This window comes from Papio anubis, chromosome 4, assembly GCF_008728515.1.
Source record: "Papio anubis isolate 15944 chromosome 4, Panubis1.0, whole genome shotgun sequence".
Classification (NCBI taxonomy): Eukaryota; Metazoa; Chordata; class Mammalia; order Primates; family Cercopithecidae; genus Papio; species Papio anubis.
The window spans coordinates 95,378,287-95,450,375 of NC_044979.1; the positions used below are offsets into that span (position 1 = coordinate 95,378,287).

Consider the following 72,089-nt stretch of genomic DNA (forward strand, 5'->3'; position numbering starts at 1 on the left):
CAGGGATTCCCGGCTGATGTGGCTAGAACTGACCCAACGAGGAAGAACATTGCAAGGCATGTAGGGGCAGACTATGTAAGCTCTTGAGACCATTGCAAAGACTTTGGCTTTTATAATACTTCACTGACTTTGTGTTTTTCAAGAGCAAATTTTACCAAATACTAGGTCCTGAGGGAAACTGCTTTATCTAATATATTCTAATGATTTATAATTAGCATACAAATTGTATATAAAAAGGCATTTCCAGAAGGCTCAAGAATTTTGTTCTCTTTAGTGATATAAACATCTTTTTTTTCTGCAATCTTTTCAGTCTGAGTTGTTTTGCAGCCTTTAGCCTGCTTTAACCCTCTAAGAGATACACTCATTCCAGTTTCTGTCTAACCATACAAATTCCATGTTGGGTGTGGTTTTTTTCCACATAGTATCATGGATAAGTCAGAATTTGGTTCTTAGGATGAGGCTAATAAGACACAGACGTCTGAAAAGAATTGCCTACATTTAATTATTTGGCATACTCAAGTTGGCATTTAAAATTTTATTTACAGCAAAGGGATAAAGTAAATAGTTTGGCTTAAAAACTAGTTTAGAAAGAGATGTCATTGTTTATTTTTTAAAATTAATTAATTAATTAATATTGGTAAGGAAATCACAACTTCATTGGAAGGCACAGAACCTGGACTCTTGATAACTAGACACTATATGTTCATGTATGTTTTATGATGTATTTTCATATGTGTGATCCCATCAGATGCTTATAGTGCTGTAAATGGAGGGGACAAGTGTTGCTGTCTGTATTTTTAAAAGAGAGAGTACAAGGTTCACTCAAGGTCACGTGGTAACGGGCAGAGTTGGACTTGAATCAAGACTTTCTGATTTGAAACGGTTTCCCATGATGAGTCCTTGTTTATAGACTGTAAATGCATTACAGAAATAAAGAAAGTGTGTATGAGAGCTGGCAGAGCAAAGGGGGCAAGCCGAGCCAATCACTGTGGACAGGGCTCAGGGGCACAAGGCACACATGATAGTGTAATGCAGGAGGAGGGCGGGCTTCATCACTGGGCATTCAGGTCTTCCCTGGCAGAAGCCTGCTTACGTGCCACACAGTGGCCCTGCCACCATCAAGTCCACTCTCCTGCCTATGCAGAGGTAAGCACTGAGTGCTGAGTAACCACATACAAAAGCTGCCTTTTCTTTTCTTCCTCCCAACTTCCTATACCCCATCTGGAACTGATGCTCCTCTCTTCTCTCACTCCTAGGTGGAAGCTGTTCCTAGGCTGATTTGCAGCATTGGAGGGCAGGCAGCCACAGCTGAAGGGACCAAAGACACGCGAGACCCGGGGATTTCTGTGTGTTGGGCAGAAGACAATGAAGAGATGGAAGGTGGAATCAGAGGGTCGTATTCTCTTAGAGAAGTTGAAAACCTGTGTCCTAAGAATGTAGCTTAGTTTGAACTGAGAGTAAAACCGTGGGGAAAAGTAAGGGGACCAGAGTTTTTGGGAATCAAGTAAGCGTTGGGAGAGCTTTTTACTTGGGTCAAGAATAAGATGTCTGTTTATGTTTCAACTTTACACAAACTTACATAGAGTAACTCTTGGAGTGCCCTGAATAGCGGTCCCAGTGGAGATGACCACCACAAAAGCCATCCATGAACCTGGGGGAGTTCGGGAGGGGCAGAGAGAGAGAGAGAGAGAGAGAGAGAGAGAATTTCTTCGCTTTCAAAATTCCAGTAGTTTTGCAAATTGTGAAGAGTCGAAAGCCCTGGCTGCAGCGCCTTCTCATCTTGTTGTATTTAAGGGGGCTGTCCACCAAGTGTCTGGGACCCTTGCTTGCTCACCCACAAGCACATAGCCTGTGAGCCTGTGCCCCTCCTGCAGCCAGGAGGGCAGTGGATTCTGAGTTTTAAGACAACCAAACAGTATGGGAAGCAAAATGATGTTTTGAAAAAAAAAAACTTTTTAATCATGTGTGTTCCTTAGAAGTTCTCACTTTCATGAATAATTTTCCATAACCTGGAGGGCATCTCTTTTCCCTCACAAGCCTTTCTATGTATGTTCACATTCACTTAATCATTTTTCCATTTCTTCACCTCCATGGCTTGCCAAACTAGATACATGGGAATCTTATCATTCTTTTCCATAACCTAAGGATATGGATACTTTCTACTTCCCTCACATCCTTAAATTAACCTGCATGTTGCTAGGAGACCGAGGCATTGAAAATGTAGGTTTCACAAGTAAAGCTATCAGAAGTGCCTCTCTTGCGACACATTACTCTTCACAGTCTTTCTGCCTGGCTCTGTCTCAGTCCCTCTCATTCAGTTCAGGATGGCTACAAGCACCCTAAGGCCTCTTCCATATTTCATCACGGCGCTGGGTGCAATAGAGCACATGGGTAAGGACAGGACCTCTGCAAATCCATAGGGATTCAAAGCAGATTAATGGTTACCAGGGGCTGGGGAAGGGGATAATGGAGAAGAGCTGCTTATTTCTTTTGGGATGACGAAAAGATTCTGGATCTAGATGGTGGTAATGGATACACAACAGTGTGAATGTACTAAACGCCAATGAATTGTACACTCTGAAATAGTTAAAATGGTGACTTTTATGCTATGTAACTACAATTTTTTTAAAAATGCGGTTTCTAGGTTTAGAAAGGACTGGATACCAGTTCCAGCTCTACTTCTTATGAACTGTGTCACTCTGGGCGCATTACATTTGGCAAATTACAGCTGGTGTCTGCAGTGCATAAGCCTGAGTTTCCTCAGGTGCAAAATGGGATGAATAATTCCATCTGCCTGGTGATATTGCCCGGAAGAGTAAGTGAGATGGTGCATGTATAGTTCTTAGGGTTTATTTTCATGTTGCAATTGTCTTTAGTACAAGCAAGTGTAATGCAAATGTTGGGGTAGGGGCTGTCCTGTTCTAAGACCGCTTTCAGACTGCAGATTCCATGGCTGGAAAAATCAAAGGCACATCCCTGGAGTTTTTCTGGCCCCTGCAGACTCATTTTCTGGGTCTAGCTTGACCTGGAAGCAGAATTCAATCACTTTATTGTATTTGTTTTTTTGCAAGAACCCTATTGTACCAAGTATCGTGATTTTTCCAGTCTTTACTGATGTTTGGGAGATATTATAGGAGTGGGTGGCATTGCACTATATAAAGCATTTGCCATGTTGCTCCCCCTTCTCTTTTCTAACTGTTTTCCTTTTAGAAATTCTCCTTCCTCCTCTTCCAGCCGCACTCACATTTTCCCCTTCAAATGTCTGGAGTAACATTTCCCTTTTTCTGAAGATTCGAGTTCTTGGACTCTACTTTTACCCCAACCACTTCTCAAACATTTTCCTAACCAGAATAGATGGATCTCCCAGGGGAGTGCTAGAAGTGACCTTCTCCACCAGATGACAGAACTTAAGGGATGCTAGGTCCTTCCCCGGGTCCTTTGGCATGTTTGATTCACAATTAACCATCATTGAGCCCTAGGTGAGGAATTGGAGTGGCCGGGTATTCCCCAGAGCAAATAGCCATTCTCCTGTGACAGTCAGTAGCCATAAAGGCAGAATTAAGACAGCTTTCCCTAAGATTACTCGATATCTAGAACCCCATAAGTACAAAGTCTACCACTGATCTATGTGATATCGTGTGCCCCATTCTCCTGGAAAATGGAACACATGTCAGGGCCTGAGGATTGTTGACTGGATTAATGGCTGTATTTCAACTCATACTGGCCCTTCGGCTTGGCCTTTGCTTGAACGGAGAACAACCTTCCCAGCTGTTCATGACAGCCCTGTAAGTATATGCTATCCTTAAGATAAAACTTCGCCAGGAGCCCCTTATCCCATATTTTGTCTTTTTAGTGATGACTTGAATTATTGGTTAAAGAAACAATAAATTAAAGCAGTGACTGAGATAAAAATAGCACCTCCAGAAGCAAAGCAGTTTATAAACTACTCAAAAAGATAATTTTGTTTATTTATTTTTAAATTTCAATAGTTTTGGGGATACAAGTAGTTTTTGGTTATGTGGATAAACTGTAGAGTGGTGAAGTCTGAGATTTTAGTTCACCCGTTACACAAGTAGTGAACGTTGTACCCAATATGTGGTTTTAAAAAAATCTCTCACCCACCTCCCACCTCCCCCTTCTGAGTCTCCAGTGTCCATTATACCACTCTGTATGATTTTGTGTACCCATAGTTTAGCTCCCACTTATAGGTATGAACAGACAGTCTTTGGTTTTCCATTTTTGGATTACTTCACTTAGAATAAAACGGCCTCCTGCTCCATCAAAGTAGCTGCAAAAGACATTATATTATTCTTTTTTATGGCTGAATAGTATTGGTCAATGGACACTCAGGTTGGTTCCATATCTTTGCAATTGTGAATTGTGTTGCAATAAACATATGTGTGCAGGTGTCTTTTTGATATAATGACTTCGTTTCCTTTGGGTAGATACCCTGTAGTGGGATTGCTAGATCAAAAGGTAGGTCTACTTTTAGTTTTTAAAGAAACCTCCATAGTGTTTTCCATGGAGGTTGTACTAATTTACATTCCTACCAGCGGTGTATAAGCATGACCTTCAAAAAGATCATTTTAAAGCCATAACACAGTTATTTTTTTACGTTCCCACTATTAGTCACTACATTAAAGGTTATTGTTCTAATGAATTGCTCAAGATAAGAAAAAAAAGTTTTACCTTCTATTCTAATTGGTGAATGATGTGTGAACTAATCAGAAGCCTGTGCTGTGGCCTCCATTAAGGTACCAGATGTATTTGGCTGAGGAGAGATTTGTTGAATAGCTTCAACCTTTAAGTGCAGAGGATAAATGGATGGTGACATCATTATACCTTGACAAATAGAAATTATATCATGCCTTTTTTCACTTTTCATTACCAAGGATGATTTATATTAGTGGCTTTCAATTCATAAACCTATGGATTCTCTGTAAAGTTAAAAACCTTTTAAATTTGTAACATGCAATAGGGATGGTTAATAGCATTCATGAACCATGCTATATAATGTTATTGGAGCTATTTTCTCAGTAAAGGTGCATTATAAACAGGTGCTGGGGATTTATAGCAAGCAAATTTGTGAGCCTCATATGCCTGGTGTTATTTCCCAACCAACCATAATGCTAAGTTATCATAAGTGACATGACATGTGACCCTGTTACATTTTATCTTCATCAAATACTGAATGATATTGAAAGGTCTTGGAATGAAAACTTAAAGAGTCAATAGAATTGTTTGTATCATGAAAAATAAGTGCAGCCTTTCTCATAACCTTTGTTCTCCCAGTAAATCCTGTTTGTTGCTTGAGTTGATTATATTTTGTATTTGCTCCCTGCAACGTCTGGGGATTTCCATGAAATTTTCTGTTATTACTCAAGATTCTGTCTCCCTCATCCACCCTGTTCACTGCTTACGAATTAGAATGCTTGAAAAGAAGAGTTTGCATGTGTTTGGATAATCTATTCTCCAGTCTAGATTACAATGACAAAATAAACCCTGAATACTTAGGGATAATATTTGAATGGATTGCTACAGGAGATTAAAACAAGGTAGATTTTGTTTCTCTGGGACCTAAATCAGGGAACGAAATGATTGCATGATGAAGGGAGGGTGTGTGTGTGTGTGTGTGTGTGTGCATGCTGAAAAGGAGGGGAGTGTGGGTATAGGAGTATAGGGATAAGATGAAGATGGGAGAGAGGAAGAAAGATAGAAAATAAACTAGGGGTGGTTTAAATAAAAAGAGTAGACTTTGAAGATGACATTTTAATCATTTTTGACCATTTGTATTGAGGATAGGATGAAATTAGAGTAAGACTAGCAAGATGAAGAGACACCCTGGGAAATAAATGAGGAAGTAAATATACCACGATCAGTGAAGATAAGAAGTGGTGTCTTCAGCAGGTTCTTTGTCCCCAGCCCTCCATTGCCAGCTCCCCAGTGGAGGACTGGGGACGAGAGGGGTGGACTTAGGCTCACTGGCCAGGGAGAAAGAAAACAGGTCCCCACAAGGCTCAGAGTGCACAAGGAAAGGTGGGCCTGGAAAGCAGTGAGACTCTAGTAAGTAGCACACAAAAGACTTTGCAGAATGCAATTTAAGCCTGCGATAGTGTCTCAGAGCCAAAGGAGTTTGCAGCAGGATGGCATCAGCAGTGACACATTCTCACCGCCACTCATTTCCAAGTTGCTTGTTGGAGAGCCCTCGACAAGACTGACAAACCTCCCTGTGAACCATGTAGCAGAATCGCTGTCACATAGCAAACGTGATTATGTTGTAAGTAGAGGACCATGAGCTCACCTGTCATGCCACCGACATCCTTCTGGTAAGCTGCCCAAACCCCGCTGACACAAGGCTGTTCGTGACAGAGAAGACGTCAGCGCTAGCATTTCCTGCACCTTCTATAGCATGCCGCTATTTCTGGAAGACACCTGTCCAATTAGTGCCAGGGCTATGTGGCGCTTATGGCGGGTGTTTCATTTCTCAGGCATTTTACATTCTTGTACTGTGTGTATTCCACATCCATCCACCTCCCGCATCTCATAGCATCTATTAGTGCTCTTTCCAGCATTCTTCACATGTATTCAGCTCTTCGTCAATTAAGCATCCAGGTTTTAACTCTAAAATTTAAAAGAATTAAAACAGAGTCCAGGAGAACAACACAGATAATCAGAAGGTTATGAAATAAGATGAGGAAAAAAAGGTTGAAGAAATTGAGATCATTTAGCTTTGAAAGGAGAATAATGATTGGCAATCACCAGCTCCTAAAACACTCGTTTGACCATGGTCTCTTGGCTTTTTTTTTTTTTTTTTTTTTTTTTTTTGAGACGGAGTCTCGCTCTGTCACCCAGGCTGGAGTGCAGTGGCCGGATCTCAGCTCACTGCAAGCTCCGCCTCCCGGGTTTACGCCATTCTCCTGCCTCAGCCTCCCGAGTAGCTGGGACTGCAGGCGCCCGCCACCTCGCCCGGCTAGTTTTTTGTATTTTTTAGTAGAGACGGGGTTTCACGGGGTTAGCCAGGATGGTCTCGATCTCCTGACCTTGTGATCCGCCCGTCTCGGCCTCCCAAAGTGCTGGGATTACAGGCTTGAGCCACTGCGCCCGGCCGGTCTCTTGGCTTTTTTACAGAAAAGAATTTTGAATATTTTTCTCTCATTTATTTCAGGGGTGGGGAGGGTAGGAAATGAAGAGAGTATGGTAAAGGGAAGGCAGTTCCAATCTATGTTCTAGAACCCTTGGGAACAGACTAAGTAGCAGGAAAGGAAAAACATATTAATGTGTGGTTGGGGTTGAGAATATGGAATTTCTGGGCCCTAAAATGAAATCACCCAATTTCCCTAAATCTGTTGCTTCCCTAAAATGCAGCAACTTGTTTAAAAGCAGAGCTCCTTACCTTTCTCTGTACTCATCCCCTCGTGATGGCGGAGAACAATTGAGTCAACAATGACAGCCATACTGGACCATCCTTTTAGCAGTATGAAAATGGCAAACTCATGGAGCTTGCATTTAAATCCCCAGAATAATATCTGGCACAGTGAGCTTCTTGATAAAAGTTTGTTGCCTTGAATTGAGTTTCCAGACTCCCCAGTTTTTGAATGGGATTAAGGAAGATACTAAACTTTTGAACCAGTGTGCTGTCAGGAGCGGATGGTAAATCCAAGACCTTGATATCTGGAATGGGTAGAAAGTGGAGGAGGTAGAAAAAGCCATTGGAAATTTCTAATATAGAATACAACATTGGAACAATACGTTTTCAATTTTATAAAGAAAATGATTGAAGCTTGAAAACACCCAGAAAATTAGAGGGGTTGGTTTTCTGTGTTAGTAATTTCCCAGGAACAAAAGTGGCACCATCAAGTTTCCTTTAACATAGTCCCGTCCACAGTGACAAAATGAAGTGAAGTACTCTTTGGCTAGGGTAAACTGTTGTTATGACTTCAATTGTGTCCCACAAGAAGAGGCTGAAATCCTAATACCCAGTACCTGTGAATGTGACCTTACTTGGAAATAAGGTCTTTGCAGATGATCAAGTGAAGATGAGGTCATTAAGGTAGGCCCTAATCCAATATGATTGTTGTCCTTATAAAAGGGGGAAATTTGGGCCAGGTCCAGTGGCTCACGCCTGTAATCCCAGCACTTTTGGAGGCTGAAGCGAGCAGATCACCCAAGGTCAGAAGTTTGACACCAGCCTGGCCAACATGGTGAAACCCCATCTCTACTAAAAATAAAAAAATTAGCTGGGCGTGGTGGCGTATGCCTATAATGCCAGCTACTTGAGAGGCTGAGGTAGGAGAATCACTTGAACCCGGGAAGCGGAGGATGCAGTGAGCCACGGTGAGCCAAGATCATGCCACTTCACTCCAGCCTGGGTAACAGAGTGAGACGCCATCTCAAAAATAAAATAAAATAAAATAATAAAATAAAAGGGAGAAATTTGGACACAGACACAGGCAGAATGCCAGGTAAAGATTGGAGGTCTGTTGCCACAAGCCAAGCAATGCCAAATTGCCAGTAAACTACCAGAAGCTAGGAGGGAAGCATGGAACAGATTCTATAGTGCCTTTTAGAGGGAACTAGCCCTGCCAACACCTTGCTTGAGATTTTTGGCTTCTGGCCTGCAGAACGATGAGACAATAAAGTTCTCTTGCTTAAGTCACACAGTATGTGATATTTATTATGGCAGCCCCAGAAAACGAATACATCTGAGTAAGTGAATCAATCTCTACCTTATTCAGCAACTATGACCTTGGCCGTAGGTCTAAGCTTTAGTACAGGGGCTTCTGTCTCTTTAAGGTCAGCTAAATATTTTATGTTTTCCAAGTTTTAGAGGTTGGCAGAAACCCTTCCTTTCTACTCCCCAACCCTCAACTCACACTGAGTCACTCTTTCAGGGCTGGGTATTTATTTACTAAAAGTTCTGGATAACAATAGATTTTATTGTCCAAATACAAACTTCTCTTTGCCATCACCTCATTTGGAAATAGTCACCAATATGACCACCAATCCTGTGTTATCAGTTTGGTGTTCCAGCCTCCAGATGTCTTTTTGGGGATAGGTTTGCATCTGTTAGAGATGAAGGAACTAAGAGGCATCATAGCTTTTCCTCATGGAAATTACTTGGGGCAAACACATTGCTCTGGTTTTCTCCCGATGCATTTTAAACTAAGTCATCCTTTTGTTTTACCAAGAGCAAAAACAAACATTTTTGAAAAACTGAAGTCAGTCAAAGGAGTAGTAGCAATAAACAGGAAGATGTAAGTTTGTTGTCTTTTTCCTTTATATGTTTATGTATAATTATTTTCTATCTTTCTGTAAGACTGGCCAGAGACAAATTGTTGAAGCAAAGTTTATTTGTGTTTTCCCAACTATCGACTCCACCTTTTGTTTGCTGTAATCTCAAGAAACTTTCCTTTTGTGCCTGCACAGGCTGCTACATGTTTGTTACCTCCCATCATTACACCACTCAAACTTGAATTTGTTACTATAAGGTTTTAGGGCTTTGCCCACTGGGGTCCTGAGAACTATCCCTGCTATTGGATCCATTAGGCAAATTTTCCTATGCCACACACAGCCAGAGCCCAGTTAAAATGCTCATCTCCTTATGAAAGTCTTTCATCATGGCGATAGCAGGCCACATGGTGACCTCAGAGAAGGTGGCCATTGCCCATGTAGCTTGAGCTAAGTTTACTGCTGGGTGGCCCTGCCCACATTGTTCAGTAGGGCAAACCACAGGCATCCTTTTCCCCACATAAGGACCACTCCTTTTGCCCACTGCCGTCTGTTTTCCTGGAACTCCAACATGGTGAAGGCCCCACAGGCTAGACACAGAGCCTAGACACGGATACCTTCTTTCTTGATTTTGTTTTTCCTGCTTCATTGTCCACTCACCCATGGAAAGAGCTGCCAGGTGGCAGCAATCATGTACTCAATGCCTTTGCATGCCCTGGCCCCACAGCTGTCCAAAGACAGATGTTTATGACCTGGCTTGTCCATTCTGTTTTGATAAACCTAACCGTCGTTTAAAGCTGGACTTACACGTGATGTTGAGGCTGGCAAAAGACAGCTACTTATGTGGCTAATTATATATTCTCCTCTCTGCCTTACCCACAGAGCTCATTTTAGTTCAGGGCAGCAACAGGCCCAGAAAACAAAGCTCTTTTATATTTAGGAGCAGTCAGTGATGTAATTCTGACCAATGGGATGAAAGTAAAATTCTGCTGGTTGAGGATGCCAGGAAAGTTATTGTTTTCTTGTTAAAAAGGAACAGCTTCAGCACTCAGTTGCTTTCTCTCCTTCCTCATCTTCCTGCTACCCTTGCAGATGTGCTGTCTGGAGCAGCACTCTTTGATAGACCTCTGCGATGATGGAAATGTGCTCCATTGACACCGTCCATACAGTAACCACTAGCCCCTGTGTCTATGGAGCACTTTAAATGTGGCTAGTGTGGCTGAGGAGCAGAATTTTTAATTTAATTTTATTGAAATAATTTAAACTTAAATAGCTACACGTGGCAATCACTCCATATTGAACGGTATAAGGAACTACAGCATCCGTCTTTCAAGTAAGAGGATGAAAGCAATGCTCTTAAGGGTGGCAGCCTGGAAAGCCAAGAGAAACCCATCCTACAGGTCCTCAAGTCAGTGTGGCAGCCATGCAGCCTTGGAGTGCTTGGTATGCAAGAAAAACAGACCCTGATTTAGTTATACCATTGATGTTGGGTTTCTGTTCAATGCAGGTGTGTGTGGTCACAGCAGGTACTTTGTCCAAAATGTTCAGATACTCAAGTGCAACCTCTGGGAGAGTCAGTTTTTGAAGAAAGTTGGATAATACAATAAAGGCACCATGTAGAACTTTCCCTTGGTTGAGGGCATTTGGTGTTTGATAAGGGGAGTCTTTCTTCCCTAATCTGCTTTTTGGTTTAGCTTGTTTGTCTAGCCACATTCACAATAGGTGTACACGGTGGCAAAGTGCTTGGGCACTGCAATCAGACTCCTGAGTTTGCACCCCAGCTCCGCCACTTGACATATAGACTGGGGGAAGCCACATCACTTTTATGTGCTTTGGTTTTCTCACCTGCAAAATGAGGATAATCATATGCTCTCTTGTTAGGGTTATCACGGGATGAAGATGAGGCAATGCCAAATATAGTGCTGCGTACAGAGCCTGGAGCAAGGTAAGCACCCTAGAATGTGAGCTGCTATTATTGTGGCCATGATTTTCTAGCCTGTAGACAGAACTACTACTTATTTAGATCATGGCATTTAAAAATAAATTTCCTCAAATATCAAAAGAGCCACGACCAGAACCTTGGCCTCTGGCCTCACAGATAATGCCTTTTCCCGGCATTTCCCCTGGACAGGCTGGGAAACATTGCACCACAAAATCTATAGTCTTTCAATCCTGTGAGTATTCATATTCTAATAATTTCACCTTTCCAGGCTATGTTTTCTTTTATTTAGGGGAAAGTGTTTCATTTTGTTTGTATTTCTGATCTTTAGCTTGTCTGTTGTCAAATAGCTCTGTGGAAAGAGAATAGGGGCTTTGAAGGCAAACAGGTTGAATCCTAGCTCTACTGATAATGGCTTTCTGATGCCTGCAAAGTAGTTAGTTTCTCTGCATCTCCTTTTCTTCATCTCTAACGTGAGAATAATAGGGTGGTTGTGAGGGTCACATTGAGTGGGCTATCATATATAAGGCAACTAGCGAGGTGGGCAGTTAGAAATGTGGGCTCCCTTCCCTTTGCTCTTGAGAAGCCCAATTCTAAACAGCTTCTCCCAAGAGGGAAAGCATCTTGATAGCAGTTATTTCTGGCTGGAATAGAGACTGGAGTAGAGTAATTCTCATTGGTCAGAATTACAACACTGATTACTCCTAAATATAAGAGAGCTTTGTTTTCTGGGCCTATTGCTGCCCTGAACTAAAATGAGCTCTGTGGGTAAGGCAGGGAGGGGAATATATAATGGAGTTGAGCTATCATAACTCAAAGAAACTTTAGGGATTATAACTATCATTATAGAATATTAGGCTCAGAATGGGTCTGAGAGATCTTTCAGTTGAAACCTTCTGTATTGATGAGAAAACTTTGACCCAGTGAGGTCAAGAACTCTGAATCTTAGAGCTATATGAGACTTGAATAGTCAGTCCCTCTAATTCAACTTGCCCCAATGTTCCTGTAGAACATACAGCATTATGAAGTTATCATTTAAAGTATTACATCTCTCTGAGAATACTTATCCCTACTCCATGGATATGGTAAGTTGAATAAATATGGGAGTCAAGAGTTTTCAGAAATGAGGATGGTCTTTTTTTCTTTTCTTTTCTTTCTTCTTCTTCCTTTTTTTTTTTTTCGAGTCTCACTCTTTCGCCCAGGCTGGAGTGCAGTGGTGCGATCTCAGCACACTGGAACCTCCGCCTCCTGGGTTCAAGGGATTCCTGTCCATCAGCCTCCTGAGTAGCTGGGATTACAGGCATGGGCCACCACACCTAGCTAATTTTTGTATCTTTAGTGGAAACAGGATTTCACCTTGTTGGCCAGGCTGGTCTCAAACTCCCGACTTCAAGCCATCTGCCTGATCTTGGGATCCCAAAGTGCTGGGATTACATGCATGAGCCACCATGCCCAACTAGTGATGGTCTTTTGAGAACACTTTTAAGAACTGCAAGGAGCTAGAGGTGGTAGGAAAAGGCTCTGTGTTCGGCAGAAAGACCACCATCATGGTGACTGGGAATCAAGTTGTAGCACTGCCATTCACTAGAGTGTGACCTTGGACAAGTCACTTAAAATTCTTTTATCCTGTGTTCTGTACCTCAAAATGGGGACATTCTAATGCCCACTTTCAAGCATGGGGCCGTGTATCAGATGAGGTCACATACATGGAAGCTCTGTAAGGTGTACACTGCTCTGGTAGATCAAGGGTTATCCTACTTCCTAATAGACATAAATTACAATGTTCTCTCCAGTGGATTTAGACCTTTCCACAATGCTGTGCCTAGGTATTTGTGAGAACACCAGGAAACCCTTAAGACTCACCTCACCCTGTGTGTACTTTTTGCCCCTCTTAATTGAACTGTAGAAAACTGACATTGTAACCTTAGACACATCTCCATTTCCAGATGTACAGAGTCCAAGGCTCTTGCACAAATTGCACATTTCCTTTGTATTTCAAGAGTCTTAGATCACAACAGATCACAGTTTCTAAAGGGAACTCTGTTGGTGAAGAATAATCTTCTATGAATTTACTGGTGACCAACTCTCACATTACAAGAGTTAGTGGTTAAACTGACTTGGAGAGTTTCTTGTACTGATCTGGGAACACTTTCTGCAAAATACCATCACATCTCCCTTCAGCCCCAGAACTTCTGGCTGCCACGTTTTGTCTGATTCCTCTGATGTATTTAATCCCAAGTGTGACATAGTGACATCATCAAGCGAACTCTTTTTAATTAACTGGCTGAGGGTAAACATAATTGAACTCAACTGTTTCATATTTTGAAGGGTGTGTACTTTTATTTCTGCATGATTGTACTGGGGCAAGTGATTTCTAAACACAAACAGATCATTCTGTGTCCTGGTTTACATCTTTGATTCACATTACCTCATGCGACTTCAGTTATACTTCAGAACAGAATAAATACAAGTCCATACTCATAAATATACAATGTAGGTAGATGTACATATGTATTAGTTCATATGCTAAAATGATGGTCCTAGCAATGATAAAAATATACCTATGTGAGAAAAACCAAACATGGTTAAGTTATCTGCTACCCTATGGTTAACTTTGGTTTTAGGTAAGAAATAGGGCCCCAAAAAAAGAAAAAAAAAAGAAATAGGGCCCCAAACTGCTTTTAGAATTAAAAGTTGGGATTTTTTTTCTTCCCAGTCAGTGATTACTTAAAACTGTGAAAACAAAGCAGTGGAAAAATAAATGATTCATCAGGATCAGATGGGAAAAGAAGTAGGATTAGAACTAATGGGACCAAAATTTCTAGGTGGTTCTATTGTTTTCTGAGCCAAGAAAGGATACTTGGGTAGTTTTTCAAGGCCTTCATTTAGCATCTCAGAAAAGGATTTTCCTATTTTAGAAACTGGTGTCTTAACAACCTGGTATTTATCTGTTTTTTTTTGTTTATTTATTTCACTTCTTGGCGTATACTGCTTCCTCCTTACACGTTGGTCCTCCAATCATACTTCATTGAGTGACAAATTTGCTAAATGCACAGATTTTTATCTACCTTATCTTATTAATGGTAAATATTACAACTGACCTAGTGTGCTTCGAAATCTGGAAATTTAGTATTTTCAGGAAAACTTTCCATTAACTTACTTAGCATTCTGTGGTTTATCTAAATGAGGTGAATCAAATGAGGTGAAAACCAAGTCAGTTTGTGAATTGATTGATACTGCCCTTTGTCTCCTAAAATGACAACTGTCTCTGAGGCTGGATGGCTACTTTCTCACTATTTGTCATGTAATATGCACTAGCTTTAAGCTCCTTTTCCTGTAGGGAGCATACTGTTGTAAAAGGAAATACAGGAAAATGAAGAAGCAGAAACCCTAAGCCAAGACCTGCTATTCTCATCCCACTTTTATGTCCCACTTGTCTACTGCAGTAAGACATTACATCGGTGGCCCCAGGTGAACCATAATTCCTGGGGTTCATCCCTTACCTCCCCCATATTGATTTTGGTCTCAGCCCATGTGACTTGCTTTGGCCAATTTGCAAGTTTGATGTAAGCAGAAGCTTGATACACATTTGCAATTGGCATGCTGCCCCTTGGAACTGTAGACCACCATGCTCTGGGGAAGCCCAGGCTAGCCTCATGGAGAAGCCACATGAAGGAGAACAAAGGCCTCAAGCATGTAGCCTGTCTCAAGTCATTTGAGTTATCCCAGCTGAACTACGGATGTGGAACAGAGATGAGCTGTCTCTACTATTTCCTGCTCCAATTTCTCACATGCAGAATTGTGAACAAATGCAATTTGTATTGTCTGCAGTGGTTTTTTTTGCATCAGTAGATAATAGGCAGGAGTTGGTATAGATTATGGTTCAGGACATGGAAGTCTGATTCTGGAGCCTCATACTTGAGCCTGTACCCTAGCTCTGTCACTAACTTGCTCTGCAGCCTTGGACAAGTTCCTCAGTTTCCCTAGTTGCAAAATGAAAGTAATAATAGTGCCTAACTACTTCATGGGTTGCTGTCAACATTGTGGGGGTTAATATATGTCCAGGCACTTGGGATGCCCTCAAATCCTACTTCAGCAGGATTGTCACCTCCTTGCTTGAGGCAGCAATTTGGCCTTGTTGACTGTTGTATTTACAGGGCTCATCACTTAGTAGGTGCTCTGTAAATCTTTGGATCCATAAATATTTGGCAAAAGAGCAGAGTAAATCACCCCAAAGTTTCCAGAAGACAAAGAAGTTCTTTGACTCTCACTTTATCCTCTTGTCATCTTACTAACTCAGGAGGAAGAAGTCGCTGGGAGGAGAGTGAGCAGCCCTTGAAGAGCTGGTCATAGGGCAATAAGAAATTGGAAAATCGGCCTCTAGAACTTTAAATTAAGTATAAATTGTTTCAGAATTCTTCAGAATGTCCCAGCTTTCTGCAAGGAAAAGTCCTGATGCTCTTCAAATACAGTGGCAAAGTTTGGTAAAAGCTCATTATGAAGTAACCTGCAGACATGCTTACCTCGATTTAAAGGTTAACTCAAACTACAACAATCCCAGGAGAAAACCTAGGAAATACCTTTCTTGATATTGGCCTTGGCAAAGAATTTATGTCGAAGTTCTCAAAAGCAATTGCAACAAAACCAAAAATTGATGACTGGGATCTAATTAAACTAAAGAACTTCTGCACAGCAAGATAAATTATCAAGGAGGTAAACAGACAACTTAGAGAATGGGAGAAAACATTTGCAAACTATGAATCCAGTAAAGGTCTAATATCCAGAATATATAAGGAACTTAAATTAGCAAGCAAAAAACAAATAATCCCATAAAAAGTGGGCAAAGGACATGAACAGATACTTCTCAAAAGAAGATACACAAGCAGCCAATAAATATATGAAAAAATACTCAACATCACTAATCATCAGAGAAATGCAAATCAAAACCACAATAAGATACCATCTCACACCAGTCAGAACGACTTTTGTTAATAAAATAAAAAAATAGCAGATGTTGGCAAGGCCGTGGAAAAAGGGGACATTTGCACACTCTTGGTGGGAATGTAAATTAGTCCAGCCACTGTGGAGTGCAGTTTGGAGATTTCTTAACAAATTAAGAGATGTGCTACCTTTTAACCCAGCAATCCCATTACTGGGTGTATACCCAAAGGAAAATAAGTTGGTCTACCCAAGACATGCACAGTCATATGTTCACTGCAGCACTATTCACAATAGCAAAGAAATGGAACAAACATGGTGCTTATGAATGGTGGATTATATAAATACAATGTGGTACTTATATACCATGGAATACTATGCAGTCATAAAAAAGAATAAAATTACGTCCATTGCAGCCACGTATATGCAGCTGGAGGCCATTATCCTAAGCAAACTAAAGCAGAAACAAACAAACAAAACAAATACTGCATGTTCTTGCTTATCAGTGGGAGCAAAACACTGAATACACATGGACATAAAGAGGGGAACAACAGACACTGGAACACTGGAACTACTAGAGGGAGAAGACAGAGATGGGTGCAAGGGCTGAAAAACTACATTTTGGGTACTATGCTCACTACCTAGGTGATGAGTTCAATCATACCGCAAACCTCAGCATCATGCAATATACTTTTGTAACAAATCTGTACATGTACCCTCTGATTCTAAAATAAAAGTTGAAAAAGAAAAAAACATAATTTTTTTTTTAAAAAAAGGTTTCCTATAGGAGAAGAAAGGGAAGACGGAAGAAAGGACAGGTTAGAAGTAAGACTTTGTAAATGTAACTTGTTATATGATTGTTTATTTGAAATTATGTAATGTTTTTATATAATTGAAAATAAAATTTAAAAAGTACCAAATCTTAAACTAAAAAAAGTCAAATCCTTGTACTTTGCAGAAGACAATAAGTGCAGGCATCAGCCCAACACGGCCTGATTTAAAATGTACTTTTAAAGTATCAATTTTTTTTTTTTTTTTTATTGAAACGGAGTCTCGCTCTGTCGCCCAAGCTGGAGTGCAGTGGCCGGATCTCAGCTCACTGCAAGCTCCGCCTCCTGGGTTTACGCCATTCTCCTGCCTCAGCCTCCCGAGTAACTGGGACTACAGGCGCCCGCCACCTCGCCCGGCTAGTTTTTTGTATTTTTTAGTAGAGATGGGGTTTCCCCGTGTTAGCCAGGATGGTCTGGATCTCCTGACCTCGTGATCCGCCCGTCTCGGCCTCCCAAAGTGCTGGGATTACAGGCTTGAGCCACCGCGCTCAGCCTAAAGCATCCATTTATAAAGTTCTTAATATATACCAAGCATTGTACTATGGGGTTCATTCATTCATTCGTCCATTTTTTTTCATCTATTCATCAAGTTTCCACTTTCTTAGTACTTTTGCTTGGTGCTATTTGAAAGTACAGCAAAATGCTATTATGAAACTCAGTTATTTTGCTTATCTGTTTCTCCTGTCAAACCTAGTGTTTCCATGTGGGAATTCCTTCCCAACACTTCTCAGAAATTTGTATATTTTTCTGAATCCCCAGAAATTTCTTGAGTACCTGCTGTGTCAGGCACTTTGCTGGGCACTGCAGCAATGATTGTAAACAAGACGTGGTCTCTGTTTTCCCACAGCTTATGAGATATCTCATCTAATCTTTATGACAGCCCTATGAGGTAGTGACTCCTATTTTCCAGAGGAGGAAATTGAATCAGCCAGTAGTGGCACAGCTAGGTTGGCAAGATTTCAGAAATAGGTTTGTCTGATTCCAAAGCCCTTAATCTTAAACATTGGTCCATTCTATCCCTCTTCATCATCAAAGTTGCAGCTTATTAAACAAGACGGTTTTTATTTTGAATTATTCAGGGCTTATGATTCTGCAGTCTAACGTATTCACTATGAGGAAATTTTTCATGTCACTTGCCATTTTGGAGATTTAGCATTCCAAGTCACTGAGTCAGGATGGTAAGATATGTAATAAGGGAACACAGTCCTGATGACACACTCAGTGTTCCACACCTTGTGCTCTTGTTACTAACACCATCTATGAATTTGCTAAGCTGGGAGGCTATAGGGTTTTTGCTGAGATTTATTCTGACAACGTGAAGCATAAGAGTTGAAAAATTTATAAAATGAGTATATATGAAACTATGAATAAAACTTGGAAATCTTTTCCATTTGAATAAAATCCAGGGTCTTTTTGTTTCTGTTTATTCTGTATTAGAACATGCATGCCTCGAAATTAAGACATAAGGCAACATAAATATCCTGAGATGCTTCTTTGGTCTTCTCCTATTCAGCTAGTCAATAACCTATTTTCCAAGACTGCTACATAAAGAGCATTATGTGTGCTTTGGGAGTAGGGGATTCAGTGTAATTCCTTTCTTCTGCGTATTGAGAATATATTACATGTAAGGCAGAGTATTTTGTGTTATGATGGATCATTCTACGTTCACAGAAATTGACAATGACTTCGAACACTGGCAGTTCAAGCATGTGTGAGCAGAGGCTTGATCTTAACAGAGAGAGGTGTGGTGTGGCTCAGCCTGAGCAGGAGAATGGGGGAGGGAAAATGCAATGTGTTCAGTGACTGCTGTGGTGGGCCTGGAGTTTTGAGGTCGTGGGGGCCAAGGAGGAAGGGAGAGAGGATAAGCCGATCAGCTGACAAAGTAGACTGCATCCTGGATGATGATTTTGGGAAGTTTGATCCGTAAATGGAGGATCAAACTTGGGGGGATCAAAAATGGGGAGAAACCAGAAGTTGTGATAGTGAAATGATTCCTTTTTTTTTTGTGGTGGGGGGAAAGAAGCAACAGAAGGAAGAACGTAGAGGGAGGAGGAAGGAGATGAGAAAATCTGGTGTAGATGGAACCACTAGATTTTTAGGTCCTGGCCTGAAACTGATCTGGTTCCCCAGAGATCACTTCCACTGTTGGGACAGACAATAGCGCTTTTGGGACAGACAACAGCAGACACTGAAAATGTTTGAAAATTGCTTGTCAGACCTCACAAGGCTAAGTCAGCAGTGTTCAAACTTTTTCAGTTTATTTTTTTAGCAGCAGAACGGATCTTTTTTCTTATACTTTAAGTTCTAGGGTCCATGTGCACAACATGCAGGTTTGTTACATAGGTATACATGTACCATGTTGGTGTGCTGCACCCAGTAACTCATCACAGAACAGATCCTTTAAGCAAACAAATACTTTTTGGAAAAAGCCAGATATGTTAAACTGGCAGACATGGAGCTACTATGGTGGAAAGCAGAGGGAAGCCCCGTTAGCCCTGCCTCCGGGGATCCCTCAGGTATTCTGAGCCCAGAGGGTTCTGTGTTTGAATACCCTGTTCTAGGCCTGGCCTTGCCAGTTTTGTGGCCACGGCTGAGCTGAAGCCAAGCTAAGCTCCTAGGGGATTTGGTTTCAGGGAAAGGAGACAGTGTCTATATGAGATTAACTGAGCTCAGGGTGGAAAGCTGGTGGTGAGGTTTTAAGAGAGAAGATGGCTGCAGGGTCATTTTCCATGTTCCTAGTATTTTTGCTGGGTATCATTTGAAAATACAGCAAAATGCTATTGTGAAACTGTGTGCTTTTTACTGACCTATTTCTTTGATCAAATCTAGTGTTTCCATATGGAAATTCCTTCCCTATACTTCTTAGGAAATATGTTTTTTGAATCCCCAGAAAAACCTGTCGAGAAATTGGGGGAAAAAGAAAAGAGGGTATTCTCTTCTGACAAATTAAAGCTTAACAATCAACACAGAGATACTACTGAATAGAAGCAATTCACTGATATCATATTGAACACAAGAGTGGAAAACCTGAGCACGTGGATTGTGAGGTTTGGGTTGGCATTTCTAGAAACTTGGTTAGAAGCACAGAGGAGAGAAATATCACCATTTAATGAATGAGCCAGCCTTGCTTGTAGCTGCGGTCATTATGAATATGTGTTCATGAACCTCTCTGCTGCTAATGGTAACTCATTCTTGCAAGTAAAACAAATATTAATAAATTTGTATGTATAGTGTACTTTATACAAATCCTCTGAGTGGTATTCCAAGAAATAATGAGTTTTGGAAGCAGAGTAAGACTTTAAATAGTCTACGTAGCAGCTTAGACTATGATTCTGTGTAGTGCTATCTCCCAACTTTGTTGGGAGATCCGAATGTTATTTGAATACTACCCAGTAATATTTGCTGCTGTTTTTCCATGTTTGAATATTTTCAATAGGCGACAGTTTTTTTTGTAAATCTTGCTAAAGTTAATATTTCTTATTAACTAACCAAAGTTTTAGATATGCATGATGATAAGCAAAATGTTTGAGAAATGTTACAAGTTTTCTTTTGTTTGTTTGTTTTGTTTTCTTTGAGATGGAGTCTCGATCTGTTGCCCAGGCTGGAGTATAGTAGCATGCTTTTGACTTACTGCAACCTCCACCTTCTAGGTTCAAGCGATTCTCCTGCCTGAGCTTCCCAAGTAGCTGGGACTACAGGTGTCCGCTACTATGCCTGACTAATTTCCGTATTTTTAGTATTTTTAGTAGAGAGAGTGTTTCACTGTGTTGGCCAGGCTGGTCTCGAACTTCTGACCTCAAGTGATCCACCCGCATTGGCCTCCCAAAGTGTTGGGATTACAGGAGTGAGCCACATTGCCAGACACAAGTATTTTCAGAATAGGTTCTGGTTTGAAAACTTCTTGAGAATTTCCAGGAATTTTGGTTTTGTAGCCTGAATTCTAATTAATAGCTGTTAGGAATTTGGAAACACCAGCTGTTCCAACCTCCAGTCTTGAGGCAACCCTCATTGAAGTGATCTCATATTGTCGAGCTGGATCTCAGCCTGATTTATGCTGCGACCATGATTTAGCAAATATTTCCCTTTAAGACTAACCTGAAGCTAGCACAACTGTTCATGGCTGACTTCAGAAATAACCATTAAAAATGGAGAGTTGGAAGTTTTCTGCTGAAGAGTGAATGAATTATTGAATACATCTTTCTAAAGCTTTCATTTAAAACAAGCTCCCAGAGTCACTTGGGAAGTGCTTATATTTAGCTGTGTGTGTGGGAGAGGCACACACATACAGGTGTGCCATGTGAGTACAGTCAGACAACCTTCTCTCCATACGAACTAAGGAAAGCAACGTTGCTTCTTTTGTTTTTATATATCAATTCCTATCCACTCTGAGTTACAGCATCGAGTTTCAACTGTAAATGGTGAATATAAGAACAATGTGAGCGTTGAGTTGACTTCTCCTTTTTATTTGATTATAATGTTTATGTTTGCAGCAGAGCATTTATCATGTCATTGCTTTAGACTGATTTTAAACCATAGGTTTGTTAAAGGCTTTTTACTAAATAGATTTTAGTTTGATCACAAAGTAATTTTGTTTCCTGAAGTCTCATTTGTCTAGAAGGAACATCACATATTATTTATACTTAACATTTTTTGGTCAAACAATGGAAGGGAGGTGAATGCTTGAATTATTGCACTGTTTATAATCAATGTTTGACTATCACTAGCTATGGTCTTCAAAAATATATTGGCTTCTCTGTTTTATAACTGGGAGAGAAGCTGTGTTGACTTTTGCCTCTGACAGAAAAAGGAGGAAATTTCTATGATCGAAGTTGGTGTTTAGATTTCATGGAAAGGATGATGTTAAAAATAAATTAGGTTGGGCAAGGTGGCTTATGCCTCTAATCCCAGCACTTTGGGAGGCCAAGCGGGGGGGGGGGGCAGATCACGAGGTCAGAAGTTCGAGACCAGCCTGGTCAATATGGTGAAACCTCGTCTCTACTAAAAATACAAACATTAGCTGGGCGTGGTGGCACACACCTGTAGTCCCAGCTACTTGGGAGGCTGAGGCAGAAGAATCACTTGAACCTGAGATGCGGAGGTTGCAGTGAGCCGAGATAGTGCCCCTGCACTCCAGCCTGGGTGACAGAGTCAGACTCTGTCTCAAAAAAAAAAAAAAAATTAACCAGAACTCTTCATTTACATGATTTTTAACACAATCCAATATGCTGTCAAAAATTATACTACTACTTGTCTAGTTAAGACTTACCATGTCAGTGTATAATATGATATGAGATTTAGGTTGTGTTAGCTCCTTACATAAGAGCCAATAATTAATTTTTTAGAGGATAATTGTCATAATTAAAGTCAAACAAAGACTTTGTCTCCATATGAGGAATTGTTATAAGACAGAGTTGATAAAGAAAAAAAAATTCACGACCTTGTTCACTATTACAAAGCAATAAAATAATGGTATTCTTAATTGCTGTTTCTTTGAAAATATTGCTATCTTTAAGAATTAGATTTCAAATAATTAAATATATGTTACCTATTGTGATATAGCCTTTTGGAACAAAATTCAATATTGTCTCAACTTCAAAAGACTAAGATGAGTATTACAGGTGGATTCTGAACCAGGAATAGTGGTGGGAGGTTATTTTCTGTGACAGACTTTAAGTTCCTTAGGCCGTGATGGAAAAGTCTCGGACCATCCTTGGAGCAAAGTTAAGGAACTGAAAAGAGTTAGAAATCTTTTCCATGTGGCTTGGGAGGGCACCCTGTTATATATTTCTGGACGTGAATAGTTGTAATGGACCAAATTGGACTGTCTTTTTTCCTCATGTTGAAGGTGTGGGGGGATTAAATTTATAATAACAATTTTTTTGAAAGTAACAAAGATTATAGGATTCAGATCAACAGGTCACTAATTTTAAAAAAGGGCATTACCTGACTGGTGTGGTTAGACAAGAACAAAAACATGCACTGTATGTCAAAGACAGTAGTCGGCCACTTTCAATCCTGTTGGGAACAATTGGAGTTGTAAATCATCAGAGAAAAAGAGAGATTCAGGTAGACAGAGCAGATGGGAAATAAAAGTACTTTTATTTTCCCATTGTAGTGAAGAAATAATCCAATTAGAAATAATGAAAGTATAAGATTTTAAATCAGAAGGGACTAGGAGAACTCATTTAATCCGTGATTCTATGAAGATACCTTGGAGGAAGAGGGGAGAGGTGGTGCTTTCCAGCACAGGGGTAGGGGTTGGGAAGACCAAGAGAGAGGTGACTATGCCTTCTCAACCTGGGTGTGGGCTCCACAGAGCTACCCATGCCCACCATGGAAAGGCAGCTGCTTTGTTTTGGAGGCTGACAGGAGCATTGATAGCGCTGGCCTCAGGCGCTTGTGTATCTAGAAAGAGGAGTCCTAAGGCATGCCCGAGAAAGAACCAGGAACCCACACCCCACACTCACAGGCCCTAATCTCTCAAGTCAGCTGCAGCGAGGTGTGAGTCCAAAGGTAATGTCAGATTGGGAGCTCGACAAAAATATGGCAAAAAGGGTTAAGGGAGTTTGAATGCCCTTTCTCCCCTTATATGCCAGAAGGTCCATTATAAAGTTTCTTTAAAGGAGAAAATGGCAGCAGTTGTCAAAAAAATCAACATGAAAATATTTTAACAATGCCATATATGATTTAAATTAATATCCGCTATCAAGGTTTCAGGGGTAGGAGTATTTTTTTCAATAAAATGCAGAGCAAAGTTCTTAGGTTGTTTTTTCTGCCAATTCACATAATTCTTTCACTAGGAATTATAAAAACAGGAGAGGATTAAAAAAATATTTGTTAGGTAGTAGAGACCCCTAAAATATGCATCAGACATCTGTTACTTTTATAACATGAACCAGACCCACCATCTTGATTGCAAAAATAGAGTTGGCATTTTTCCCCCTCAGTCAGGCACTTCACAGATTAATCTCGAATTAAATCTAACTTGGTCAAAGTGGCAAACTGATGACTTTAGTTTTCTCTCTCAATGCCCCCAAGGGGCGAGAGAACGTTTGCTCACTGTAAAGTTAGAGTGACTGTGACAAAGGGTCCCCAAAGTATAATGTCTTAAGAGTGAGTGATGTGAACCAAAGCTTTCGTGATGTGCACTGATGGGTAGCTAAGTTCCATGCAGTCACTCAGAGACTTCAGTGCCTGCCTCCCCATCCCTTTTAATTTTTCTCCTTCATCACATGGGAGCATTAAGTTTGTCTACTAAATCAAAGCTGGGACACAGGTATGTTCACATTCCAGCTAAGGGGAAGGAGAAGAGACAGAAAACAAAAATCCAAGGCAAGAATTTTTTTTCTAAGCAAGTGAGGCATCCATTGGACACATCACTTTAGTTCATGTCCTATTGGTGAGTATTTAGTCTCATTAGTCCCATAGACACACCTGGCTGCAAAGGCGGTCAGGAAATGTAGTCTCTACCAGGGGGACCATGTGCCCAGGAAGAAAAGAATAGGTCACAATCACTGAGACTTTGTTGTCATTGTCCTCAATGTGAGGTGGCTTTGAAGGAAAGAAAAATGTTTTTCTCATATCAACAGTAAATTACAATTAATTCAGGTGTGATTGTCTTATAATTATTCTCTGAAGATCAGTGTGGTCTTCTACTTTTTCAGCTTCTCTAGCATAGTTGGACTTAGCTACCACTGATTATAAAAACAACAACAACAAAAAACTCAAAAGAAGCAAATGTGAATCAAGTTCGAGTTTGCCCTTCCTTAGAGAGGAAAGGAACGTAGTAGAAGCAACCCTTGGTGTGCAATCAGAGGTATGAATATTTAGATCCAGCCTAGTTACTAATTCAATAAGTGACTCTGGGTGAGTCTCACTTCACTTACCTGTTCCTCATCTGCAATGAAGGGATTGAATTGGATCAGTTTTGGTTTTAAAGACCTTATTTAATCTTAAAAAGATGTCATATACTCCCCCATGAAAATACTTGGGCTTTTAGAATCTGATAATTGAAAAGACACAAAATGAGAAAACACTACAATTAATCTAGTAACACTTTTTAATAAATAGTAGAACATCTATTATTTATTCACCCTGCAGATAATGTTAGATGGGCATTTAGTTTTGAGGATGCGGTGGCCCCAGCTTGAAAACACTGCAGCAGGTGTTTCCAAGATGCTTCGATGCTTTAGAAGTCTTCAGGCCGGGTGCAGTGGCTCACGCCTGTAATCCCAGCACTTTGGGAGGGTGAGGCAAGTGGATCACGAGGTCAGGGGTTCGAGACCAGCCTGCCCAAAATAGTGAAACCCCTTTTCTACTAAAAATAGAAAAACAATTAGCCAGGCGTGGTGGTGGGCACCTGTAATCCCAATTACTTGGGAGGCTGAGGCAGAAGAATCACTTGAATCTGGCAGGCGGAGGTTGCAGTGAGTCAAGATTGTGCCATTGCACTCCAGCCCAGGCAACAGTGCAAGTCTTCAACTTTGACTTCTTCAAAGAAGGCTTAGGTGTGATACTAGGGAAAGAGTGTGGGATAGCCATGCAAAGGGCATGAATAATGTTCAGGTGGGCTCTGCTCCAGGTCCCCAAGGCTCCAAATAGAATCTTGTACATACAGGGAAACAGCCTTGCTGCCCAGCCTGCTGCGAGTCTGAGGATGCAGAGTGCAGTTTGTTCGCTGATTCTGGGTGGAGTGTGGGGAGGAAGAGGAAAAGAAGCCAACACACTCAATATGAAACCTCCTCAGAGAAAACCATTTATCCTTTGCTCTGTGAAGAGTTCATGGATAAGATCCAATTTCTTAATCGATTGTTTATAGCACAGTTAAACTTGTTCCCTTTTTCCCATTTTAATTTTTCTGAAATTATTTTCATTGACTTCAACAAAAGTTTGATTCATTGTTTAGTTGTTTTTGTTTCTCTTCCACTCTCTTTGGCCCAGAGCAAGTCTTATAGATAATAACTTCTGCCTTTGTGAGTTATCTGTTATGGCCACTATTTTTTCCAAGTCTAATTTTATAGGTCAAATTTTGCAGATCCCAATTTTGAAGAGAAGATTTAATTCTTTCATTAATTTAAATCCACACTACACTTACCCGGTGCACTTTAACCGCTTGTTGATTTTTGTTTGGTTTTGTTGGGTTTTTATTTTTAAAAGCTTTGTTGAGGTTTAATTTATATATAAATAACTTTATATATTTAATGTGTATTATTGAATTTAGACATATGCAAAATATATGGTACCATCACCACAATCAAGATAATGGACATATCCAACACTTGCCAAAGTTTCCTCATGTTTTTTTTTTTTTTTGTCTTAATTGTTTGTGTGTGTGTGTGCATGTGTGTGTATTTGGCAATAACACTTAACGTGAGATCTTAAACTAACAAATCTTAAGTGTGCAGTTCCATATTTTTAACTATAAGGACTATATTTTTTAACTATAAGGACATTGTACAGCAGATTTCTAGAGTTTATTCGTCTAGCATAACTGAAACTTTATACCCATTGAACAACAAACTCCTCAATTCCTCCACCCCCAGCACCTGGGAACCACTATTGTATTATTCTTTGCTTCTATGAGTTTGACTATCAGACATATCTCATGTAAGTGGAACCAAGCAGCATTTGTTCTGTGACTGGCTTATTTCACTTAGTATAGTGTTCTTCAGATTCATCTAGTTATTGCAAACGGCAAGAGTGCCTTCTTTTTTAATGCTGGATAATGTTTTGTTATATGTGTATACAATGTTTTTAATCCATTCATCTGTTGGATACTTGGTTGGTGTTCATATCTTGGCTATTGTGAATAATGCTGCAATGAACATGGGAATGTAGCTATCTCTTCAAGTTCCTAATTTCACTTCTTTTGGATATATGCCCAGAAGTGAGATTGCTGGATCATTTGGTGTGATTCTCGTTTTGAAAATTGGTCTTGTTTTTTGATATTTCTATGAACTCTTTATTTTCAATTTATTTGTTTTTAGTGTCTTTAACAAACTATGGTTCTTTATTGAATATTTTAATCTATTTTACTGTGTGGTTTTAGGCTTTGTCAACTTCATAGCATTCGTTATGAATCGGGTAATTTTTGCACCCAAAGCAAAGATCATTGGTAGGACAGAGGCACAAAGTCAGGCTATGTGGTAGGATTAACACACTATCGACAAATAATGATGTCTAAATAGGAGGAAAAGGTCTTCCTTGGTACAGTCTTACATAATCACAATCTGTCTTGGACCAATATCCTGCTACATAGAAAGAGAAAACATTTCCGTTAAAATCAGGAACAAGAAAATGATGCACACTATTGTCACTATTACTTGTCCTTCTGAAACAGAGAGTAGAAAGTGTAGGATTGGCATTGTAATATCATGGGTTTGAAATACCTGTGAGACACGGATGTGGGAGAAGAGAAGATGTATGGGATGTGTATCCCAGAGCTTGAGAAACGGGCCTGGAACAGAGATAAACAATAGGGAAATTTAGATATGGAACTGGTAAGTGAAACCCTGAGTGTAGACAAGATTACTTAGAAGGAATGTAGATCCAAAAGGGGAAAGGGCATAGGACGGAAACCTAAGGAACTTCGACATGGATGGTGAGACAGAGGAGGGGACCCTGAGAGGGACTGTGAGGTAGGAGGGAATTGGGATAAGTTGGTGTCACAGAGCAAAAGAAAAAAGATTTCAAAAAAGGAGTAGCTGTCAGCAATGTTAGAAGTTGTTGAGAGGTCAAGAAATAAGGATTGAAAAGCATCCAGTGGGTTTAACATAAAAACTCTAAAATTATCCATACCTCACAGTCCAGGAACCTGCTTCTAGGTATGTGTCCTCCTTAAAGGAACTGAAACTGAGGTGAAAAGCTTACATATGGTTTTGCATTAAAAAAAAAAAAAAAAAAAAGGAAAACTAATTGAAAACCTAAACTTTCAACCTCAGAAATATTTTAAAATCATTTTATGTAGTAACAAAAATCCTGCTTTTGAAAAGTATTTAATGGTTTGTGAAATGGAAATAAACACACTAAAATATTAAGTTTCTCAGAGTTGGGATTATGTAAGATTGCATTTTCTACTTAATGCTTTTCTGTGTTTTCTAAAATTTTCTATAATGAGCATATGTAATTTTACAGTCGGGGAAAACATTATTTAGATAGCTTTTTTTTTTTCTTAAAGTGGCTAAGGAATATATTCTTGCTGACCAGGCATAATAAGCTTTAATTAGGTTCTTTCTGGCAGGATAAAAACAAGACTCAAGCCACTGAGAGAAGGATTGAGGCCAATAAATTGGACTGTCAATTCACACAGCACACAATTTCTAATGCTTGACTTGGAGGGAGGGACAGCTGGAGTCTCTTATGGTATTTTTGTTCTACCTGCTCTGTTCTGTCTCTGGCTTTGCCTTCTGTCTATTTGAGGAGTGTTTCGATAGTTGTTCTCCAGGGAGAGAAGGGCGGCTTCATGCCTCACCAACTCTCACTCATAACTGAAATCTCCACTTATTTACCAAGGCTTCAAAATACAAACAAAAGAGTTCTTTGGGTAATGAAAATGCAGCAGTCTGAGTTAGCAAAGTTGTGTTGTTCAAAGTTGGTGTTCAAAAAGTACAACCAAGGGTTTTCAGAGTTGGGGGCAGGAGAGTGGGAAATGAGAAATGTTCTCCTATATTGTTACAGCATAATGATGAATTGCTTTTGCTTTTCCAAAACCAGACTCGAGCTCCTCTGTTCACCTCTATTATCTGCTGCTGGTCTCCAAAGGCATATTACCATATTAATTCATTGTGTTATACAATTTGGTCAACTAAATGAGCTTACCTTATGCCCTCTTAATGGCATTGCTTTTAATGTTGGCTTCATGGGCTACATTTAACAAAACAGATGCGTCAAGGAAATGTATTTAAACTCAATTTGGTTTTAAAATGTCTAGTGGTCTCTCTAATGAGCCAGGTACCAAAAAAAAAAAAAAAAAGTGTTGCAGGCAACACACTGTGATAAATGTAGGGCCTAAATGCTAAAGCATCCCCAGTGCCCATGGTGATCAGTTGTGTTCTGGAAAGAAAGTAATGTACTACAAATGTGCCATTACTAGATCTGAAGCCTAATCTATTCTATGTGGAAAGGGTGTAACACATTATTTAGAGGAGTTGTCCTGCATGTGAGACAGACATTTAATTGCATGTCATAAACACTGCCATCCCACTGACTTACTGAGACAGCTTGAAGAAAAAATGTGTAATAAAGGGATGAATGGTGAATGACCCATGGCATTAGTTCATATTTGCAATTTAAGCCTCACAGAATGGTAGAAATATAGGTTTTGCATCTGAGATACCTGGGTTGGAATTCTTATCTGATCACTATTTTAGGTGAGTAATCATGAGAGATACAATTCACTTACTCAGACTTCAGTTTCCTGGTCTGTGAATGGAGACAATAATGTCAACACCTAGAATTGTGATGTCTGGAAATAAACTAGGGACAGTGCCTGGCAGATCATAGCATTCAATGAAGTACAAGCATACGGTGTGTTTGTGTGTATTTGTGTGTATGTGTGTGGTCTTTATACTATCTTTGGATCATCGATTTACCCACCTTCTAAGAACGACTTTATTTTCTTGGATTATTAAACCAATAACTAAACTTATGCATTCCATTCCCTTCATAGCCCTTTGTTGACTTCATACATACAGAATGAACTGGCCCCAGAAAGGCTTATCTGATTATTTCTCCCAATGTGATGATCAGGATGGATTTCTGGCCAGTGCGGCAGCTCCAGCAATTATCCTGATCTTAAGGGCAGCCAAGACCATTCATCTGGACTTACAACATCCTGATTGAGTGGCCACATATTGACAAAACTAATGACCAGTGGTTGGAAAAATAGCAGAAGCTAATGTTCTTTCTTGGATGATATGATCATATTTTCCCATGAAAGACTATGATATCCATTTCACCACATTTTCTCTGTTAATTGTGACTCTTAAAAGTGGCTAGAGCACAAATTATTTTTAGGTGATGACAGAGAAAAAGCAACTTACATTTTCAATTTTTCTTTTTTTTTTTGCCACTTGTCCCCCATTAAACATAATATCCCAGATAGTTGGCTCTACTCTCTGTCCCCCAGTCAGCTTAGGCTTAGCTCCTAGCTGTGCACTGTTACCATGCCACTCACTTACCAGCAATGTCTGCATATTTACGCATTCCAAGTTTTGTGCTACGGGCTGCATTATCTGATGATGAACAACACAGTTCCTCTCCTGAAGGTGCTTACAGACTAGGAGCAAGCCACTTCTTTTTACTAGAATTCTTCTCTCCTCTTTATATGCCATTGTAACTCATGTCCATCTCTTAAAGTGCAGACAAATTCTTGTCTCGTCAACATATTGTTGGGAAGGTAAATTAGTGAATCTCTATGGGAGGCAACTGGGTAATCTCTAATAAAATGCACTTATCAGTGGGGCACAGTGGCTCACGCCTGTAATCCCAACATTTTGGGAGGCCAAGATGGGCAGATCACCTGAGGTCGGGAGTTCAAGACCAGCTTGATCAGCATGGAGAAACCCTGTCTCCAGTAAAAATACAAAATTAGCCAGGCATGGTGGTGCATGCCTGTAATCCCAGCTACTTGGGAGGCTGAGGCAGGAGAATTGCCTGAACCTGGGAGACAGAGGTTGTGGTGAACCGAGAACGCGTCATTGTACTCCAGCCTGGGCAACAAGAGTGAAACACAGTCTCAAAAAATAAATAAGTAAAATAAAATGCACATACCATTTAACCTAAGAATTTCTTTTCAAAGTATTAATCCTATACATATGTTGCACATGTATAAAATATCATATCCACAAGGGTACTCATTTTCAGGACTATAACAAGAAGATATTAAAAACCATCTAAATGTGCATCAATGGTTGAATAAATTATGACCTATACATACAATATAAATTCATAGCACCAATATAAATAATGAGTCTCTCTATTTACTGATGAGGAGTGATGTCCAAGATATATCATTAAATGAAAATTAATGAAAAGTACATTAGACGATATAGAGTGGGCGCAAGCTGTTTAAGGAAAAACATAAATATTTACGTTTGTAAATGCACAGAAAATCTCTGAGAGGATCCAGTAGAAGTTGTTGCCTGTGGTTGCCCCTAGGAAGGAAGGCTGGCCATTTACTGGATAAAAGAGAGAAGAAGAATGACTTTTCACTTTTGGCCTTTTGACCTTTAAAATTTTATAACTCGTTCACATATTACCTATTCAAAATAATAAATCAGACTTAATAGTAAAAAGTTTTGACTCAAAAAAACCCCAAAGAAGCAAAAAATAATCCTCTTCACATATTTCTATAGGGATTATGTCCTTCCTTCCATAGTAGGCATAATGGCAATTTGTATTGGAATCTGTCATGTCCTGCCCAGATATCTCTTATACTGTGGAACGATCCACAATTGTATATTTGTTAATGTTAACGAGGGATCTACACAGTATAGTGTGGATGGAGTTCAGCATGGATGGCATCTCTGCTCCTGGACCATCCATGGATGGCTCAGTGGAAGAGGAAGGTCCTCACTGGTGTTAAATAAAATGACGGGAGATCATTGTTGTAGCCTGAGCTGCTGCCCTAGTCCCTGATGCACCAACCCCAAATGGAGGCACTCATACTAAGACTCCCCATTATCAGACCCAAACCTAAGGTGTTTACCTGTAAGATCTCAACTTGTGAGAAATCAGGAGACAGATGATGACCAAATCCCCACACAGGTCAATTTTCTAAAAAACAGGAGATTCACAACAACCGGTCAAAGAAAGGACCTAATCAACCTTAGCCAGCATGATAAGGATGTCTCTCATGCTTTAACCCACACAGGGAAGGTAACCAGATGTAACCTGCTGTAAATCAATTTACTTTTTGCACTATGCTATTTCCTTGTTCCTGCCCAAGCTACTTGATAAAAGCAAACTCCTCTGCCATGTCCAGTGGAGTGCCTCTGTCTGTTTTGTAGACTGGATGCTGCCTGGTTCATGAATTGCTAACAAAAGCCAATTAATGGCTGGGCACAGTGGATCACGCCTTAAGGAGGCCAAGGCGGGTGGATCACAAGGTCAGGAGTTCAAGACCAGCCTGACCAAGATGGTGAAACCTCGTCTCTATTAAAAATATAAAAATTAGCCAGGCGTGGTGGTGGGAACCTGTAATCCCAGCTACTCAGAAGGCTGAGGCAGAGAATTGCTTGACCCCAGGACATAGAGGTTGCAGTGAGTGGAGATTGTACCACTGCACTCCAGCCTGGGCGACAGACAGACTCTGTCTCAAAAAAATAAAAATAAAAAAGTCAATTAACTGTGATTTATCAGCATAATTGGTGCCTGGGGCTCCCTCCAAAGGCCCTAACCCTAAGTAGTTGCAGGATGGTCAAGGCTTCCCCTGGATGGCAACAGATTCCTATTTGGGAAAAAAATTACGGTTATCTTTTCCTGAGCAAATGTTTTTAGTCAAAAAAAAATCTTAATAAACTGCATCAAGGATGGAAGATGATACTCTGAGAGCATGGATTGGGAAGAGATCTCAAAGAATAGCAACACAACTCTGGATAGAAAATAACTAGGAATTTGGAAGTAACAAACAGAAGAGAGGAGAGGCAGAGAAGGGAATGAAGGAATCCTGTAGCTGAGTGGCCTTAGAGGAGGCTGAAGTGTAAAGAGAAAAGCAGCCAATGAGAAATTATTGGGGTTGGGGTGACTGGGCAGGGGTGGTTCTTGAGAACAGAAATATCTATTAGTATATTTTCAATTCCTTTTTCTCCTATTTTATCCTATGAGATAAATACCATTTGCTACCCCAACTGTTCAGTAAAATGTGCTGCTATACATCAAATGCTTTATGTCAGCAGGCTGTGGGGCAATCCAGGAAAGGACAGGACTTTGTGGCTAGATTGGTGAGGCTGGGGGTGCCAAGCAGCATCAGGGAACTACAAAGGAGGATCTGGCTGCAATAGGACTCATGGACCATGAAGATCCAGCCTCTGGGAAGTCACAGGTGGATATGGAGGCTGTGTGATTCTGCAAGAAAGGTGATAGGAACCTTGCTTATCACAATTTTACAAAAATCTCAAAGGATAGGATGATCTCAGTTGTGCATATTATAACGTGCAAACTTCCAGGTGGAAAAGAAAATCAGTCATCTGGAAACCTGCTTAAGACCTGCAGGCATTTAGAAACATTCAGGCAATTGACTGCATTTTCCACCATCTATGACAACATCAAGCATTGCAGGGAAACGGCCTGGAATCATGTCATTGCCTCAGGCTAGATACGTACTTCACCCAACAGAGAATTCCCTGACATTCTCATTTCTGACATCTGCTTATTACACAAACCATTGTGGGGAATAAGAATAAATTTATTCTGAACTGGTTCTTGCTTTTGCCCAGTGCTTCTTTCATAGGCCACAACGCCATGTTGAAATTCTTGATGAGCTTACATTTCATTTTATAGAACTTTGCAAAGTACACACTGGCATCCCTCCACATGTTTTGCTGAATTAAGTATTTGAACTGCTAAATGTGGTATAAGATACAACAATCAACAAAAATATGTTTTAAGTTATTCCATTGCTTTCTCTATATTTCCTCAGAGTCTGTTGCAAGGCCTTGATATAACTGCAATCTATAAATACCAGCCCTACCCCCACTTTCAACAGTGCCATTCATCCAAGAATCCCAAAGCGTGTTTTAATAACGGACTCACTAATCCTCATAACACTCCTTCATTTGACACATGTAACTCTCACTACATGATATGTTGCTACTTACTCTGGATTTAATTTAACAGGTTTTTCCCCGTTGTGGGTAGTCATTTACATTGACCTCATTTTAGTTGAGTTATTGCTCAGATTTGAGCAAGTTTGAATGGCCTCATCCCAAAATGACATCTTCTGGCAGATAGAAGCAAACCATCTGAAGAAGCAATTATTATTCTTTTTTTAGGGAGAAGCTTCAGCAACAAATGACCCTATAAACAAACAACTGGATTTTAATCATGGGCGAAGAGAGTGAGACATCTTGCCATTTTACAAAAATGTGAAATTGGATGAATTTTAGAATTCACAAGAGGGAGGAAACGAAGACTTTTGCTGGGACTGGGAGACCCAGGGTGGCAAGAGCCTAACCTATTCTCAAAGAAGTTTGTTTTTCACATTTCCTCTTCCTAAACTTGCCTTCTTTGATATCTTTCCTTTCGGTGGTCAGACAGTTTTCTGGAGTTTTCAAAGTCCCAGACAGCAGTAGCAGAGCCCAAACTGGGAGTGGAATAAGGTCAGGTGTCCAAGAAAGTGTGGCTAGTAAAATAGACTTTGGAGATGGGTTGAAGTATCCACTGACTTAAGAAAACATATAAGTTCAAGGAGGAAATGCATGCAAGGCAGAGTTGGTAGGCAAAGAGGAATATAAGATTGACAAGGAGGTAGCACTTTGCAACTAAAGAGTATCGGGGGAAATTTGGACAAATTTTCACGAGCAGCATTCTTTTGGGACTGTGTGTCTACCCAATTGATGCGGTTTGGATTTGTATCCCTGCTCCAATCTTATGTTGAACTGGAGGAGGGGACTGATGCGAGGTGATTGGATCAGATTTACCCTTTGCTGTTCTTGTGATAGTGAGTGAGTTATCACAAGATCTGACATTTTAAAAATGTGTAGCACTTCTCCCTTCACTCTCTTTCCCCCAGCCATGGTACAATGTGCTTGCTACCCCTTCCACCATAATTGTAAGTTTCCTGAGGCCTCCCAGTCATGCTTCCTGTTAAGCTTGTGGAACTGTGAGTCATTGAAACCTCTTTTCTTCATAAATTACCCAGTCTCAGGTAGTTCTTTATAGCAGTGTGAAAATGGACTAATACACCGATGGATAGTCCTCTATCATTTTTAAAAGCATGACACTCCAAACCAGACATCTCATAAGCTGACTCCTCCCTGTGGCTTCAGCTATACTTCTTTATTTTTTTTTGAGATGGAGTCTTGCTCTGTAACCCAGGCTGGAGTACAGTGGCATGATCTCAGCTCACTGCAACCTCTATCTCCCAGGTTCAAGTGATTCTTCTGCCTCAGCCTCCCAATTAGCTAGGACTACAGGTGCACACTACTATGCCCAGCTAATCTTTTTGTACTTTTAGTAGAGATGGGCTTTCACTATGTTGGCCAGGCTGGTCTTGAACTCCTGACCTCAAGTGATCCACCTGCCTCAGTCTCCCAAAGTGCTAGGATTACAGGTGTGAGCCACTGCACACAGCAGCTATACTTCTATATAGTCATCTCTCAAATATCTCACACTAGCCTCTATCTCATCGTCCTAGAGCAGTGATTCTCAGACCTAATGCTCCTTTTAAAACATATTTTGTAATGTCTTTTTTATTATCATAAAATTCATAAATAATACAAATTACCTATATATATATAACTAAAATAAAATGCCTTGACTATATTATAAAAAAGAAAGAAAATAATACAGTATGTATTTCAGTATGCAAGTACCTTGGGCACAACTTCACAAGAACACGAAATGTCAGATGTTTGCATCTTATCAAAAAAATCACAGGGCTGAGACAACTACAGTGGTAGGCAATACAGGTATACTATATCAACAACTCTAATGTCATGATTAGTGTTGCCATTGGTGCTGTGATTTTATGAAATGGTCAACAATTCTTGGTCAAGTTTTGAACCAAAGAACACATGATCTACCATTTACTTGCATGGTAGTTGCAATCCTGGATGTTGGTGTACATTAAAACATACGAAAGTATGTTGTGTTTCTATAGAAAATAATTTCTTGGAAATGAAAAATTATTTTTTTGTTTCTGAGAAAATGGTTGTTGGCTTAGATAATTGAATTTTTCCTACATCAGGAAAACAAAGTTCTTGAACTTTTTGGTCTTAGCGCCTCTACACTCAAAAATTGTTGAGAACCTTCTAAGAGGTTCATTTATGCAGGTTGCATTGATATTTACTGTATTAGAAATTAAAACTGAAATGTTAACAGTATTTATTATCTTTAAAAATAACCCCATTTCATGTTAAAATAGTATTTTTATTTAAAAGTATCTGTATCTTCCTAAACAAAACATAATTTAATCAGAAGAGTGGCATTGTTTTACATTTTTGAAAATCGCTCTACTTCTGGCTTAATTAAAGACACCTAAATTCTGTTATCCACTTCTGTATTTATTCTGTTGCCATATGGCATTTTGCTTGGAGTGTCTGAAGAAAATCCAGGCTCACACAGGGAAATAGTTGGAAAAGACAGGAGTGTGTAATAGATCTTTCAGGCAATGTAGACATTACTTGATAACACACACAACTCAATAAGCGATAGTTTCTTAAATGTTAGTTGCAATGTTGAAACAGAAGCCATATCAGTGAACATTTTGTACTCTACTATATTAAAATCCATTGGTTTAGTTTGCACTTTCACAGTGGCTCTTTTACCATGCATGATTTTATAACAGCACAGGTTGGTTATTTGTAAAGTATTGGCTCACTGAGTTACACAGATCTTCCAAATGTTGACACATTTCATTATACAATATCAGTAAATCACATTAGTTAATACTGCCACTCATCTCATCAGAAGGGTCTTTTAGTGTTGAGAAACTGCCCAGCTCATGGTGGTAGTTACAAAGTTTCCATAATTCTAATTTTTTCTTTAATGCTTGAGTTTTATCATTGGCAAGAGGTACTTTAGTTGTTTTCTTGGAAGTAATTTCTTGGAAATGAAAAAAATTATTTGTTGTTTCTGAGAAAGTGGTCTGCAGGATATGCATCATAGTACATATGTCACTTCTTTTTTCAAATAAAAAATGATGTTTCATGAAAAAAGAGGCTAGTTCAGTTTGCAATTTAAACAAAATTTTATTTTGATATGCAGCATTTTGCCAGAGTATTAAGAAGATATGTACTGAAGGGCTGAGATTCAATGAAGTTAATTTTATTGCTTCATCAAGGACATCCTTAAATGAATCTGGAAGGTTTTGTTGGTGATTTTGTTAACACCAAGTGCATAGTAGTGAGTAATACAATAACCACTAGTATAGTTTCGTTGAGTGCTGCTGCCTTGATTAATGCTAAAGCATCAACATTTTCACTTACCGTTTCTTTTTGTCTCATCATTGGAGACATCAACTCAATGACAAAGGCACATAATGTGTTGGTCTTCCTGTGAAAATGGTTTTGACCTTGAATTATCTTTGAAAAGGACTCCGGGACCTCCAGGGATCCCTAGACCCCAATTGAGAATCAATGTCCTACTCAAGTATCTTGAGGGACATGCACACTACAATTCATTGTTGTGTTTATACTGCATCTAGTGCAACAAATTAATATCTCTGGTTCCCATCCTCTAACCTCAGGAGTGCCCTCCAAATCATTTTGACCATCAAAAATGCTCCCTAGGCATTTCCCCAATACTGCCTAGGGGCCTGTGTGGCCATTTGAAAAACATCTCTCTGGAAGTCCTGATCTGTGTTACCAACTTGATCAGGAAGCTTTTCACATGAATGCTGACATGCATTCACTATGTACAAACCAAACTGATCACTTCCAGATAGCTAGAAAACATGTTAGAGCCAGAAGGGCCAGTAGGGTTCACTGTGGTCTACTTTTTACAAATGAAGAAACTGAGGCACAAGAAAAAGAAATGACTTCAAAGTCATAAGTATTAAAGTGACTATTATTAAATAGTGGTCCATTTCATCATCTTTCAGATATTTAATACATTTTCTCATTTATTTTGTAGGTATTTCAAGCCTTGTTTTGCAACCGATAAAAATGAGACTCAGAGGTGAATGGCTTCCCAGAGTTTACAAAACTAGTAAATGGCAGAATAAAGACCTTCAATCCAGGTTTCTTGGTTACAAATGCTGTGCTCTTTCCTCCTGGCCATGAGTGACTCTCCCTTCTCTGGTTCTCCTCATGCGAATCCAATTAGGTACCAAGACCTTCAGATTTTACCTTCATCAAATTTTCCACATTCACTCTGCATTTTCGCTGCCACTCTGTAGTTTGGGTTCTCATTTCATCTTATTTTGACTTGTCTCTTAACCAGGCATCCTGATTCTGCTCTGTTCTTTCTTTCATTCATCCTGAATGCTTTCCTCATGCTAAAGTCATGGGTTGGAGCAGGACACCTCTTCCGTCCACATCTCTCTCCAGGAAGGCAAATGGTCCTTAAGCTCATTTTAAGAAACCCTGAATAGATCACATTCATTTATAGACCATTTGATTTCCCTCCTTTAACTGTTTTCTGACCTCTGACTGTCCAAACCATCTTGAATATGCAGACATATGGATTAATAAGATCTACAAAAATCCCAACATGGTTACATCCAAAGACGAGAAAGGCCTGGTAGGGTGTTGGGATAAATATAACACCCTCTTGGCTTCACTTCAGAAGACTTAAAAAAAAAAAAAAAGTCTTTAAATGTCCTTCAGAAAGAATTGCCTTAAGGCCTAGAGAGAAGCAGGACCTCCTAATTCCAGTTTGACCCTTTGAGCTGTTCCAGGGACCTACTCTAGCCCTCAGCTCCAGTTATGGGACAATGTGGTTTTAGGAATGTGTAGGATTTATAGCTTAAAAAATGCCAGAAAATCAGGAATTTAAATCCCTCCTGATTTATGCCTGGCTTGTCAAAGGCTCTAGCGCTTTTGGAGATGCTGAATCTCTTAGTACGGCTCCAAAGCATGAGCTGCGTCTTGCTTTTCAGCCGATTGTTATTAACAATGGTTGCCTTTAACGCTTTAGTGGCACTCAGCTGTAATCTTTACACTTGGTCCGTTCCTGCTTTGGGAGGTGTTATAAATTTCACGATTGAAAACAAAATTATAATAGGAACATTCTCTGACTTTCTTAGCCAACATTTCTGAGACTCGTTACCTGGGGGACGGAGGCTTAAGTATCCTTTATTGGTGCTCGCACATCTGAGCTGCTCTCTTGTTGATGCTAAAAGTGTGCAGTCCATCCGTTCTAAAGAATAATTCTTTTCCAGAGAAGAGACAAATGCAAGCACACTCATTTGTTGTCTGTATTTGCGGTTGCTTATTATGGATCCTGGAGCATTTGGTGCAGAAAACTGGACCCTCCTCCCCCACTTGGTTACTGTAAGCGATTTAAATCAATCCCTTTTATGCAGCAGTAGGTACAGGAAGCACAATATACAGCCACTAAATATGCCATTTAAATTCTTCTCAGGCAAAGGTTAAAAGAAAGGTGGGGGGGAGGAGCCCAGAGAGCAGAGATTGCCGAGGTAGCTGTATTCAAATATTTTTGATAGGTTTCTAAGATACATGTCTCTTTTGCTGAAGCAAATGCATTCTTGTCTGAAAAGAAAACAAACAGGGAAAATGTTAGCTCTTGTGCTGATGAGCTCATGAGAAATGCCAAAAGAGTTGTTTGCGCACAGCGTCAAGTATCACGGTTTCTTTATTGTGGAGCTTTGATGCTCAGAATCAGGCGGAACGTTTCCATGACAACTAATAGATGTTATGTTTATTTACTGAGTGGCAGGGAATGACAATGTCAGCAACTGACATTTTAGTTTCTTTCTCCTCTTTTTTTTTTTTTTTCCAGTAAGGATTTGTTTTAGTCAATGAAAATGGCAACAACATCTTCCATTTTATTTGTCAGAGCTCCTATGGCAAAAGTAAAGAGCAGTTTAATTTGGTTCAGTTATTCCCTGAAACGTACTTTAAAGACCCATGGCTTTATGGGCCTTGGAGAGTGTTTACAGTGGGCATTCGCTGGTGAGAAGATGGTTGGCAAAGTAAAAAGCAAATTTCAGATTTTATTCACTTGAAAATGATCTAATAACTGCATTCCGGGCTGTCTAAATTTATGTAGCTCTCATTAACATCCTCTAAATTTCAGGTGACTTTGTTTACGCTCCCACTGATATGTTCGTAAAAAGGGTGTCTTAAGACCTGTAACAAGAACACAACCTCAGCAGAGCCAGGAGATGAGGTTGCAGGGTGGGCTGGACAGATCCTCACTGGTTATAATGATATATTCCACACCGTTATCTGCCTGTGGCTTGTCTGCCCTCTAAATTATCTGCAGTTAATTTTTAATGCTGAACTGGCTTCTTCCTACTATCCAGCTGGTGTGTGCTCAAGGGATATAAACCAATGTTAGCATTTGCTTTAAGAAAACAAACTTAGGAAGGCAAGCTGCTGGTGGGTGTGGGGGTGGATGTTCATATGATGCGTGCTAAAGCAGAGAATTGGTATTTCTCTTAGTCCCTGTTTTGTATTATCTCTGCTGCTGCTCTGATTAATTTGACAATTGAAACTTGAGATACTTTGGGCTTTTGAAGAAAGAACTCCAAGTGCTGGAGGAAACAAAGTCGGTGTGTGACTATTAGGAGGTGCTCAAAGTATTATTTCCAGAAAGTGCACTTCTCCCATCTCCTGTTGTCTCAGGTAGAAATTGGCTTATCTCAGAACAATTCCATCACTTCATTAAACTTATCTATTGCAGGCCCGTTTTTCATGCTAGAATGTAAGCTGCTTGAAGGCAGGGATTGTGTCTTCCTTATCTTTTTATCCACAGCACCGTGCACAATTTGGTACAGCAAGCATTCAAGAAAGCTTTGTGGAATCAACAGATAATGAATGAGTGAATGATCACAACCCAGCTTGTGTCATCTCAGCTCCTGGGTGGAATCACGCACTCCCTCTCCTGATCATGCAGTCATGACAGTGCCCCTCACGTGGTCCTGTGGCTTCTAGTTCTGTGGAATAAATGTATGAATGAGTGTCCACATCAGGATGGGAGCCAACATTTCTCAAGGGCATGTTCTCCTGTTTTGCAGTGTGTACACCCAAGTGCACATGTACACAGCAAATAATTCAACAGAAAAGTAACAAAGGAAAGAAGCAGATTCTCATGAGACCATATCTAGCCCTGAGGAAAATGTGGGAGATTAGGAAGAACACTGAAGATCTGAAAAACTGGGATATTCTGTCACTAGTCACAGTATCTTTGGGTCTCAGCAACTTCACTTCTAAAATCAGGGGTTTGGACCAGAGGTACTTTTCCCAAATTGTGTTCCAGTAGATACCAATGTCTATATGGTGTTAATAGCTCTTCTGACACAAACAACCAAAAGAAATCAAGCACTATGTAAAATGAAATTAACCAGGAATACCTGGCATCTCATAAGTCTGAGAGGTCTTAGGAAATATGTGGCTTCTGCTGTCCAATGTCTTCTGTGATTATGCAACCAGGCATCCTCCCAGAGGAAGCCTGTTTTAGTGTGTTTGTGATGCTACAGCAAAATACCAGAGACTGAGTAATTTGTAAATAACAGAAATGTTTTTCTCATGGTTCTGGAGGCTAGAAAGTCCAAGATCAAGGTGCTGGCATTTTTTCTGGTGAGGGCCTTCCTGCTGCAACCTCACATAGCAGGAGGAGGAAAGGCAAACCGGAGCAATGCTACATGAATTCTCTTTTACAAGGGCCCCCATGTCATTAATGAGGGGGAAGTCCTGATGGCCTAACCACCTCTGAAAGACCCCTCTTCTTAATGCTATCACATTGGCAACACCTGAATTTTGGAGGGGAGCTGTTCAAACCATAGCAAAGCCCAGGGGCAAAAGCACTGCTTTTTCCAAACATATTTGATAATTAACCATTTTGCTGAAGGAGACTTCTAGATTTCCATGAAACACTGGGGTCCTGGGCTGGTGGTTCTTTCCCCAGGGGAAAACAAGCTTGAGGTGATAGAAATTCTGAGTTAAACTCTTTTTTTTGTTGTGTTACTTAGTCACATTTTAAAAACTCATTATATTTTGCCAACATAATAGAAAAAGTAGAGACTTAGAAAATTGAGGTAATATTATCTGGAAATTTTATCTCAATTATTTTCTCAAATAATTGAGAAATAATTATCTGGAAATATTATATAGGAAAATTGAGGTAATATGTAGTGGGGTCTCCATCCCACTACAAATGGGCAGCTCCTCCCCCCACTTTTTTTTTTTCCTAAGATGGAGTCTTATTCTGTTGCCAGGCTGGTCTTGAACTCCGTGATCCAGCCGCCTCAGCCTCTCAAAGTGCTGGGATTACAGGCGTGAGCCACAGTGCCTAGCCCAGCTCCTCCCTTTACTGGAACTCCTTGTGAGATTTCATTTGAAGAATGGCTCCATAGCTATCAGAAAGTCTGGAAACCACATATCTAGTCTAAAACCTTTATTAATCAATAAGAAAAAATCTGTACCACTCCCTTGTGGTTTGTCTACGCTTATCATAGTCCCCACTGATAATGATCGGATTACTAATCCCCTGTAGGTGTAGATTGAATCAGGTTTGGAAAATTTGTGACTTCTGCAACATCTTCTAGATCTTCTAGGTTTGCCCAGTCAGGAGGTTTGTCCAGTGGCTTCCTACAAGTATAAGCCCATGGGATATTCCGGTGTGAAGATCACAGAGGAGAAAGAGAAAAAAGATTGGTCTGTTGATCTTCTATTGCCACAAGACTTCCTCATCTCTGCTTCTGATATACTGTGTTCAGATTTATTATCAAACACAGTAAGAATTTGTCATTGTCCATAAGGTAAAATATGCCCAGGATACAAATACATGGAATTTGAGGGGAAAAGGGGAAGGAGAGGAAGGTAACTGTATTTATTGAGTAGCCACTATATGCTAAGCATTTTGCAAGTGCACTGGAAAGTGCCAGTATCATTATTCCCTTTACATACAAGTAACCTGAAGTTCATGGTGACATGCGAGTCATCGGCTAATAAGGGGCAGAGCCTAGATTCAAATCCTGATGCTTATGACATCAAAGTCTATAAGCTTTCTATTTTATTTTGGTGAGGGGAGAGGATACAACCTAGCTAGAGTTTAACACTAGCAACCATTAACAATGCTTAACTAACTCAGAGGCAATAAGGCAAGAGGGGAAGGCGTCATGGGTTTGGTTGTCAGGGATGGAATCAAACAAGATGTGGGATTTGAGATGATCTTTTTAGAATCAAAAGGATTTAGAGGCACAATTGGAATCATGATTAAACACAAAGCCACACATGACTTCTGGTGCTTTGCAGATTTATGGCCGCATGACAATCTTAGAAAGAAGTGAGAGGGCTTGAGGGCCAAGGGCAGGGTTATCCCAGGTACATCACAGTCTGCAGAAACTTACGGTCCTCAGGACATGGCAAAATTATAGACCTTCATGGGTTCCTTGAAGTTGCTGCAATGGGCTCTTTCTACTTGAGCTCTCAGTGGCAGAGTTCATGATGTGGCCTTTGTAGTGGCTCAGATAGGGTCATTACACAGTGAAAAAGAAAAACATGGAAGCTTAGCTGGGAATGGGCAAGAAGACAGAATTGTCAAGAAAGTTCTAGTAATCATGCATTTTTGTCCCCTATGCTTTCTTGCATAAACTGTCTTTTAAATTACTCTAAATGGACCCTAACCATGGTTGGTCTTCCACTTAATACAGCTGCAAAGGACTGGTGAATGCTGTGGAATTCTGTCTCCCTTTGAAATTGATATTGGTTTTATGTTTCCACATGACAACATCAGCAGGTTTTGGTTAAGTCTAATTGCTGTCCCCTAAGCAGCACCTGTTCATTTTTCTTTTATAGTGCTTAGGGGCATTCTTCTGTGGCATTATTCCAGTGATCAGAGGATCACCTGAATAATGACACATCCAATTTTTAAGTCAGTCATACAGCATTTGGAACCTGAGTTTTGGATCACAAACATAATGCTTTCAAAATGTTGAGCATGTCCCACTTTAATAGAGCCCTTCCCCCCTGCATTTTTTTTTGACTGGATGTGCTTACAAATACCAATTAGTTATAGAACTTGCTGAAAATGTGTTTTAGGATGAGTGTTTGGCATTACCTCCAACAGAGTCAAAGCTTGGAAAATGATTACAGTCACATGACTTTCGAAGTAGAGGGGGATATGTTACAGATAGGCCCATCCTGGAGTTTTTAAACTGTGCCTCATGGAGCCAAAGGGACTCTCCAGAGCTGTCTGAGGAAGGCTGGGCTCCAGGTCTCCATCCCACTGCAAATGGGCAACTCCTCTCCCTTTCTTTTTTTTTTCTAAGATGGAGTCTCACTCCTGTTGCCCGGGCTGGAAAGCAGTGGTGAGATCTCGGCTCACTGCAACCTCTGCCTCCCAGGTTCAAGCGATTCTTGTGCCTCAGCCTCCCAAGTAGCTGGGATTACAGGTGCATGCCACCATGCCCAGTAATTTTTGTATTTTTAGTAGAGACGGGGTTTTACCATGTTGGCCAGGCTGGTCTCGAACTCCGTGATCCAGCTGCCTCAGCTTCTCAAAGTGCTGGGATTACAGGCGTGAGCCACTGTGCCTAGCCCAGCTCCTCCCTTTACTGGAACTCCTTGTGAGATTTCATTTGAAGAATGGCTCCATAGCTATCAGAAAGTCTGGAAACCACATATCTAGTCTAAAACATTTATTCCAGATGAGAAATAATGAGGCCTAGAGAAGTAATATCACTTTCTTTAAGGCAGAATCTAGTAGCAAACTATGGGGTGGACCTTGTTGTGCTCTCTCCTCATCACATAATTTTTCTACTCAATAATAATGTTTATCAAAGTTCAGATTTATTTGAGGCTCATAGGCTAAAACTTTAGACCGTGAAGGAACCTACTTTTCTTATGCTATTGTCCTCAAATAATTTATTATGTGCTATTGACATGCTAAACAAGACACATAGAGCAGGCTAAGATGGTGCAGGAAAATTAAAATGGTCAGAAATATAATAGTTGTGACCTTTAGTAATTTCTGTGAGCTTCAGTGTGCAGGATATTATTTTTGGTTTTGAATATTTCAATATTATCATCACCCATCTAAGCAGTCTTATCTGAACTGCACAGGGAGAAAACAGAAAGTGCATTCTCAGCCTCCCTTGCCAGGAAGGTCTTGGTTAGATTCCTCCAAAGGGGGATTTCCAAAGATTTGGGAAGGCAGAAGGAAGAGAGATGCTGTTTTCCTCATAGAAGCATGAACAGACAGCTAAGGTAGGATTTTACGGGTGGCTTGCTTTAGAGCACCTTCCTAAGAATAATCCACTCCTGTGCTGTAGGCAGTTGGGATCTTTGGCAGTGACTTCCAACTGCAATGCAGGCCTTTCTGAAAATGAACTACGTTCATGCTGCAGAAGCTGAGGCCATTGGTCGTGGCTTTCCAATGATCCTGTACTTCTGAATTTCCTGAAAGTGACCTTCCTGATCTATGCTCTCTTGACTTTCCAATAGCTGTGTCTCCTCTAATTCCCTGTATGAAGCTCTTTGCTACTCAAAACACCAAGAACAGCTTCTGTTTTCTGGATTGTAGCCTGGTAGTTCCAGAAATGTATTCCTTCAAAGGAAGTGGCATATAGGGAAGCAGGTGGGTGGCAGAATAATTGATATCTGGAGCTGGAAGAAGAAAACTGGTGTTAAGTAGTGACAAAACACTTGGAAGGAATACCTCAACATATCTCTTCAGCCTGCAGCATGGGGGAGATGGTGTGTATTGATTATTGTTGGCTGTACTTAATAACTCTTACAAAAAAAGAAGAGCTCAGGAAGATATTGGCTAGGTGGCAAGCAAAAATGAAAAGAAATGAAGAAATCTCATAAATTCAGAGCTTTGCAAATTATGACAAGTTAACCATTTCTATACTCCAGACAGCAACAGATAGGGTTTACAAAAGCCTTTGAGCCACAATGGCACAGTAAAAATAACCAGTTGACTAGAAGGGTTCGAGATGAAGATCAGTTTAATTGTATAGGCTTCCTCTTCAAGCCTGACATGCTCAAAGGTCACCACCACTAAGCTGAAGAAACAGAAATAAGGCAGATTTGAGAAGTATGTATTAGAAAGAATTTAGGTATGATTTCTACATCTGAAACTGACCAGAGACAAATAGATCAGGAGACTACTGATTTCTTCAGAGGGTTCTATTGCCAATGAAACCACTAACCTGGAAACAAACAAAAGCCTTTTGACTTGTCCAAAGCCTTGACTAACTCTGGCACCTTTATCTTCCAAAAATAGAAGACAACTTCAAATGTTGTTTAATTCCCATGAGGCCTTCCTCAAATGTGGCCATGGAGAGTAAAAAACCAAGAGGAGTCCCCAGGGGCTGAGCCAGAGGCCATGGGGGACATGGGCAGAGGAGTTCTTCCCAAAGAATAGAAACAGGGTCTGGGCAAGGGACTTTTGCCCACCCCAGTGATGGGAGCCTAGCTTCAGATGCAGTTAGGTCATGACCTAATTTTTGGTCTTTTCAAGTAGGGGTTCCCAGATGTTTTAGTGCTGGGATGCAATGTCAATATCCTGATATGTCTGCAGGAAGGAGGCATTTCCTCTATTCCCATATTCATGGATACGCATTTTTTCATTTGATAGGGAAGGACTGGACCTTGGAAAAGAATTCCTTGACTTTGATGATTACAAATGAGACACAAGAGGAGAATGTATGCACAGAGCTCCCAAGAAGGATAGAGGTTCTTCTACGGTGAGTGCTAGTTGCTGTAGGCCACCCACACTGGAGATAACTTCAGGACACTGGAGTCTAGTGCTGCCCTGGAGGAACCCGTAGGAGACTGTGGATTGACAGGAAGTAAAAGGAAGGGAGTAAGTTGCCAGCCATGGCTCATGAAAGAAACCTGCTGCAGATCTTGGAAATATAATACTTTTAAAGGTGTTATACTTGTCACCCAAATTCCTATAATTAACGATGACTGGTGAGACTCAATAGAACGTCCACACTAGGCATGGATTGATACTTTGTCTTTTAAAGAATATTACAGTTATGTTTTCCTTAATGATAGTGCAATATTTGTTCACTGTGGAAATTTAGGAATATTAGAAAAGCATAAAGTAGAAAAAAAATCATAGTTCCAAACTCAGGAAATGATCACAGTTAAAATTTTGCTGTAGTCCTTGTCAATCCTTTAAATTCCTACATGCATATTTTGAAAATAAGGTTGATGTATATGGTCTCTAAATGTACTTTGTATTAACTAGTGTAGGCTAAGTTATTATACTGTAATGAACAGTCCTCAAATATCAGTGGTTTGTAATAAAGATTATTTCTCATTCATAGTTCAGCTCCAGCCCTGCTTCACATTGATTTCATTATAGGCACCCAAAGTAAAGGAGCAGCATCTATTTGAAACAACCTCTTGGCAGAGAGAAAGGAGAATGTGGCAGATCGTGTACTGGCCCTAAAGCTTCTGCCTGGAGTGACACATACATGTCATTTCTGCTTACATTTCATTTTGGAAAGTAACTCATATGGCCAAGCCTAATGTCAACGGGTAAGAAAGTGTATAATCCTCCTTCAGGGAGGGGCGGCAAATATCTCTGAACAACAATATTTATACCACTTAACTAGTTTATTCCACACTCCTTTGCAAGCACTGGCATTGTTATAAAATTCATGTGATGTTGCTTTCTCTGTGTGAGGATTTTTGCACATCTCCTGCCTTTGGTTCTTCTCATCTTTGTTCTCATTGCCATAGGAAGGGAACAGTGGAAGATGGGTTGGTGACCCTATCACCAGTGGAAATGAACTTGTTATCCATAAAAAGTGATAGGATCTAAGGAAAATCCTAGAATTTCATAGAAGCCTAAATCTAGATGTATTGGCAGCAGAAACTTTAAATTACATTCTAAATTCAAGAACTAGCATACTCAACAGAAATCTTCAGCAAATGGTGATCCCTACCTGGCTTTTCCATGCTGAGAAAGGGACTGTTTTCTGGCGCCATGGCAACCCTCTCTAGCAGCTGGTTCAAGGGCCCATATGTAATCAGAGCTAGTGTTTTGGGTTCAGATGCCCACACCTACCTATCTCTGTCAGCCTCCTACCTTCTGTTCTCGAAGGCTCTGCCTAGGGGGTCAGAATGCAGCTTCGTAAATCTGAAATCACCTGCTCATTTTCTTGGTACCCAGCTGTTCACTGAACGGTTGAAGAACAGAAGGAAAATGCCTGTTCTCCAATCCCCTGTGTGCTTAGGGCCCTTGGCTTTGTGAGCCTCACCTCCTGTGCTGGGGAGGCAATGAAGCTCAGTCACTATCCATTATGTCTTCACCAGGCCCCACAGGTGTCTTCCTAGAAACAGGGGATCATTCATAAAGCTCTGTGCCCTGTCTTGATGCTGCCCCTGCCCCCGGTTTTCTAATTGACATGCTGTATGCACAGGCAGCAGGGACTATCCCTACTTTACATCCATTACATCCTCTGTGTAGCAGAGATCAAATTATTCTCAGGTGACAACGAATCATGCTTTTCCTTCTCTTGTAGGTGTGGTTTGACTTCCTCTGGTTTGGACAGTCACTGGTCACTTCTGGTTTTACACCATGTTTTGTCTGTAAACATGTTTTGTCATGTAATGTCTGTCCTGTGTTCACTGTCCTTTCTGCCTCGTTTTCTAGTCAGTTTCAGGGGTTGTTTGTATCTATTTATGATTTAGTAGAGAATGTGCATGTTTTGCATTTCAAAAGTCACTGAACAGGCAATGCTTCTTACAGAGATGAAGTGGACTATGGTGTCTGCTAGATCAACTGACCTGCTCAGAAGGCAATGGTTAACCCTCCTTCTCCCATTTTCTCTTCTGGACTCCCCCAAAATGAACACAACTCTAAACCATCACAGTATCCCATAGCATTTCATTTTCAGTCCTAGTCCTCTAAAGAGGCAAATTTCAATGTTGTTTTAGATTTTTGTTTTTAACATACTAGAAGCTGAAGAAAGGCTGCCCAAGTCATGTGATAGGGAAGGATAGGATTTAAATGCAAGCCCCAGAATGCAGTCACAATCCCTGTCCACAGTACACACACCAACAAATTTGACTTTTTTCTTTTCAAACAGACATCATCTTGACTTCAATGAATGTTATGGAAGAAGAAAATTCTAATAACACTGGCTGTAAATATGGGTGTTTCCTGTGTAGGAAGTAAATTTCATGCAATTGTGAGTGAAGGGAGATCTGGAATGGGGTGAATGGGGTTCAAGGATTACATGAAGTTAGTCTCAATGCATTTTATGATATTTTCACCCTGATATTTCATTGAATCCACACACACAGTGTTGCCTAATCAAAATGAGCTAGGAAGGAGAAAGCAAACAGGAAAGCAATTTCTAAGACAAATTGTTCCTTTCCCTTAGTCAATGCTCTATTCGGATGTCTAAAATGTGGCCTCCTGAATGCCTGGAGCTTATCTTTGGCTGCAAGACAAGCAAACACTGGGTCTGGAATCAGAAGGGAAGAAGGGAGAATAACAACAAAAAGATCCGTTGCCAGGAGTGTGGAGAGATGTGGCAGAGCCAGCCTCCTGACTGGCACTGCAGGGCACTGAAGCCTGGGACAGCTGTGGAGCCCGTCGCCTCTGGAGGGAGGGTTGTTTCTGCCCCTGGCTCCTGCCCTCCCTGCACATCCTCTCCCACTGAGTTCATTCTTGGCCAGTCCTCACGCAAAGGCAAGAGAGCCAGGTGCTGGGATCGAGCCAGATGAGAGGCTGGAAGTACATCTCCCTTTGTGATATTAAAGCTAAGGGGGAAACGGGTGAGATAGAAAGGCTAAAGGAACCTTGATTCCATTCTGAGGGTGAACGGTGGAAGGACTGGCTTTTAAGGGAATTAGATGGCAGCTTAAAGAATGCTGGGGGTTTTCCACCTCTGCTAATGCAACACACTCCGTGTATTTGTGGATGTTTGTTGTTAGCCCCTCTTCAGCTGAATGTAGGAGAAACAAATAGATTTTGTTGCCTGTGAAAGATTGACCAAACTGCCTGGGCACTCTGTTGCATAAGGACAGCACTCCAGGATTTGTGTGGCATGAAAGAAAAGGTGAAAGTTTTCAGAACACTGGAGTGAAAGAACAGGTAAAAGTGAATGAATAGGTTTGTTCTCTTTTAACCCTGTTAGTATTGAGTAGATAGGGAATAAAGCCACATATTAAGCTATTATAAAATGTTGAAAGCTAAAGAGCTTCCTAGTGTCACTGAAGAATTGACGTTTAGGGTTCTGACCAGTCTGGATAGGAAATGGCTCTCTCAAAGCTCCCAAATTTTAGCTGGTCCCAAATAGCTCTGATGCCAGCCTAAACAGTTGTAGTTGTCAACTGCCACCCCTTCCCAGTAGTTATCGACTCTTCCCAATGTGAATTAATCTGTACTCTCTGACTACTCCAGTTGTCATCTCTATATCTGAAGCAGAACACAAGTCTGAGCACCCAGCAATCCAGCTACGTCCTTAGAAGCCTGGGTGGGAGACAGTTTATTTTCTAATTTTTCTCATAGCTATTTGCAAGAAATCAGAGGCATTTTTTTTATAGGAATATCCCAGAAAGCCTGAATTATTGATGTGGAATTAACAATAGTTATGTTAAAAATCTCCAAGGACAAAGTAAAAAAAAAATAAAACATTTGAATGTTAATATATATGCAGTAAGTATATATAAGACAAAATAATAGAAATTATGGAAAGACATATTTTAGATCAAAGTAAGAGTATCTTCTAATAATAGAGCTTTTCCAGGCTCAAATGAACTGACCTGACTGATAGTGGGCTCCTTTTCATTCAAAGAATGCAAGCAAAAGCTAGAATGGTGTTTGTTCATTATCAACTAGCTTTAAGGTATAAAAACAACAATAAGCATTTTACTTCATTAACTAGGAGTTCTTAATCTGTGAGCTCCTACATGTGAATGTAAAATTACTATGTATCTGCACATTTTCTGTGGAGAGGTTTTTCTTTTTTTCCTTTGTTTTCAATCATAACCTCCTGTACATGATAAACCAATTAACTAGCTCCAATTCTCCATGTAAAGCTTCCAGTTAGGTCTTTTGGGTCCCACCCTTAAACGTTACTGTTCTGCTAAAGATCAACAGATATTTGAGAATAACTTCTAACATGAAAGACAGAAATCAAAACAAAAAGGATAGAGACAATGATACAGAAGGAAGAACAAATAAAGAAAAAAAGCAGTAACAGTCAAAGAATAACTCATTAATATTCCCAGAAAATTAAGAGCATATTTCACGAAACAGTGAACTAGAAGCTACAAAAAAAGGAGCATTCAGAAGACAAAAAGGAGCTTTTGGAAATTAAAATTATGATGGCAGACATGAAAAATAAGAAGGATTCAAAGATAAAATTAGCACATCTCACAGAAAATTGAAAGAGGGGACAAATAAATGTGAAATAGGGAAGAAAAAAAATAAGAATTAGCCCAGGAAGTCCAAAATTTGAATATAAGAGAGACCAGGATAAAATAAAGAGGACATCATCATAAAAGAAATAATCCAATGAAAAATTTCCAGAACAAAAACACATGAATTTCTAGGTAGAAAAGGCCTAACACCTGTGTTCTTGAATCTATTTTTAATAGATACAAAAATACTCACACCAAGATACATATGTATAGAATTTCAGAATACTGGATCAGCGGGAAGACTCTAAGTTTCCAAAAAGAAATGCAAAACCAAAGCAAGACACATACAAAAGACTGGAAGTCAGAGTAAATTAAACTGTTGAACAGTAACACTGAAATTGGGTACATGATGGATGAATGAGTTTATTTATTATAAAGGGAAAATTATTTTCAACCCAGAATTTTATATCCAGCCAAACTATCAATTAGATAGTGATGGAGGTGATGCAGTAATGGTGGTGGGGCAGGAGAATAAAGACTTTTCTATATATTCAAGATGTTCTGCAAACAATGGCAATTATCTAGAGAGCATACATACCAGGGCTGCTGGCTGCTGGAGCAATATTCACTAGGGAAATTCATGGTAGCACCATCAGCAACAGAACAGTGAATTCTCCCATTGTCTATCATACTCCAAGAGAGAGCACAGTCTGACAGAGCTAGATGTCAGACTCAGGAAGATGTACTCAGACACTTGGGCTTTGGAACTTTTATATTGCGTAATGAGGGAAGAATTAATAAGTCATCTGTGTAATCAGAGGGCAGAATATAGTGGCAATAGTACTTGGCAGAAAACTATCTCCAGCCTTTTTCTGCCAAGACACTATTTTTGGTTGGAGATGGCATCAGTCTCTTCTCCGGGGTGATCAAAGAGCTAGGATTCAAGCCTTAAGGTTGCAGCTATACGAAGTGGCAAATAGTGTCAGACCTTATATTATCAGCATTCATGGTTAGTAATGCTCCTCCCCTGTAATGGTTGGAAGAGTGGGGTCCAAAAGGTGATGATCAGAAGTATCAGGCATCTGCTATTTAAACTGAGGCTTAAAGAGAGTCAACTCTTTTTCTGGGAGGCCAGTTTATAGGACGTAAGTCTTGGACAAGTTCTCTTTTTTCTCTCAGGAGAGCTCAAGGAGTTTATGTTATATGTTAATATGTACCTTTTCTGAGGAAGCAACTGGATTATTTCACCCACCTTACTGAGGGAGTAAACCACGAAAGAGGAAGATACAGAATCCAAGACAAAGGAGATACACAAAGGAGAGGCAAAGATAAATTATTAGGATGACAGTGAAGGGAGATGTCCACAAGGACAGCTAGCAACAGGAGCAACCTAAGCAGGTACATTGGTGCAGTAGGAGAGAAGGCTCCAGGTGAAAGTTTCTCAAGAAGATAAAGTGGACCCACCGCTCACTTTTAAAACAGCTTTAAGGAGGTATAATTGGCATAGAATAAGCAACATATTTCAAATACATAATTTTCTAGGCTTTGACATATTTTTACATCCATGAAATCCTTATCCCAATCAAGATAATGATCATATTCATTGTCATCAAAAATTTATTTGATAATCCCTACCTCTTTTCTCTCCCTGTCTTCCTGATTGTTAGGCAACTACTGATCTGCTCTCTGCCATTTTAAATTAGTTTGCATTTTCTAGAATGTTACACAAATGAAATCTTAACCTACATATTCTTTTTTGTCTGGGTCCTTTCACTCAGCATGAATGTTTTGAGATTCATTAACGTTGCTACACTTTTGTGGTATAGATCAATAGTTTATTCCTTTTATTGCTGAGTGATATTCCATGATATGAATACACCATAATTGTTGTTAATGAACATTTGGGTTGTTTCCAGCTTTTCCTGTTAAAAATAAAGCACTATGAACATTCATGTGCAAGTCTTTATGTGGATATATGCTTTCTTTTTTCTATGGTAAATATCTAAGAGTGGAATGACTGGATAATATGGTACTATTTTCCAAAGTGGTTGTACCATACCATTTTACATTCCCATCATCACTGTATGAGAGCTTACCTTCTTCTACATCCTTTCCAGCACTTCATATTATTAGCCTTTTAATTTTAGGCATTCTAACAACTTGTCCAAAATCAATTTCCCACATAAGTGTAGAGTTATTTTGGACTCTCTGTCCAGTTTCACCAATTTATTTGTCTATCTTGATGTAAACTCCAGAGTGTTTTGATTTTTGTTGCTATATAATGAATCTTGAATTTAGATGTGTAAGAATAGTTCAAATTGTGCTGAAACAATTGAATAACCATATTTTTGTTAAACCAACTTTGCAAAACCCTTGGAATAAAACCCACTTGGATGTAATACATTAACCTGTTTAATATATTGTTAGATTCATTTTCCTAAAGTATTATTAAGAATTTTGACATCTATGTTCATGAGAGATTTCAGTCAATACATTTCTTTTATTGCCTTTGTCTAGTTTTGGTTTCAGGAGCACACTCATCTCATAAATGACTTGGGAATTATTTCTTTTACTTTAATTTTCTGGAAAAGCTTATGTGGAATTGGTATGATTTTTTAAAAATGTTTGGTAGGAGTCACCAGTGAAACCATCTAGACCTGGGGTTTAATTTGTAGAAAGGTAATTTACTGTCAATTCAATTTCTTTAACACATATAGGGTTATGAAGTGATCTAATTTTTCTTGAGTGTGCTTTGGCAGTTTTTGTCTGTCAAGAAATTTGTCTATTTCATCTAGGTTTTCTAAGGATCTTGTGTTTTTTATTATCTTTTTAGTATTTAAAGAATCTGCAGTGCTATCACCTCTTTCAAACCTTAAATTAATCATTGCACCTTCTTTTTTTTTTTTTTCTCCTGATCAGTCTGGCTAACAATAATGTTATTGAGCTCCTCAAAAAACTCCATTTTGGTTTCTGTTCTCTATTTCATTGATTTCTGCTATGATCTTAATTTTTTTCTTGTTTTCTGCTTATCTTGTGTTTTTTGAAAATTTTTAATAGTTTATTTATTTATTTTTTTTTGAGACAAAGTCTCACTTTGCCACTCAGGCTGGAGTGCAGTGGGCCTGTCACAACTTGCTGCAGCCTCAGCCTCTTGATCTCAAGTGATCCTTCCAACTCAGCCCCCCAAGGACCTGGGACTACAGGCATGAGCCCTGTAGAGATGTCTCACTATGTTGCCCAATCTGGTCCTGAATTCCTGGCCTTAAATGATCTTCATGCCTAAGCCTCCTAAAGTGTTGGGATTATAGGTATCAGCTACCATGCTTGGCCGAGTCATCTTAATCTATTTTCAAGCATTGAGATGATTCAAAGGTAGGCTTCCATCCATGAGAGGAACTTGCTTTAGTATGGTCTTTTTGGTTTCCAGTTCAAAACATGGTGAGCGCTAACCCTTTCATTTCGTGAATCCTACTCTCTGGGTTTTCTCCTTTAAGTCCTCAGAAACTGTTAAAAGCATGGGTCACCTTCTCAGTCTTTCATCCACGTCTTTCCAGAATCAACAAATACCCCCACTGGACAAGAGGCTCTAATTGCTGACTTATCACTTTTGCTTTTAATCTTTTCCCTGGTTTTAAAAAGAACTACTGAGTTAGTTAACAGAATAAAAGGTATTCTACATTTTATTTGACTCTTTCAATTCTGTTAATAAAGTTAAATATTTTTTCATACAGAAAGATAACAGGTTAGTGCAGGAGTAATTATAAGTCCAGTCTCTCTGGGTTTCTCTATCAATGAGACATTAAAAGGTCTTGACTTTGAGAAAGTCTTCCAGGCCCTGCAAGTCCTGTTGATGAGAATAGTGGTAGCTCCTGGCACAGGGAGGGAGCCAGGGATTTAGACTTTGCTTATTTGACTGATCATAAGGGCAGAAGGTGAACAGAGCCATCTTTGCAAACATTCCTAAGCTGTTTTCAAATGTGCTTCTGCACTTGTTTCCAAAAGATGTCTAGTAAGCTTTGATTCTCTTAAGCGTATATGAGGAAATGGACAACATACCACCTTTCTAAGCTGAAATTTTAGTAGAGAAAGTCAAAGCATATTTTCAAGCCCAAAGAACACTGGACTAATTAAAATACCCTAAAAGCTATATGATCAACTCTGACAATGAACTGATGTATTGGGGGGTCTAAAAGGGCATGAGGGGGTTTGGAGGGGTTGGTGAGGGTTCTCAGTTAAGCTGTGCATACTAGATTTCTGAACAGCTGTGTCTTCTCATAACTGTGACATTCTCATTTTCTTATCTTTCCCATCAGTTTCTCTACAGTGCAGGAGGCTGAAGACAGATTTTTCTCCTCATGAAGGAAAAGTTCCCAGTGTTTGGGGCATGGGGCGGCTTTGGTTAGGCTTCTTTTTTAATTTTAAGCACATGGATTCCTGGTACAGGATCCTAACCAGTTGAACTGCTAGAAATTATTATATTCTATGTACAAGTTCACAGGGGTGAAAAGGAAAACAAGACCATAGATTTGGAGTTGTTTGTTTTACTGTAATTTGAAAAATAAACACGTTTCCCTGTTTGGAGTCATGAGTCATATTTTTTCTCTTCCAACTCTGAAATTACTGACACAGAACAAAGAGGGAAAATCCAAAGTTGAATACAAATTCAGCCATGCATCAGGAGATTCTTTCCTTGGTCCCCAAAGTTCTCAGAGCCTGTCCAGACTCCTGGCTCCCTTGGCAAACCCACTCCTTGATAGGAGCCAAGTATCCTTTGCAATTACCTTTCCAAGGAAATTTGGGGATAATGACATCAGCAGAAGAGTCAGATTAGATAATGCAAAGCAGCTGCCTCTCTACCTTTCAGATCAACTCCTCTCTAGGGAAAAGGTTTGCAACCTTTCTGTATGCACAAAAATAATCTGGAGTAATTAAAAAAATATATACAGATTCCTGGACTTACTTGCAGAAAGTCTGATTCAGTGCGTCTGAATTGAATCCCAGTTGTCTTCATTTTTAACATGCAGGTGGTTGAACTAAGAACTTTACCTTGGATAAAACTTGCTCTACGGACTGAGTTCCCAGGATCCAGAAAATCCAATTATGATGGGACCACATGAGCGTGCTACCTTCTCATTACCCCTAGCAGCACAGAACCTGCTGTCTGTGAACAAGCTGGCATTTTTTTAAAGGTTAATGTGGAACTCTCCTCATTTGGAAATAAGATTTTAAAGAAGAAAATCATCTCACCTGGCTGTTGAAGACTATTTTGAAGTCCTAGGAGAAACCTGCAACAATATTACACCGTTAGTACAGAGATAATTTATTGGCATCAAAGTAATCAAGCCTGAATTACAGTTTTTTTCTTTTTTTTTTTTTTTTTTTTTTTTTTTTTTTGCTTTCAATGCATGTATCTGAGTATTAGTTGGTTGGTTTCAAAAGGGGTTTCAACTCACCAAGACCAAATTTCCTTATGAAGCTGTTACCACCATCACCACTGTTACTATTCCCCAAACCACATTCTTCATTGGATCTTGGTACTTCAGTTAAAGCACTTATGTTTATATCATAATCACTTTGTATGTGCATTTGTCTCTCTAACCAGATTATCAACCCCTTAGAGGTGGGAAAATATCTTTTTTAATCTTTGTATGAAGTATACAAAGTGTCTGATGGATGATGACCTAGAAGGCGATCTATAACTATTGACTCAGTTAAATTATATACTTTTCCCCCAATCATGCAACTGTATTAAATACAGTGAATATAATTAGTATTTTTCATAAGTTTTTATGACATTAAAGATTAACCTCTTTTTCTAGCTATGAGTCATAAACTGGGAAAAATGGAAAGAAAAAAATTAAAGAAAAATAGAAAGAAAAAATATTACCAAAAATATAGTTTCAAAACAAAAGTAAATTTTGGAATAATTATTTCCAGAAATTTAACTGGATTACATCTACCCTTTCATTCCAGAAAAAAGTGCTAATAATGAATGGCTTCCTAATTTTTATTATTCTCCTAGCATCTACTGCAGGTGTGACTCAGCATTCTCCACCTCTCCCAACTCTTTCCCTGGAGCAGCATCTACTTTCTCTATTTTTACTGATACTATAATAATATATAATAATATTATATACTAATAAAACTATATAACCAACGTGAAATTGAGAAGTGAGGAAACTGGATAATGTATGCTTCCAACATTTTTTTAAGCTCCAAATTTAGGGAAACTGCTCTGCACCTACACCTGTGCAACCTGGAAGTGCAGGCAAAATAATGCCCCACAGGACAAACCTCTACCCAATGGAGAATGAAGAACAAATTCTCCCCCTGTTTTTCCCTTGAATGGATGGTTGTGAAATACCATTCATATGGCTCTTCTGATGGTCCTGGAGGATCAAGTCACCAGCTGTTTTCATTGGTGGCCAATGCAATAATGTATCCTTATATTGGCCCTTCCTTCCTTCCTTCCTTCCTTCCTTCCTTCCTTCCTTCCTTCCTTCCTTCCTTCCTTCCTTCCTTCCTTCCCTCCCTCCCTCCCTCCCTCCTTCCTTCCTTCCTTCTTTCCTCCCAAAAGTCACCTACTCTAATGCTTTTGCTTTCCAGGTGAACAAATGCAGGCTCCAAGAGCCCAAGTGACTTCATACCAACATCACCCAGCAGATTAAGGGAACTGGGCCCAGAATCCAAGGCTCCTGACTACCCAGTCCTGTGCCCATTCTAGTGGCCACTACACTCACCCACTGGTTGTAGCCATACCTGGCTTAGGCTGGCAACCCTTTTGAAGCAAGGGTGACTCTTTCTTTCTTTTGCCCAAGACCATTCTTCATATAATAAGACATTTAACAGATTGTCGATTTGATTTATAGGTATGGTGAACTAACACTAGAATGTATCTGAAAGACTGAGGCAGGAGAGGTAGTCAAGGAAGTAATCACGTCCTTGGGATGCAGCAACCGTGATGACCACCAACACAATAAGCCCTGGCATTGACACTGTAGTCAAGCTCATTCAAGTAAAGCTATTTTCAGCAAGGAATTTCCTCTGTAGAGAGCATGCACATTTTAATTTTACCTGTCCTCAAACTGACGCTTTGTTCATTATAATACTAAAAAATATACCCCTGGGTGGAGATTTAAGATGCCAATGAGACATGCAACCTATGAGTAAGCATGTACAGCTACTGCACATGTGCATCCAGAGGACCACCCACAACATGCTTACTCCGTCCACACCGTTAGGAATAATCAGGTAAGACTCCCAAAAAAAGACTTCCAAAAACACTCCCTAATGCCAGTCCATGCTTTCTCATCTTTACGAGCAACCTGCCCTGAATCCTCTCTCAGGGTACACTGTCTATTCTGCACCTAGTTTTTAGAATATTCTTTCTCTTTTGCAATAAATTGCTCTATGCCACAGCTCCTTTGCTGTGTGTCTCTTGTTTAAGTTCTTTTAAACTAATAAGACAAGAACTGAGGTCTCACAACAGCCATCAACAAGATTGCTGAAATTCTGGAAGAGTGATTTTCCCCATGGGTAATACATTATTCTTTTTATTATTTCAAAATACAGAGTGTGAAGTCAGTTATTCTACCATGCTGACTTCCATCATTTCCAGTTAATATTTCTAAAGATGCATGAAATTAAGAGAGAAAAATGGGAGTACAAACTACCACGAAGCATATATAGGAATGATACTGATGGTTTGGTGAATAAAATAACCCAGATTTGGGGTAAGAGTATTCCCCACTTTTAGAGGAATTGATAAGTTAAAGCCTTTGTCAGTAAACGTTTTTGCTAATTTAGTTGAAGTAAATGACCAAATAAATTCTTTAGAAGGCAGCTTCTGCTGACTTATAGTCTGAAGTTTGCATTAGGGCCATCATGATGACTTGTAAGGGTTTCTCCAGCATCTGTGGCATTCTATCTGTCACGGAAGGACTGTGTTTGGTTTGACCTTCAGTGAGGAGTAAATATAAGGAGAGTCTGGTGTTGCTGTGCTATAGACTGAATATTTGTATCCTCACACTTGTATGTTGAGCCTCTTAACCATCAATGTGATGGTATTAGGTATAGGTCTTTGGGAGGTGATTAGGTTATGGGGGTGGAACCATCATGAATGGGATTAGTGCCCTTACAAAAGAGACATCAAAGAAATTCTTTCCCCTTCTACCTTGTGAATACTGGTATCTGTGAATCAGAAACCAGACACTGAATCTGCCGGTGCTTCAATCTAAGGCTTTCCAGCCTCCAGAACTATGAGAAATAAATTTGTTGTTTATAAGCCACCTCATCTAGGTTTTTTTGTTAGAGCAACCCAAATGGACAAAGAAAGCTATATAACATTCCAGTTCAAACTCCAGCTCTTTCACTGACTATTGCATGACTTAGGACAAAAGTTTTGAAACTTTTTCAAATTCCAGTTTCTTTATCTAGAAATGACTTTTTTGAGGATTGAATGAAATAATGATTGTAAAGTACTTAGCATTGTAAAGCAGCTGGCATACAGGCAGTACTACATTATAATGGACTCTTACAATCTTCTACAACAAATGAGACCTTTCTGTGTATTCAATTAAAATATGACAATGGGGAAAAATGACTGGAACTATGGTAAGGTTCTTATACAAGAGGTGGTTTATTATTATTCAAAAGTAGACTGTATATGTATCTATATACATATGTATGTATATATGTTAAAGATGAATACAAAATAAAATATTACAATGGCTCATTCAGGAGGGGGCTGAATAGCACTTCATTTCAACAAGCTAAAATGATAGAAGAGATGCATCAAAAATCAGTACCAAGTTATATAGATTCATTTTTTCCAAAGGATCATAAAATTGAAAAAAGGTTTTGCCAGTTAAGAGGAAATATTTCAAATAATCATGGACATGCTTTTGTATTTTATAGAGCATGAACTTAATATCTACCCTTTTAAACATTTTTTTAAAAACTCATAATCTCTAAAATTATGAAAATTAGCCAGGGTATTGATTTATCTAGCTTGATTCATTGGTTTGGATTAGTTGGTTGGTGAGAGTTTATTGAAAGGAACTTAATCTCTTGGTGGGAACAACACTACTGTTAAAACATAAACTAGTAGACGTACACTCTTGTCCACTTAGCGAAGTTGGAGAAATCTGGGTAGAAGTTTATCGTAATATTTGAGGGCTGAGAAGAGGCAGCAACACTTATTTGAAGAAAGCCAGAGAATCTAATTACAGCAGAACGAAGAGGTAAGGAAAAAGAAAAGGGAATGCACAATGGTGATAAGTGGGGTGTGTGGGGGGAGTGTGGTCATGAAGCCTGATCATTTATCACATGAAATACTGGGTTGAGCTGAGGTTGAGTAATGTTGGACACTGCAAAGGCCCTATCCTTACTCCCTGAACCTTGGGGTAATCTTTAGACATTGCCATTAATTATTTAGACTCAGAAGACTGCAAAAACATCTTGATTCATTGGCAAAGTGACAAGCATATGGTGTGTTTTGCAAACCCCTAGCTTTCTGTTGAGGAGAGGCTAACATTAATTTCCTACAAATCCTGCAGGGACTTTCCAAGCCAGCCATTGTTAACACAGTTCAACTTCGAAGTTACAGGGCTTGGAATAGTTTTGAAAAATAAGTTAGATACAAATGAGTGGCTTTATTCTGACTGGTGACGAGGAAGCCTCTGTGGCACCCTAGCTTTCCTGTAAAGAGCAACAGAGCATCGGACAGCTTTGCAGCTTGATTGATAGTGAAGGTGGCAATCTATTTAGTGGGTCCTACAGGATGGTGCTCGGAATCTGGTGTTTCCCACAGAGCTTGGCACTCTATCAGCCCTGGCTCAGGCAAGAGTCTTGATTCTGATTCACTGAGCATGTGGTGTGATCATGATCAGGCTGCCCTCTGGTTGAGGGAGATGAACAGCCCACCCTCTCCCAATACACAGCTGTTGGAGGGTAACCCCCTATGGAAACATGAGAGGTCGGAGAGAATGAATGGGAGAGGTATGGTTGTATGAAATGAAAGACATACAAAGAGCGCCCTCACTGTCTTCAGCTCAGATACATATTATTGTTCGGACTGCTTCTGACAGGTCCTCAAATTTAAGCTCCAAAATTCCCTATGTTCTAGGGATGGATTAGTTCTACTTTCCACACTGCGATAGACTTTTAGTGACTCCCTGGGCAAATAATTCACTTTGTGCCCTCTGTCATTGTCAGCTCCTGGACCTACTCAAACTCCCATCAGAAAGGCAAGGTAATGTTTGAATTTTACTTATTGAACAAGTTGAATTGAAAGGTATTTGGACAAAAATTCTCATGGCAGTAAGGGCTAGCGATTAAGGTACAAAGAAATGAAACTTATCTTAAGAACTGAGGAAAAAAAAAAGCTGTTGATAATACTAGCAGACAGTAAATAATATCAGCTACTCAGTTGACTCAGTCTGAAATTGAGTGGGAAAGTAAAGGCAGCCAGCCCCATTTGGCAGTTCCATCTGCTCTGACCAGTTGAGCATTAAGGAAGAGAATGTGAGCAGGTATAAACAAGGTTTAGATAAAAAGTATTTCCGGCTTAAGAGGCTGAGTGTTCACTCTGGGCCAAAATGATCAATTCTGGATTGTTCATAGGCAGTTCGACCTCCTCTGCCAAGGAATCAAACTCTCTATTTTGAGAGGGGTCATCTGGTCTGTTTCAATGTGCTTCAGGCAAATCCACCTATAAATTAGGCCATAGATAGAAGCATTGACCGTATTTTTTTAAAAGGCTTCCTTGTCTGGAAACCTTTTTCTTATGTACAATCAAAACTTTTTTGGCTAAAAGTAAACCATTTTCCTTCCATTATTTCCCTAGTGAAAATAAAATAAAAAATTTCATGAAAATTTTTCATAAGAAAGCCTTTTATGTATTGTGGCCATGTAATCACTCTCCCATCTTCCCCAAGTTATGCAGTCCTAGTTTTGTTAGTATTTCTCCGTACATGCTTTCTCCAAGTACATTAGCACCTGTTGTGTGCTCTCATGAGTGGACTCTCCCTGTATTTCATTCCCCTTCCTATTGAGGGTCTCACTCCTGCACCAGAACATCCTAGAAAAGTGCAAATATTAGTAACAGGATGTTCATCTAATTTGTGACTGATTTCTCAGCTTTGTCCACTTGTGCTTTATCCTAACAAGCTAACATGGGATCATTGCTACAGTCTTTTTGGTGCATCTCAGGTTCAAGTCAACATTCTTCTCATTTCTGGATGCCACCTTCCAGCTATCAGACTCTCTTCTTCACAGAGAAGGTACACTGTAGAGCAGAGATGGTGGACTCAGCAAGAAGCATGCAGAGAGCCACACCTGGTCCCTTAAAGGCCATTTCCTCTTCAATGTCTTGTGCATATTGTTTGGTTCTCTTGGCATTTCACCCAATAGCCTCTTCTTCTCCATGGAAATCTTCTATCCTTCTTTGGGAACCAGCCCAAATGTCATCTCATTAAACCTCTATGATGGGTGATGTACTTCTGTCTATTCCTGCAGACACCTTTATTATCTAGTCCCCAGATAGAGGTCTAAGGCATCAAGGTAGGGACTTTAATTTTGTAAATATTCCCAACATCTAAAGAGTACTTGGCACATAGTAGATGTTCCATAAATGTTTGCTGAATGAATTAATTAAATACTGGCATATAGAAGAAAAAGGCTTGGAAGTCACTAGCATGGAAGTTTGTTATTGAATTCCTAGGAGAAAGAAGAGGGAAAGAGAGAGCAAACAGCTCTCTGGAATCCAGCCACAGAAAAACTTCAATGGTGTGTGTGTGTATGTAGAGGAAGCTGAGCTGGCAAAGGAAGCCATGGTCTGCTCAGATTGCTAGAATAAATAGGATATTTTCATGGTATAGATGTGGAGAAAGAGAGTTTCAAGAAGGAGCATTTTAAAAATAAAATCTAAGCCCTGTATCTGGGCTCTGCATGTTTGAGCCCCTCCTACTTCTCTTCCAAGCTATCTCCTGCTTCACAGACCTGGTGCCCACTGTTGTCCCCCTGCTTGGAGCACCCCTCTGTTCCCGCTTCTCAGACCTCATTTCCATTTTCTGAGGCCTCCCTGAAATGCCTCTTCCCCACCACTCTTCCCCCACGACTTTCCTTTTCAGCCTCCTGCTTATTTCCTTCACAGAACCGATCAGATTTTAACTATATTCGTCAGGCATGCAAGTATTTTGGGTTTTTTTTTTCATCTGTCTGCCCCTAGCACGTGAACTCTGTGAAGGATGGGACCTAGTGAGAGGAACAGATGAAAAATAATAATGTAAGGCATTTGTAGATCTGGATCCTGACTAGAAGCCACACACTTGTTGGCAACAAGGTATTTTTCTGCTCACTTCACTAGTCATGCTCACCTGCTGCCCTGCTCCCCTGCAGGGCTGGGTCTGGGCACTTTCTCTTTTTCCTTGTCACTGAATTTTATAGGGCCACTCTTTCCACTTCTCTGCCAAGACAGGGCTATCCCCCATCCATTTTAAATGCTTCAACATGAAGACTCCTTCCCCAAGTAGAACTTTTGAACTGTGCCTTTGTTTTCCTGTTCTCTTTGTTAACGAAGTCAAGTGGTAGGGCAATAATCTCAAGGAATTTTCCAGCCCCTGGAGATCCCTGCAAGAAGGGTGCATGAGGGAGGGGGTGAATTCGTTGCTATTTTGGGCTCCGGAAGTGGGAGCAGTGAGTTGAGTTGCCTCCCGTTGCCTGCACCATGGGGCGCGTGTAAAATCTCTGCAAACAGTCCCAGTGTGCTTATAAAACCTCAGGTCACTGACAATTGCAGTGCTCATTTGCTGTGGCCAATTTAGCACTAATAAGCTGAAACTGGGCTTCAGGGATTTGTTTCCATGGCATGTAAACTCCCTTTAGAAACACATTTCCCAACAAGAGATTGCAGCCTAATAGATTTTTTTCCCTCTTCTCCATTTTTGTAAACTGACTTGTAGCTCATTTTGGAAGCATTTCCCCATTAGCTGACTCTCTGCTGCCATCTTTGTCGGTGCTGGAGTTCCACTGGGGGACAGTCACATGCTGTGGTCACCTGCAGGGAGAGGGGATGAAGAACTATCAGAGTCCCGGCTTTCCTCGTGTCTGGAAAGAGTGGAGAGGAACTGTGTCTTTCTGTGCAAGTCCAGCCCTGCCAAATCCAGTTGCTTTCACACGTGTGTAGCAGACCTCGGCTGAGCACACAGCCTGGATGCCAAGGACAGACCCTGGGCCAAAGTACCCAGGTGGGCCTCGGCACTCTTGTCCCTGCGGCCCTCTGCAGGGCTGGCCCTTGGAGACGTCCAGCTGACACACACCCAGTACTTCACAGATGGCAGATGCCTACCCCCGCTGGGAAGGAGCCCACTTGGAAGCTGTGGATGATACTGGTCACTTCGAGCCAGAAGAAGTCACTCTATTCTCAGTGACTTGGGGCCTCATGTTCACTTCTCCTGGTGAGACAGCTGATCAAACACCAGGTCTCACAACTTCCACACATTTGGAACAACATGGAAAGGGGGCCATTTCCTACAAGCACGAATGTAGCTCTTTCCCGACAGGTAATTCCAGTGGATTTAGGAAACCTCCTAGACTTGCTGTGGTTGCCAGCCTGAAGCTCCTCTGTAAATACTGACATGTCGGATTTGCCCCAAATAAGAAGGTCTGTCGTTTCCTCCAGCCCTACTCGAGGCCTGGGGACACAGAAGGAAAAGAACCCTAGTTCCAATCAAAGCAACATTTTACCAGAAATCTGGCAGCCGCATGGCCTCCCCGTCCCCCTAGGCTGATTATGGAGTGCAGTCGCTTAATTGTTTGTGATGTGCCAAAACCCCGTTAGGAGTTTGCTCGTTACCTTGGAAGTTCTGCCAAAAAATTCTCTGTAGTTCTGGGCAGAGACACATGGAGACACCTTTGGGGCCAACTTTCTTTCGTTACATTCAGCTAAAATGCAGACTGTCCTGAGAGAGTGGAGAGTGACTGGGGCAGGGGGAGTGAATAGGGGGTGGGGGAGGTTGGCCATGGGATTAGTTACAGCTGAGGGCCTGGCTTCACTTTCTCAGTTCCTCTGTTAGAAAATCACCACTTTGCAGTCATACATGCTCCATTACCCAGGAAAGGCAGCTAACAGACACAAGGTTCAGGCTAGTCACCCGGTCAGGACCTGCAAGGACAGTGGCCCATCGCCCAAGCACCATGGTGGCAGCAGAAATCTGCCGTCCCCTGGTAGTGCCAGTCCTCTGTGGTGGGAGGCTGGCATAAGATTGAAAACTACAATTTTTCTCCTATAAGGAAGGGTTTGTGTGCTTCATGCGTGCATGTGTGTGAGAGAGACAGAGGGACAAAATGATACTGTTACGTGTGTTTTGGGGATTCTTAACCCAACTATCTCCTAACCTCCTAAATTTAATGCAAAATATACAGATTATACAGGAATCAAGTGATTTACAATGGACTAACACTGGCAGATGCTTGGCCTCTCTCTGGCCTGAGCTTCAGGCCCCCTGCCATTGCCCCTCACTCATTGGTCAAAGCCCCACACCTTCCAGGGCACAAGCTGGCCCCTTCTTTCCTAATGAATGTTAGCATGCACCCTATCCATCTATGCCTGTCAAGGACATAGCTCACACTTTGACTACAACTAGCAAATAAAAGAAACACCTGGTGGCCAGATCTCCCTTGCCAGGGTGTTCTCTCTGTAACACAGATGGGAGGCAGGCACTGGATTGTTGCTGGGTGGGTGGTGAAGTCCCAGTAAAAAGAGGAAGGCCAAGTCCTCTCTCAGGGTCTAGGAAACCTGTGGCCTGTCTCCCTCTGATCTCTGACTGCTGGACTCAATCACTACAGGCAGTGTGGTCTCCTTTAAAGAAAAATAAGTCCTGCTGGGCAAGAAGTTGGGAGAACTGTATGTTTTCAGTTCCTTGGCCTTCGAATACAGCCGGGTAAATTATTTTCTACCTTTATGTTTCAATTTTTCTCCAATTTTTACTCTATCCCATCCCCACTCAACCCTGAATAATGGTGGCATCAATCACTTCCTTGTGACACTGTGGTGAAAATGGATTAAGTGGTTGGTGTATTTGGAATTCCATAAAGGAAATGGGGTACAAATTTAGATATCATCACAGGTTGACCAGAGAGACAGGTAAATGACACCGCAGAGAAGAGACAAACTTGGTGGTGGTTGTGAACAGCTCATGAGATAAGGTTGGGCTTCATGAAGGCCACACAGTTTTGGATGTTCTTGTTGAGTGTCTGTCTAAAGTGGGTTGTGGGCCAAATGACAAGAGCCAGATGGCAGCATGAAAGGTAGAAACACCAAAGAACCAGAGGCTGTTTATTCTGGAGGACACAGGAGTAAGGGGATGACTAAAGTTTTCAAGCATTTGAAGGACTGCTGCTTTGAGGGAACATTAGAGTTGTTCTGAGTAATCTTTGATAGGTGAAGGACTTTTGAGATTTGAAAAATCTAAAGGAAGACATTGCAAACAATTAGAATTGTCTGGTTGTCCAATTCAATTCAAAAGAATATGGATTGAACACTAACATATACAAAGATGAAGAAAATCTTGATAATCTATGATTCGTAATCCTATGGTTTTCACGTTAAATCTAAACCTCCCAATAATTATATTTAAATTGCCACACATCTAACAAGCAATTTTCATTTTTACTCCTCAAGCAAATTTGCTGGGGGATTCCGCAGATAATTAATCATTCTGCCTTTGCCTGCTCCTGTACCCTTTACCAAGAATACCTTTGCTCCTTTTGAATGTGCTTTTTAGGTTCTCCTTTTAAAAACGTTGATTTAACCCCAGTGATGTTTGCTTGCTCCATTTTTCTGAGTCACCTCCAATATGCAGGTTGGCACTGAGTGTACTTAGTTGCCCCATCATTGATTTTACTGGTTGGTTCTCTTTATTCTGTTGAGCACTGCGGTGGATAGCACAACTCCTGGCCACCCCCGCCCCTAAACGGAGAGGGTTACCCGTGAGATGTGGCCTGAGGTAAATTCTCCAGGAACCCTGACAGCTGCTGATACAGAATCTGCAGTCACCTGGTCATCAAGGCCATTGCAAGGCTTCTAGTTTCCCTTGCAGAGAGAGGTAGCAACAAGACCCCTCACTGGATTCTACCAACCTAAAACTAAAGCTCCTTCAGATGTTGCTGCAACTTAGAACATTGGCAAATGTGCTGATACATTTGTGTAATAAGCTTATTACACACGTAATAAAATTACATATAAATAGACCATTGTTGTGGTTTTATCTGTTTTAATCATTCACTCAACAAATATTTGCTGAGTGCCTATTATATCCAATGACCCAGGGCGGATTCAAAATACCGTGGGATGAAGAAGCCCAAAGGTTTGTGATCTTGTGCACTCCGGGCGTAATTTTAAAGGTGAGAAAACATACTGCATATGAAAGTATTTTTTAAACTGAAGCATTGTATAAATGTAAGATACATCTCTTAATCATCGATAGGAAATCTAAATCACAAAGTGTGGCATCCGTAACATTTTTATGATCTGTTTTAAGTGGCCTTTGTAGATGGGTGCCTATTTACTTTGTATACTGCAAACATGTCAGGTTTTTTAGGGGTTGGTGTTCCATTTTTCCTCTCCAAATATCACCAGACTGCCCAAAACATCCTGAACTGCTCTTTCTTTCCTTGGAGTCTCTGAAACAGTCACTTCCCTCCCATTAGACATTTCCTCACTGCTGATGAGGATATAGGCCCGGGTCCCCTGTGGCCTCCAAGGATCATCATTTTAGACCCTTTTTTAATGTCAGTAAAAGTCTTATGCCATTATCTCATCCCTCTTCTATATTCTCCATCCTTCCCACTTCTTTAGACTGAGGGTGTTTAGCTGGGTCTCCCTCCGTACAGAATTTTAGTAAGGAAAGCTCCATAAGCAGAACGTTGATCAAACTACTGCACTGTGGCTCTTAATGGACAATATAGAATAATAATATTAAAAGTGAAGAGTTACCACGAAATATGTTGTTCCAACTTCAATGATATAATCTTCAATTTAAAAGTCAGGCCTGGAGTTAGTAAGAATTCAGTCTGTCCTTGAGTGACCTCTGCTGGTTGATCTAGGATGAAGTCTCAATTAAACCTTTGGATTAAAAAAAAAAAAAAGAATGATAGGGAATCCTGAGATGACTGACAAAGTCGCGCTGGTAGGAACTCTCAAATACTCACGTTCTCTTCTGGCACTCTTGTTTGCCCCTTAGTGTGTGTACTAAGGCATCAGGTAAATCATGTACTTCTCATGGGAGGGGGCAGGTATTTGTATGATCATTTCACAGAGCAGGAAAGTGACTGAGAAGTTAAAACCACTGACCTGGGGTCACACAGCTAGTATGTAGTAGAGCAGGATTCTAATTTGGAGTCATCTCATACGCAGCCCAGTCTGGGGCTTCCCCACTTGCCTCCAGGTGCCGCCTCTGTCATTCCAGAGATGCTGGGATGGTAAACAAATACGCATGAATAAGTCCTCACATGAGGGCTACTTGGGGGAAAAAGATTATATGTAAGGATGTTACCATCCTACTGTATCTGTAATAAACAATAAACTTGCTCTGATCTTCCTTTCAGTGTGGCTCAGGAGTTAAGCCCTTATGTTTGCTCATTTGGGGAATGGTTGTTCTCTACTAATTTAGGTCAGGGATTTAGCTTTCATTTCCCTGATTAATTTAAGTCTAATGTTTGGGAGGTCATCTTGGTCATAAAGTTGTGGATATTGGCATGTATGTTCCTTGTGGAGATTAATAACAAGTATCTATCTAGTCACTGCTCTGGGTACAACAATGTTTAGCGTCTTGTACCCGCCCTTCAGGAGTCTGCAGTGAAGGAACAGTGGCTCTAACACACACTTGTCAGATGTGAATGGGTGGTAGGGAAGAAAGAAGGAGAAAAGGTAAAACTTAAGCCTCCAAGAAAGGTGGGGCTTAAGTAAACAAAGAGAAGTGGAATGTGCAAAGGAGAGGATATGAGGAGAAATATACAGAGACAGGAGGCAATTGGCATGCTTAGGGTGCTGGAAATAGACCCAGTTAGTGTGGATGGAAGGTTTGGGTGAAGGCACGAGCTTAGAGGGAATATGAGGCCAGACTGTAGGGGCTGGAGAGCCAGGTGAGGAGGTTGCTTCACTAAGGGGTTGGGAAGCCTCCTCTTCTCGTGACTTTAAAGAGAAGTGTGGAAGCTTTCTTTCCAGGACAGGAGCCAGACCTGAAAACCACCTGAGTCCTTGCCAACCTTATGAATATTAATTCAGATGTTTGAAAAACAGATGAAATAAATGTCAGTTTTAACAATCTTTCCCATTATTGATCACTGCTATGTGCCAGGCACTTTGCTAAGCACCTTACAGGCACTATTTCATTTTACCCTCCAGTTACCCTGTAAAGTGGATACTATTATTGTCCTCATTTTACAGATGAGAAATTTTAATGTCATTGGACACAAACACACATGCACTAAGCACATATGTGTCTAAGTTGCAAGTTTAAAGTGTCGGAATTCAGCTTCCCTTCATGTTGCATCCTTCTGTATAAATGGTGATTCATTCATTCTTGAGATACCTGGAAAAGCATCATCTAATGTAGACCAATGTGGAATGAATCTTTCCTTTCTCTGATGAGGCAATACTACAGGGAATGGGTCATGTGTTACATTGACTATCCTTAGGACAGTTAGGGAAATGGAACAAGTTTTTTGTTTTTTGTTTTTTCCCAAAATAAATGTGCGCTTGAGAAAAAGTTCACTTTTGTAAGGAAAAGAAACTTATGCTTGCCATTCTGAAATTTTCCAGATGGTGGCACTACTTCCTCAGTGATTCCACACCGTTTTCTAGTATTTTTCTTTGAGTTTCGAAGAAATGAAAGTTCAAGAAATCTTAAGAGGCATATATTTTCTAATCTACGATGTTTATCAGGATCCATGGTTTTTCAATACTAGATATCATTAAACAACACAAATCAGAATAAATCAAGAAGTTACAAAAATTAAACTCCTGTTTTTCAACAATGTTCGGCTCATTGTTCACAACTGCTGTGAATAAACTACTACAAATTAAAAACCTGTCACAGTTGGGGGTCAATTTTCTTTTATATTGAAAAGAATTCCATGTAGAATAAGATTATAATGCTGGAACAGAAGAAATAATACCAACATCCTATAAATGAAAGAGGGAAGGATGCTAACCCTCTAAGCCTAAGCTTAAAATAAGTTCTGATTTCTAACAATTAGATGAAAACTTTTCTTGTCATTTCTTGACAAAGTGAAAGGTTTCTCTTTAGGTATACAACCACAAACTTCAAGATATTTTTCTCTTTGATATTAGTCTTATCTTTTCCCTAGAAAATGCTTTGAAGTGGTTATTTGAGTATTTGTTGTATGAGTGAAAGGACCTGATTTTGGTCGCTGTACACATTTCCTGGCCAAATGGTTAATATTTGATGTTTTTGTATCCCTCCCTCTGAGGACCGTCTCTCTTTTGTTTTGTTAGCAATGCTAAAGCCTGCATCCCGCGACCCTGGAGAAGGGGAATTACATTATTTATTCTCTTGGAAGTAGCATTAAAATATTATTTCCCTCTCCAAACAATGTTTTCTAAACATTCTCTCTGATTACACAAAATTTTCAGTCTGTCCAGCTAAACCATATATTTTATGAGACATTTTCAAACAAGTGTGCTCAGGAACTCAAGTGTTCAGGGAAAATATACAGCCCTCTGTGCAGCATCTAGAAGTGAAGCTGCCTCCTAATAAGTATAGAGAGTGTGTAACTGCGGGCTTGGGAGGTCTGTTCGTGTTCATGGGAGTTAACAGCATAAATTCCAAGGGAATTCAGAGAACAGACAGTTAAAATAACACCAGTAAAGTCGCACTAACCGCAGCATACTCAACACAGCCTGTTTAATGTGGTGTGATTTTTATTAGGTAAAGTGATGCACGTTAAGCCAGAAAACAAAAACAACTAAATAGGCAAAACTTGGGCTAATCCCTTTCAAAATGTTTAATGAGAAACAAAGCTGAGAAAAGCACTCATCTGAATCAGGAAACAAAGAGATTTTGGGTAGGGTTTTCCCAGCCAGGCCCTAGCGGTCAGATAACGGCTATCAGCATTTCTGTTTCCAGAACTCCTCACCAGAGGCTCTGGCAGACTCTCTCTTCCCCTGTGATGGCAGCTCATGCTAGAGGGACACTTGCTGCCTTTGCCAGAATTCCCCAGTGTCGCCCTGGGAGGGAAGCAGTGTGCATTTCTTGGTGAAGGTTATCGTTATTTACCCATTTACCCATGGTCAGTGGGAGAAAACCGAATGCATTAACATGCCACGGGTCCATCAGCCCCTGTGTCTCGCTAGTCTGGGGTTCTGCAGTGGATCTTGTTCAAATCAGAAGCCCTCCAATCTCAAATCAGGCACATTTTAAGTTCCATGGCTGCCAGGCTTTCAGTGAAAATGAGGGTGGCCTTGGGGCGCTATTTTGAAATCATAGCCTAGAGCAAGAACAGAGAAATGCCTGCCCTACTTGTTTTGTCAATTAAGCTGAGAAGTCCAAAGTCAGTCCAGGAGGACTGTGTGCATACTCTCCCTCTCTCTCGCCTTCTCTGACTCCCCTTCATTAAATGTGACCGCGTAGCCTCAAACATTCCCTTTATTTATCAAGTGAGTATGTGAAACTTTCTACATCAAAACCATTTATTTCAATGTTCTTTCTGGAATAATCTCTAGAGGCCTACCTCTCAGCGAGAACAGAAACTTAGAACATTGAGACTTGAGCAAAAAATACACATGACTATTTATTTAATGAGATCTCGTTTATTAATGAAAAAGCTTCTAATAGATATATATTTGTAGATACTTGGATGGAAGTAAAATAGCATCTTATTTTCTAGATTCTTTTCCTTTTAGAAAAGTACTTTCTAATGGACAGAAAAATATTTACTTTTCTAATA

The 72,089-nt window shown here is 40.2% G+C and overlaps 1 long non-coding RNA gene across 2 annotated transcripts; it reads left to right on the forward strand.

The window, feature by feature from the left end:
• Positions 1-704: 704 nt before the first annotated feature.
• Positions 705-54,152, forward strand: LOC110742839. 2 transcript variants are annotated; one of them, XR_002521009.2, is made up of 5 exons: positions 705-3,785; positions 11,110-11,173; positions 46,366-46,474; positions 47,104-47,279; positions 48,836-54,152. It is a non-coding gene; the product is annotated as an uncharacterized LOC110742839 (long non-coding RNA). The 2 variants fall into 2 exon arrangements; XR_002521008.2 differs by lacking the exons at positions 705-3,785; positions 11,110-11,173 and adding an exon at positions 44,278-44,990.
• The last annotated feature ends 17,937 nt before the right edge of the window (positions 54,153-72,089 follow it).